The sequence below is a fragment of the Triticum urartu genome, chromosome 4A (genome assembly GCF_056163025.1).
Source record: "Triticum urartu cultivar PI428250 chromosome 4A, HENAU_Tu73, whole genome shotgun sequence".
NCBI lineage: Eukaryota > Viridiplantae > Streptophyta > Magnoliopsida > Poales > Poaceae > Triticum > Triticum urartu.
The window spans coordinates 20808038-20879171 of record NC_141876.1 but is presented as its reverse complement, the minus strand read 5'-3'; the positions used below and the strand labels follow the sequence as shown (position 1 = coordinate 20879171).

The following is a 71134-nucleotide window of genomic DNA, read 5'->3' as shown; positions in this document are numbered from 1 at the left end:
AAAGCCCTTTCAAGCTTGTTAGTGTTGTGGAGCGTGCTTGGGGGGGGGACGATGATTGATGTAATAAAATACACCACTTGGGAGGTAAGCACCGACTTGATGAGGGTCGTGCATCCAATGGTTGTGATGTTTTGGCCTTCCCAAGGGACGAGTTTCATGGCCATCTTGTCTACCAAAAAATGCAAGTCCACTGTTTTGAGTTTCCAAACTGATAGCGGGAGACCCAAGTATCGCAAAGGGAAGGACGTCTTTGCGGTCGGCAAACTTTGGAGAATGCGGTCCCAGTTAATGTGGTTGCACCGAATGGGCATGACCGAGCACTTATGGAAGTTGGTACAAAGGCCCATGACTTGTCCAAAACTTTTGAGGATGCCGGAAAGATTATCAATGTCTCTTTTGATGGGTGCCATAAATACAACCGCGTCATCTGCATATAGGGAGGTCCGTACCACTGCACCACATCCTCGAATCTTGTGAACGAGCCCCTTGCTAGTGGCCAATTGAAGGATCTTTTGGAGAGGGTCAATAGCGATGACAAAGAGCAAAGAGGAGAGCTTGCTCAAGGTCGGGTTCACTCTTTCATTGCTCCATGTGAAACGCTTGTTTTGCAAATGAAACTCCTTTAGATCACAACTTTTTAGGGCATTTCGGAAGCGAGAAATGCGACTCATATTGACATTGCGCTTGTTCTTATCTCTGGCCCGGTAGATCTGGCTTATGAGCAACAAGCTCGGCAAAAAAGGCATCCTTGCACGAGGAGGCGGTTGGTCCATACACGGTAGTGATCTTGAAGCGAATGTCGGATCCACGGATGTGGATCAAGGCAGAGAGACAATAGGCTGTGCAGTTGATATCTGAGACCTCGACACTATGATCGTCCCATAGAAGCAGTATGCCCCCTCTAGTCTAGTACTGTACGTACGAAATTACTACCAATGGCCGGCCTTTGGGCGAAATTGCGCAGTCTATTCCCACCAAGGAAAGCTGCGGTGAACTAGTCGACAATGTGGAGCTTAGTTTCCTGTAGGCAGACAACCTAACAGGAAAAGGAGGCAATCGTCTCGCAGACAGTTGCTTGTCTGTCTGGGCAGTTAAAACCTCTAACATTCCAGCTGAGCGCATTACAGTTGTGTTCTGACATTTGAAAACAAGGGACCCTTGATACATTGCAACGTGACACAATAGTTGGTTGGACCAACTAGGACAACTACCACTTAGAGCTTCAGGACGCTTGCAAGACAAGCTGGGAACGCACACACCCACTGCTTGGAGGCACCTACAACAACAACAACAACAACAGAGCACACCAGGCTACAGTAGCCAGCCCAACTCCAACCAAACAACGACGGAGCCCTCTCGACAGAGCATAAATGTGTAGCTAACATGAGAAACAACCAGCTGTAGGGCGAGACACAGCTAAGTGATCAGACTGCTTCCGTCGGCTCCGTCGCCGAGGCATCTTCATGGTCAACGGCATCGGCACCACCATGGCTGACGAGGGCGTCCTTGTCAGGAGCCTATTGTGTACATGGTCTTGCAACCTTCTGCCATTACATGGGCCGGCCCATCTGTGAACCACCCAGCGCTACAGACTACAAATGCCTGGGAGGAGGAAAGGAGCAAAGTATCCGGGCCTGGATCACGACAACGGCGGCTTCCCTGGCACCCTCTACCTTTCTTCCTCCTCCCTCCCTCTTCCTCCTTGTTCTCTGAACTCTAGCAATTCCTCTTGTATCAAGCTTGTAATTCGAATTCATGATTGAGAAAAGTGAATCGATAGCTGGTACCTAACATCGTGGCATCAGAGCCTCCTACCACCCTTCCAATTCGCCACAAATCCTCCTAAGTCCGTCCAATTTTTGCTCAATTTTTTTCTCAGTTCATCAATTCCTTCCACCACCATGCATCCGGAGCTAAAGGCCTACCTGGACGATTACCACGCGCGGACCATAGCGCGCTACAACACCGTGGACAAGCAGTACGAGCTGATGTTGAAGATCCTCACGGGCGCCTCGACCCCGCAGCTGGCGTGCCCCATGGGCAAGGCAGCCAATGGCGGCCTCACCGATGATGCCAGAGCCCCGACGGTCGTCCCCGACGTCTTCTCCACCACCACCCAGGCCCAGGAGACCCCCGCGGTCGTCCATGACGCAGCCCCGGCCTGCATCGCAATGGTGCCCATCACCTGTTCGATGGATTGCTCGACCCAGGTCGACGCCATCACTAGTGTCGATGAGGTCCAGGACATCGTCACCACCGTCTACCCCGAGCGCGCGGTCACCCTCAACCACAAGGAGGTCGTGGAGCTCATCGCAGTGCAGACACCGCCCTCCACCGCCATCAACACCTCATCCTTCACTGAGGTCATCTCCAACGCGGGAACCACCACCAACGTCGACCTCAAGACCAGCGCACGGGAGCTGGGCGACTCGCCACTTCCCTCCATCCACACGTCCACCCAAGTTGTGAGCGAGGCGGACCACATCGTCGTTCTCCTTGTTCCCAGCAACTTGGCTGCACCAACGCCATCCAAGTGCTTGGTAGAATGCCCCGCCTATGTGGGCAACTGGGTGAAGCCTCTGACCACCACCATCGACAGCACCGACAAGACACATGACACTGCCATCGCTGAGAGTCTGCGCCCGCCTTCCTTCGAACATCAACCATGGCCCCCGCCTATACAAGTACAGTTCAATCGCATGGGATCCCTCTTTAGGCCTAGCCCGTGGCCGTCGTTCCGACCTCATGTTCACCGAGAGGGCCCTGGTAATGGAACCGATGCAGACAGTAGCGGTACAGATCCTACAAAGACTGTTTTCTTGCATAAAGCCTCGCTGAACCATGATGAGAAGGAAGATGCATCATGTACACATGGAATCATGTGTGCGCCATCTCAAGTATTTCCAACAGAACTTGTCCCAGTGCGTGTTTCTCAGGAGATCAATGCACTCAGCTCCTATGTTGAAGAAAAGGAACAAATTCAAGATGCTAGCGCGATGGAGATGACTGCAGTACTTCATGCAGATTATGTTGAAGAGGATAAACTGACTGAGGATACTAGTTCAGCGGAAGTGAAAACAGTACAAAGCAAAGAAAAAATTCATGCAAAAGGTCAGCCTGAAGATGATAGTCCAATATCATGTGAAGCTGGTCGTTCCGGTTGGGATTTGGCATTCCTCAAATTAATTGCTGATCACGCTATACAAATCAAATTCAAGGAGAGCATGTACATATCATGCCCATGGTCATTGTTTGATTGCTTTCATGAAGGCTCGCAACGGAGGTACACATGGCCGAAAATTCCTTATGTGTTGCATCATTTTGCTAGTACTCCGAATTCGCTGACAAAATCCTTGAGATGTCACAAAAGTATGCACCTGAAACTACTATGTTCATCATCTTCAAGCAATTGCCAAGCAGTGCATCTATGGCCAAAGCTGCCGGAAGTGGAATTTCAGTCTGGTGCTCCTGGTTCTAGTGATCCCAGTCTCATGAGAAAATCCTGGTGGTGCTTGCAAAGTGCACGTCAGAAACCATGTTCAGGTACATATCACCAACCACATGAAGTTTCAGAGTTTAGTGTTCGGCTAGTTAGGTTGTAATTCAAAGATGTGGGTTTCCCTCTTGTTTCTTATTGTCAGTCGAATTCCATGGAAAAATCTTTCTGTTGTTTGCCGGGTGCGAAGTTGCAGTCTGAACGCCCTCCGGATCGCGTAATAGCAGATGTTAATCTGTCTAAACAAGCAAGTTTCAGTCTAGCAGTGGTACAGGAAAGATATTGCATTGGAACCCTTCTTGCACACGCAGGTTATCTTACCTATTTCAGGCCAGCAACTATTTCTAGGGAGGCAGAAAACTACAAAGGCATACAATCTTATCCAGACTATATAGTGCACTCACAGCGAGGGATTTGGTTGCTTCTGATTGATCTTGAGCAATGCATTGAGACAATTTCTTATGGAATAAAACCAGGGCTGCACCCTTTATGCGTGAGTGCTAGCAGCACATTGATGGTGTTGCGGCTTGAGTGGCCATTCATTCCATGTACATATATTCTAGTGGCAAACCTTCAAGCATATCCGAATTCTTGTGAAGTCAATACCTCTCGGGATTACAATCATCAGCATTCCTTTGTTCACTTTGGAAATTTATGGCCTACTGAAAGTGGAGAAGAGATATTGGATCACAGGTGGTCTGCACCTTTGTCCAATGTTTTTTGTCAGCACTGGGATCCAGGTGACGAGCAACAGTATTCAGAGGACACTTTTGAATATTATGGTGATATCTTGGCCCTTATGGCATGTCTGATGGTACAACATATTCACAGTCAGATTCTAATGGCGATGGTTATCAGCAATAGTGCACTAGTGAAAGCACAAGTGCTCCCTGAGTGGTTTTGATAATTGATGACAACATATCTCTTGTTGGACTAACACTTCTATCTAGCATGTTTCAGATAAGTTCAACAATGGAGTGGCTTGGATGTGAAAGTGGAACCCTCAAAATGCTAAGGACAAGGGATTGGCTCAAGCTCAAAAGCTCAAGACTCTTCATTTTATATTTTAGTGATCCAAGATCACATTGAGTCCATAGGAAAAGCCAATACTATCAAGGAGGGATGAGGTGTTGCTTAATGAGCCTCTTGCTCCATGTGCTTAATGATATGCTCCAAAACCCTCAACTACTTCCCCATATCCACATATGACCTAAACTCTAAGCCAAACTCAGTCCTACCGATTTTTCCTATCCGGCGCCACCGAGTTTCACTTGTCATTAGCCACTGCCAAACCCTAGCAATTCGGTTCTACCGATAAGGATCTCGGTCCCACCGAGATGGGGTTGCAAACTCTCTGTTACCCATTGCACTATTCTCGGTCCCACCGAGTTTGTGTAATCGGTCCCACCGAGACTGTAATGTAAACTCAGTGTTTCCCCTTTGTAACTTTTCGGTCTCACCGAGTTCCACTCGGTCCCACCGAAAGAGGAAATCGGTCCCACCGAGTTTGCCTGACCAACTCTCTGGTTAGCTAATTACCAGACTCGGTCTCACCGGGTTTGTGTAATCGGTCTCACCGAGATTACGTTATGCCCAAACCCTAACTGAATCGGTCCTATCGAGTTGCATGCCAGTCCCACCGAAATTCCTAACGGTCACTAGGTTTACTACTTCGGTCAGACCGAGTTTATTTATTCGGTCCCACCGAGATTGGAAAACTATGTAACGGTTGGATTTTGTGTGGAGGCTATATATACCCCTCCACCTCCTTCTCATTCGATGAGAGAGCCATCAGAACACACACATCATTCCCACTCATATGTTATGAGAGAAAACCACCTACTCATGTGTTGAGACCAAGACATTCCATTCTTACCATATGAGTCTTGATCTCTAGCCTTCCCAAGTTGCTTTCCACTCAAATCTTCTTTCCACCAAATCCAAATCCTGTGAGAGAGAGTTGAGTGTTGGGGAGACTATCATTTGAAGCACAAGAGCAAGGAGTTCATTACCTACACACCATTTGTTACTTCTTGGAGAGTGGTGTCTCCTAGATTGGCTAGGTGTCACTTGGGAGCCTCCGACAAGATTGTGGAGTTGAACCAAGGAGTTTGTAAGGGCAAGGAGATCGCCTACTTCGTGAAAATCTACCGCTAGTGAGGCAAGTCCTTCGTGGGCGTTGGCCATGGTGGGATAGACAAGGTTGCTTCTTCGTGGACCCTTTGTGGGTGGTTGCTTCTTCGTGGACCCTTCGTGGGTGGAGCCCTCCGTGGACTCGCGCAACCGTTGCCCTTGGGTGGAGCCCTGTGTGGACTCGCGCAACCGTTACCCTTCGTGGGTTAAAGTCTCCATCAGCGTGGATGTAGGATAGCACCACCTATCCGAACCACGGGAAAAACATCCGTGTCTCCAATTGCGTTTGAAATATCCAAACCCTTCCCTTTACTTTCTTGCAAGTTGCATGCTTTACATTCCGCTGCTCATATACTCTTTGCATGCTTGCTTGATATGTATTGTGGATGTTGAAATTGTGCCTAAACTCCACTTAAACCGAAAGAGATTAAAAATTGCAACTTTAGCACTAAGTGTCTAATCACCCCCCCCCCCCTCTAGACACATCTACTTCTAGATCCTACAACTAACCATGAGCGGCTTCATCATGAACGAGTGCCGCCTCAGCTTCGACCACAACTACGATGACAATGGCTACATCCTCGGTCGCGGCATCATCACCTTCGTCGCTGTCTTCGCGCAAGGCTTGGTCGGCCACAAGTACTACTTTGGCTTCGACTGTGACAGCTACTTCTCTGCTGCCTTCTTCACCAAGGTTTCCATCAACCGCAACACCTACTTCAACCGGGTAGCCATCGAGCAAGACTACTACTACCTCATGCCCGACTGCTTCTCTGAGCTTGTCCAAGTCCACCTCAACCATGGCTGCTACCGCAACAACTACCATGGCGACCCCAGCATGACTAAAGATCTTCAAGCACCATGGGATCCTGGCAAACTCTTTGTGATAGCGGCTTGGGGGCAAGCCGCATTTCAAGAAGGGAGGGATGTCAGGAGCCTATTTTGTACATGGGCTTGCAACCTTCGGCTATTACATCGGCCGGCCCATCTGTGAACCACCCAGCGCTACAGACTACAAATGCCTGGGAGGAGGCAACGAGCAAAGTATCCAGGCTTGGATCACGACAACGGCGGCTTCCCTAGCACCCTCTACCTTTCTTCCTCCTCCCCCACTCTTCCTCCTTGTTCTCTGAACTCTAGCAATTCCTCTTGTATCAAGCTTGTAATTCGAATTCGTGATTGAGAAAAGTGAATCGATAGCTGGTACCTAACATCATAGCATCAGAGCCTCCTACCACCCTTCCAATTCGCCACAAATCCTCCCGAGTCCGTCCAATATTTGCTCAATTTTTTTCTCAGTTCATCAATTCCTTCCACCACCATGCATCCGGAGCTAAAGGCCTACCTGGACGATTACCACGCGCGGACCATGGCGTGCTACGACGCCGTAGACAAGCAGTACGAGCTGATGTTGAAGATCCTCACGGGCGCCTCGATCCCGCAGCTGGCGTGCCCCATGGGCAAGGCAGCCAATGGCGGCCTCACCGATGACGCCAGAGCCCCGACGGTCGTCCCCGACGTCTTCTCCACCACCACCCAGGCCCAGGAGACCCCCGCGGTCGTCCATGACGCAGCCCCGGCCTGCATCACAATGGTGCCCATCACCTGTTCGATGGATTGCTCGACCCAGGTCGACGCCATCACTAGTGTCGATGAGGTCCAAGACATCGTCACCACCGTCTACCCCGAGCGCGCGGTCACCCTCAGCCACAAGGAGGTCGTGGAGCTCATCGCAGTGCAGACACCGCCCTCCACCGCCATCAACACCTCATCCTTCACTGAGGTCATCTCCTCCACGGCAACCACCACCAACGTCGACCTCAAGACCAGCACACGGGAGCTGGGCGACTCGCCACTTCCCTCCATCCACACCTCCACCCAAGTTGTGAGCGAGGCGGACCACATCGTCATTCTCCTTGTTCCCAGCAACTTGGCTGCACCAACGCCATCCAAGTGCTTGGTAGAATGCCCCGCCTATGTGGGAAACTGGGTGAAGCCTCTGACCACCACCATCGACAGTACCGACAAGACACATGACACTGCCATCGCTAAGATTCTGCGCCCGCCTTCCTTCGAACACCAACCATGGCCCCCACCTGTACAAGTGCAGTTCAATCACATGGGATCCCTCTTCAGGCCTAGCCCGTGGCCGTCGTTCCGACCTCATGTTCACCGAGAGGGCCCTGGTAATGGAACCGATGCAGACAGTAGCGGTACAGATCCTACGAAGACTGTTTTCTTGCATAATGCCTCACTGAACCATGATGAGAAGGAAGATGCATCACGTACACATGGAATCATGTGTGCGCCATCTCAAGTATTTCCAACAGAACTTGTCCCAGTGCGTGTTTCTCAGGAGATCAATGCACTCAGCTCCTATGTTGAAGAAAAGGAACAAATTCAAGATGCTAGCGCGATGGAGATGACTGCAGTACTTCATGCAGATTATGTTGAAGAGGATAAACTGACTGAGGATACTGGTTCAGCGGAAGTGAAAACAGTACAAAGCAAAGAAAAAATTCATGCAAAAGGTCAGCCTGAAGATGATAGTCCAATATCGTGTGAAGCTGGTCGTTCCGGTTGGGATTTGGCATTCCTCAAATTAATTGCTGATCACGCTATACAAATCAAATTCAAGGAGAGAATGTACAGATCATGCCCATGGTCATTGTTTGATTGCTTTCATGAAGGCTCGCAACGGAGGTACACATGGCCGAAAATTCCTTATGTGTTGCATCATTTTGCTAGTACTCCGAATTAGATGACAAAATCCTTGAGATGTCACAAAAGTGTGCACCTGAAACTACTATGTTCATCATCTTCAAGCAATTGCCAAGCAGTGCATCTATGGTCAAAGCTGCCGGAAGTGGAATTTCAGTCTCGTGCTCCTGGTTCTAGTTATCCCAGTCTCATGAGAAAATCCTGGTGGTGCTTGCAAAGTGCACGTCAGAAACCATGTTCAGGTACATATCGCCAACCACATGAAGTTTCAGAGTTTAGTGTTCGGCTAGTTTGGTTGCAATTCAAAGATGTGGGTTTCCCTCTTGTTTCTTATTGTCAGTCGAATTCCATGGAAAAAATTTTCTGTTGTTTGCCGGGTGCGAAGTTGCAGTCTGAACGCCCTCCGGATCGCGTAATAGCAGATGTTAATCTGTCTAAACAAGCAAGTTTCAGTCTAGCAGTGGTACAGGAAAGATATTGCATTGGAACCCTTCTTGCACACGCAGGTTATCTTAACTGTTTCAGGCCAGCAGCTATTTCTAGGGAGGCAGAAAACTACAAAGGCATACAATCTTATCCAGACTATATAGTGCACTCACGAGGAGGGATTTGGTTGCTTCTGATTGATCTTGAGCAGTGCATTGAGACAATTTCTTATGGAATAAAACCAGGGCTGCACCCTTTATGCGTGAGTGCTAGCAGCACATTGATGGTGTTGCGGCTTGAGTGGCCATTCATTCCATGTACAGATATTCTAGTGGCAAACCTTCAAGCATATCCGAATTCTTGTGAAGTCAATACCTCTCGGGATTACAATCATCAGCATTCCTTTGTTCACCTTGGAAATTTATGGCCTACTGAAAGTGAAGAGATATTGGATCACAGGTGGTCTGCACCTTTGTCCAGTGTTTTTAGTCAGCACTGGGATCCAGGTGACGAGCAACAGTATTCAGAGGACACTTTTGAATATTATGGTGATATCTTGGCCCTTATGGCATGTCTGATGGTACAACATATTCACAGTCAGATTCTAATGGCGATGGTTATCAGCAATAGTGCACTAGCCATGAGCGGCTTCATCATGAACGAGTGCCACCTCAGCTTCGACCACAACTACGATGACAATGGCTACATCCTCGGTCGCGGCGTCATCACCTTCGTCGCTGTCTTCGCGCAAGGCTTGGTCGGCCACAAGTACTACTTTGGCTTCGACTGTGACAGCTACTTCTCTGCTGCCTTCTTCACCAAGGTTTCCATCAACCGCAACACCTACTTCAACCGGGTAGCCATCGAGCAAGACTACTACTACCTCAGGCCCGACTGCTTCTCTGAGCTTATCCAAGTCCACCTCAACCATGGCTGCTACCGCAACAACTACCATGGCGACCCCGGCATGATTAAAGATCTTCAAGCACCATGGGATCATGGCAAACTCTTTGTGATAGCGGCTTGGGGGCAAGCCGCATTTCAAGAAGGGAGGGATGTCAGGAGCCTATTTTGTACATGGGCTTGCAACCTTCGGCTATTACATGGGCCGGCCCATCTGTGAACCACCCAGCGCTACAGACTACAAATGCGTGGGCGGAGGCAACGAGCAAAGAATCCAGGCTTGGATCACGACAACGGCGGCTTCCCTAGCACCCTCTACCTTTCTTCCTCCTCCCTCCCTCTTCCTCCTTGTTCTCTGAACTCTAGCAATTCCTCTTGTATCAAGCTTGTAATTCGAATTCATGATTGAGAAAAGTGAATCGATAGCTGGTACCTAACATCATGGCATCAGAGCCTCCTACCACCCTTCCAATTCGCCACAAATCCTCCCGAGTCCATCCAATCTTTGCTCAATTTTTTCTCAGTTCATCAATTCCTTCCACCACAATGCATCCGGAGCTAAAGGCCTACCTGGACGATTACCACGCGCGGACCATGGCGCGCTACGACGCCGTGGACAAGCAGTACGAACTGATGTTGAAGATCCTCAGGGGCGCCTCGACCCCGCAGCTGGCGTGCCCCATGGGCAAGACAGCCAATGGCGGCCTCAACGATGACGCCAGAGCCCCGACGGTCGTCCCCGACATCTTCTCCACCACCACCCAGGCCCAGGAGACCCCCGCGGTCGTCCATGACGCAACCCCGGCCTGCATCGCAATGGTGCCCATCACCTGTTCGATGGATTGCTCGACCCAGGTCGACGCCATCACTAGTGTCGATGAGGTCCAGGACATCGTCACCACCGTCTACCCCGAGCGCGCGGTCACCCTCAGCCACAAGGAGGTCGTGGAGCTCATCGCAGTGCAGGCACCGCCCTCCACCGCCATCAACACCTCGTCCTTCACTGAGGTCATCTCCTCCACGGCAACCACCACCAACGTCGACCTCAAGACCAGCACACGGGAGCTGGGCGACTCGCCATTTCCCTCCACCCACACCTCCACCCAAGTTGTGAGTGAGGCGGACCACATCGTCGTTCTCCTTGTTCCCAGCAACTTGGCTGCACCAACGCCATCCAGGTGCTTGGTAGAATGCCCCGCCTATGTGGGCAACTGGGTGAAGCCTCTGACCACCACCATCGACAGTACCGACAAGACACATGACACTGCCATCGCTGAGAGTCTGCACCCGCCTTCCTTCGAACATCAACCATGGCCCCCGCCTGTACAAGTGCAGTTCAATCACATGGGATCCCTCTTCAGGCCTAGCCCGTGGCCGTCGTTCCGACCTCATGTTCACCGAGAGGGCCCTGGTAATGGAACCGATGAAGACAGTAGCGGTACAGATCCTACGAAGACTGTTTTCTTGCATAATGCCTCACTGAACCATGATGAGAAGGAAGATGCATCACGTACACATGGAATCATGTGTGCGCCATCTCAAGTATTTCCAACAGAACTTGTCCCAGTGCGTGTTTCTCAGGAGATCAATGCACTCAGCTCCTATGTTGAAGAAAAGGAACAGATTCAAGATGCTAGCGCGATGGAGATGACTGCAGTACTTCATGCAGATTATGTTGAAGAGGATAAACTGACTGAGGATACTGGTTCAGCGGAAGTGAAAACAGTACAAAGCAAAGAAAAAATTCATGCAAAAGGTCAGCCTGAAGATGATAGTCCAATATCGTGTGAAGCTGGTCGTTCCGGTTGGGATTTGGCATTCCTCAAATTAATTGCTGATCACGCTATACAAATCAAATTCAAGGAGAGCATGTACAGATCATGCCCGTGGTCATTGTTTGATTGCTTTCATGAAGGCTCGCAACGGAGGTACACATGGCCGAAAATTCCTTATGTGTTGCATCATTTTGCTAGTACTCCGAATTCGCTGACAGAATCCTTGAGATGTCACAAAAGTGTGCGCCTGAAACTACTATGTTCATCATCTTCAAGCAATTGCCAAGCAGTGCATCTATGGTCAAAGCTGCCGGAAGTGGAATTTCAGTCTGGTGCTCCTGGTTCTAGTTATCCCAGTCTCATGAGAAAATCCTGGTGGTGCTTGCAAAGTGCACGTCAGAAACCATGTTCAGGTACATATCGCCAACCACATGAAGTTTCGGAGTTCAGTGTTCGGCTAGTTTGGTTGCAATTCAAAGATGTGGGTTTCCTTCTTGTTTCTTATTGTCGGTCGAATTCCATGGAAAAATCTTTCTGTTGTTTGCCAGGTGCGAAGTTGCAGTCTGAACGCCCTCCGGATCGCGTAATAGCAGATGTTAATCTGTCTAAACAAGCAAGTTTCAGTCTAGCAGTGGTACAGGAAAGATATTGCATTGGAACCCTTCTTGCACACGCAGGTTATCTTACCTGTTCCAGGCCAGCAGCTATTTCTAGGGAGGCAGAAAACTACAAAGGCATACAATCTTATCCAGACTATATAGTGCACTCACAGGGAGGGATTTGGTTGCTTCTGATTGATCTTGAGCAGTGCATTGAGACAATTTCTTATGGAATAAAACCAGGGCTGCACCCTTTATGCGTGAGTGCTAGCAGCACATTGATGGTGTTGCGGCTTGAGTGGCCATTCATTCCATGTACAGATATTCTAGTGGCAAACCTTCAAGCATATCCGAATTCTTGTGAAGTCAATACCTCTCGGGATTACAATCATCAGCATTCCTTTGTTCACTTTGGAAATTTATGGCCTACTGAAAGTGGAGAAGAGATATTGGATCACAGGTGGTCTGCACCTTTGTCCAGTGTTTTTCGTCAGCACTGGGATCCTGGTGACGAGCAACAGTATTCAGAGGACACTTTTGAATATTATGGTGATATCTTGGCCCTTATGGCATGTCTGATGGTACAACATATTCACAGTCAGATTCTAATGGCGATGGTTATCAGCAATAGTGCACTGGCCATGAGCGGCTTCATCATGAACGAGTGCCGCCTCAGCTTCGACCACAACTACGATGACAATGGCTACATCCTCGGTCGCGGCGTCATCACCTTCGTCGCTGTCTTCGCGCAAGGCTTGGTCGGCCACAAGTACTACTTTGGCTTCGACTGTGACAGCTACTTCTCTGCTGCCTTCTTCACCAAGGTTTCCATCAACCGCAACACCTACTTCAACCGGGTAGCCATCGAGCAAGACTACTACTACCTCAGGCCCGACTGCTTCTCTGAGCTTGTCCAAGTCCACCTCAATCATGGCTGCTACCGCAACAACTACCATGGCGGCCCCGGCATGATTAAAGATCTTCAAGCACCATGGGATCCTGGCAAACTCTTTGTGATAGCGGCTTGGAGGCAAGTCGCATTTCAAGAAGGGAGGGATGCCAGGAGCCTATTGTGTACATGGGCTTGCAACCTTCGGCCATTACATGGGCCGGCCCATCTGTGAACCACCCAGCGCTACAGACTACAAATGCCTGGGAGGAGGCAACGAGCAAAGTATCCGGGCTTGGATCACGACAACGGCGGCTTCCCTGGCACCCTCTACCTTTCTTCCTCCTCACTCCCTCTTCCTCCTTGTTCTCTGAACTCTAGCAATTCCTCTTGTATCAAGCTTGTAATTCGAATTCGTGATTGAGAAAAGTGAATCGATAGCTGGTACCTAACAGTCCTCCAGCCGAAACAGAGCACGCATAGCAGCAATGGCCTCAGGAGACAGCTGCTCCTTGAACATATATGGCGGCAAATTCATCCAGTGCCGCCGCGGTAATGTCTTCGCCGTGACGCACGATGCCAAGGTTGCGGCAGACCAGCAGCTCGGCTGAGTTTGCCGCTGGTGCTTTCTTGGCCGCAGCACCACGGGAGCGTGCACTTGTCCGTCGCAGCGACAAGCCACCGGAGTTTGAGATGACGACTCCTGGCAAGGTTTTGCGGCGAGCAGCCGGTGGCCTTGGGGGCGTGGACCCAGGCCAAGCAAGGAGGGGCTCCTGGCGCGGCAGAAAGAGTGCGTCCAAGGCAGCCGGCAGTGCATCCCGGGCAGCAGCATCTTGTCAGCAGGCGGCAGAACGGGCGTTGACGAGGATGGGGCGCGCTGCAGGGGTCCATCCTCCATCATCGGCGGTGTTGGAGAGCTCTCAAAGCCGGGCGGGCGGGAGAGTGTTGGAGATGCAACCGGCTGGAACAGCACAGGGGGTGAGCAGAGCTCAACCATCTCAGGGCGAGCACGGGCGTAGCACGCGCCTCAGCCCGCTTGGAGAACGGCTGCGCCTGCGCGGGGAGGACCGAGGTGGGCGAGAGAGGCTGTCCCTGGAGCGGCACCGCGCGACATGAACGCGGGGCAGCGGCCACGTTCCTCTTCCGCAACGGGGCTGATGAGGGTGGACTCCCCTGCGCGTGCCAAAGCACCGCTGGCAGAGAGCATGCCCGACACAGGGGCGCTGGCCTGCATAGCGCCATCCACCAGGGTGCAGGGCTGCAGGCCACCATCCGCCGGGCGACGACGGCCACCATCGCGATCTCCACGAGAGTCACGACGGACGTCTTGGCGAGGCGCCCGCGAGAGACTACGGCGGATGCGCTCGCCCAAGCCACCGGTGCTTCGGGGCCGCCCAGCGTCCTGTCCCCTACGGTCCTGGTCCACGCCACGACGGCGGTCGTCGTCGTCGTCGCGGTGGTGTCTGTCCACGGGCCGCGAGATCCTCTCCCGCAGGTCGCGCGGCTTGGACTCGCCGTCGACGCAGTTGAAACGCCACGGGTGCACTGTTCTTGGAGCGGATGGATGTCGAGGTGGACGAGGACACGGTGCTCCAACTCCAAGCCGCGGCGACCGTACGCCGGCTCGCCGCCATTGCGCGCCGGAAGTGTAATCCAGTTGATGCGCGGGACGCGGCTGGGGCACGCGGTCCAACCAGCTTGGTCTCCGTCTTCCTCTTGCACCAGTGCCATCTCGACGACATAGTCCATCGAGAAGCCGTAGCCGATGGCCTTGGCGATGGACACAGGAATCGTCCCACTCCCACACACGCAGCGGCAGGCCCTCCAGGCAGAGCCGCACGTGGTGGACCTGATCCACATTCTCGGCGTGCGCCTCGAGTCGCGCCATGCACATGCACGCACTTGGAGGCGGTTGGAGCCGAACGGCGGCGATGGCGCGGTGGTGTCGATGCATGCAGGAAGCGCAGGAGGAAGGAAGGCCTCCGGGTGGTGCAGGACGACGGAGATGTCTCCAGGCAGAGCGACGAGCGCCTCGCGGCGATCTCATCTGTTTGACGCACGCTGGTCACGTTCCAGCCATGCCACCGCAGCATTGGAGGCCAGCAGAGCGGCTTCCTGAAGCATCGCAGGGGTGGAGTGGAGGACGGTGAACACCTCGGCCGTCCTGTCGCAGGGGTCGGCAGACCAAGTCATGACGCCGGCGGCGCACAGAGCAGCGGGCGCGGGTGCTGGAGCTGGGCGCGTCGGGGCAGAAGGAGCAGCGCCTCTGAAGGACGAGGGCGGAGCGGAGGTCGACGCTGCTCGAAAGCTCGCGCCAGGGCGCGGCGCGTAGGTGCACTCTTTCGCCCAATGCCCAGAACGGACCTGTGTTGTGCTGTTGTGCTTGTGCACGTACCTTCTCGGCTGCCCAGAACGGACTCGTACCCATCGGGCGGGCCTGCTCAAAGTCACGTGCTCTGCCCTCGACGAGGCATACAACGTAGCGAGAGAGGTCCATGTATGCGTCGGGCATGGCGGCCGTGGAGAGGAGGCCAGCGGGGTGGGGACACCAATAGCAGCATTTGAGTAATGTAATGCCGCGGGAGTGATGTGTACTCCTCTTTTAGTGATGAAAATGCAAAATCTTTTGCCTGGTTTCATAAAAGAAAAAATGCTCAAGGAAGCAAGACAAGTATACTTGTACAGAAAAAGACCTTGACAAAGTAACCTTCTTTTAAGGCAAACTTAAGAGCTCATTGAATTCGAGTTCATGGACTAAAATCACCTCCCCAATGGCCTGGTAAAGCAGCCTCTTGAGCAGAGCCTCGCTTCAGCTCTGCTAAGACAGGGAGATTCTACCACATGATGGCAATTCCTTTTCTACAAGGATTTTTCTCCCGAACAAAAGGGCCGACCAAAGGAGATTCTACTCTACCACATGGCAATAGCAAGTGATGCAGGTAGAGAAATGCAAGCATAACATCAGCTGATTCAGAGCTACCAGCTAGGCTACATCGCATAGTATTAGGATGTCTTGATGTAAATTTATACTCCATTACACAGCTGATTCGAAGCTAGTGCCAGCTACACTACTTTCAGCACATGTACCACCATCAGCGCACAACATCATGTGCTCAGACCAGCTACAAAAAACGTCCTGCCTAACAACTACTCCATCCGTTCCTAAAATATATTATGACGTTCTGGTACTTCAAACTGAACTACCAAAACGCCATATATTTAGGAACGGAGGGAGTACTACTTGGCAGAACAAGCCGCCGTTTGGCTGATAAAACTGCTTCAATGCAAAATCTTCTCACCCTTCAGAGCCCCAAGCTTCCACTGTACACCAGGTATTTTCTGCACACATAATAAACTTCATTCATCAGCCCGCTGGCTGGTAGGGTAACAGCAGCAGCAAGTTAACTGACAACAAGTAGTGTGACACCAAATCCAAATGAACTGAACAACTACTCTACCAATTATTACTCCCTCCTATAACCACCATTGACAAGAACAAGCCGTGACAAGATATGAACTAAACAACTACTCCGTTTGTACACTAATTGAGACGTTTTTGCAGTTCAAACTGAAACGTCCTACACTAGTGTACAGAACTAGCACCAATTATTACTACCTCCTACAAGTTATAAACAGGACATCATCAACGAACACAGTAATGCACTCAAGTGGATTATATACGCACCTCATTGCTTTTACTTCTGCCCTTCCTGCGCGTTCACTTTCTTCACTTTGTTCAATGGGAATCTAACTGCAAACACACAAACACATCATCAGAGATAGCACCTATGGACCAAACAACACTAAGTGCATTATGATACCAACCATCATTGAAGTAAACAAAACCTAATGCAGTCAACTCTGGGATCTCCTCAGTCATACTCTCACGCTCGCTCCACGTAACAAACACCACATGAAAAGCACCACTGTCATAATAAAGATCCCTAGGAACTGAATAATCCAACACCACCATCAAATTTTTTGAGGGGGGAGACCCGTTCACAGATTTGCTGGTTGATGAAGAGTTGGACGCATCAGGCGGTGGCAATGCAGATTTGCTGGTTGATGAAGTGTTGGACGCATCAGGCGGTGGCAATGCAGATTTGCTGGTTGATGAAGTGTTGGACGCATCAGGCGGTGGCAATGCAGATTTGCTGGTTGATGAAGTGTTGGACGCATCAGGCGGTGGCAATGCGGGAAGAGATTCACTAGTGAAAGTGCTGCATGTACCAGGCATTGGCCCTGAACCAAGATTTTTGCGTGATTTCTTGAGAGTGACAGTTCCCAATTGTTCCTTGAACGAATCACACTTATCATCATAACTGTCAAGGGCCACTGTCAGTTGACTTGGCTAGAGAGTCTGTTTAAGCGCAACAAAGCATTCCAACTTACGGCCCTCTTCGACTTCAACAAGATAGACGTCAGGGCCCTTCACGCCATATGTTTCATCATCCAATATTACGTTCTCTGCAGCATAAATATGTCTTAGTTCAAGGTATCCCTACAAATTTAACTCTGAACTAACATCAAACAGAAATAGGCTACTTATAAAAAACAACTGTAGGCCTACAACTACAAGGTCCAGGCCACGAATATGTTACTTCAACGAGTACTAGACCTATCATGGGACCCTACTATGAAAGCTGTAAGTTCCCATGACAAAGCACAACTAGAGTATCTGGTTGTAAACCTATGATGCACAGCTACAGAACACTAAGTAGCATATAATAAGGTTCAAAGAACATACTAAATTTCTTGACAGCTGTTTGTGTGATACTTGTCCGTTCAACTCTGAAGACTGGTAAACCCCGGAGGTGGCTGGCCCATTTCAGAAGAGCAAGTTTAACAGCAGAAGGTAAATCATTGATAGGGAGCTTAGCAAGATTTGCAAGATCATCCGCAAAAAACATCAGCTCTCTCGGTTTCCAAGTTACCATCAACCAACTGAACCGCATTCTCATCGCCCTTAATGTTAGATAAAAGTCACAATGCTCATCGCCCCTCTTGATTGGATGCTCGCCAGTTAGGACATCCGATGTTGTTCTGGAATCAGTCCATAGAAGCAACTTACGGATCTTCAACTGTTCCGCTTTGTACAGAAGGGCATACGCGGCATACATTTCCGCTTCAACCGCTGAAGAGCACACAAGGCCCGAGAAAACCTCTGAATAAACAATTTCATCATCTTTCCAGATTATGTAAGAGAAGCTTGCTGTGTTAGTGACACTATCAAATGAAGGGTCACATTCTCCTTTGAAGAATTGTTCCCCAGTCCCATCATCCGGCTGCCTAACTCCGTAATAATACATGAAGGTCTCGATGGTGGAATATGATGAGTCCCAATCCTCGATGACATAAACTTTCTTGTCAAGTAGGTGGTTCAGAAAAAGCTCCCATTCACCATCATTGCAGCCATGCTCGTAACACATAACGTCGAAGCAACTCAGATAACAAGGATTATGCCCACAAATTTCAAACGTCTGACGTTGTAAAAAGACCATCCATCGATCATTGATAGGACAAGGGCTAATTAAACACCGCGACACCAGCTGTGGCCTAAAATAGTTCTTGTACCTGGTCTGAAAAGCACGGACCTTAGTATTTGTATGATTGGTGTCCTCTACAATCCTCTTGCGCAAAGCTTGAACATCACCGCGCTGAAATTTGCTATCGTCGTCACCTGCAACAAATTGTAAAAGGTAGCCAAATTTAGGGCTGCACTGAGAAACCATAAGCTTACTTGTTTACAATGTGTGTAACAAGTGTAGAAATGAAACAAATAAATAGATATGACAACAGAATTTCTTAGGGAGTTTTCTCAAAATAGAACTTGTACATATATGGTGATCGGTAAGTGATCATAGCTTGTTCGAAATTTACAAAACATTAGCATAAGGGCTAGAAAAACCATGTGAAAGAAGAGACTCTGAATGCGAGAAACGATGAGAACTTGCCATAATCTTAATATACAGATGATAACCAAAAAAATAAACAGAGAACACATCCATACAAAACAACAATTGTGTGTTTAAGTAACTGAAATGAGAGGGGTCACATAATACCATGCCATGGGAACTTAAAATGCATACATACAGGTTAAAAGTACCAAAATGCTCAGACATACAACAGGTTGGCATCGCTATATTCAGAGAATACAGCTGACAATTGACAATCAAAAATTATGAATCAACAGAATATCTATCAGTGTTTCTGCACGTACCAGAAAGCAGGTGTATTTAACAAAAGTGATGGCAAGTTACCTGAATTTGTGACTGACTGGTCTCCAGCCAAGGTACAAAATCGGTGGTGTTTCATCTGTGACCCCAGTGTAGCAGAGGAACCTGCAACAAGCAAAGCAATTAAAAGGGGCAGTGGATAGCCATGTCTGCATTAAGAAAAATCAATGCTATATTTAATGAGAACAATTGCAACAGATCCAAAAAAGAAGAGCATGCCAGGGTACCAAATGTATGTGGTGGCAACAGGATTGCCACCTGCAAAAAGTTGACCAACTTAAAAAGGGCACAGATAGACTAACATTCTACCATTGATGACTAACTATAACTAGTACAGCTAATGATAGAATGTATCAGTTGGGCAGACTGAGCTTTGTACTATGCAGAAAACGGGAGGGCTAACATTCTACCATTGATGATTACAAAAATGTACTCCCTCTGTCCCATAATATAAGAACGTTTTTGACACTATACTAATGTCAAAAACGTTCTTATATTATGGGACGGAGGGAGTACAAAACAGGAGCGTTTCGTTAATATACCAGCATTCTTCAGCAAAGTGAGTGAAGTGCTTTTACACCGGCTTGGTAAGCTACGGACCACAGTGGGCCAGACTGGTGCAACAAATGTAGTGCCCAAGGATGGACTTCTCAGCACGGGTAAACTGCTTGGTGATTTACCTGCATTTGTCAAGATGCATTTGTCAAGATGCCTACTAGTTGGGTAGTTGGGATCACCCAAGTATGAAAGATAAGTACTTTAGACCATAGATCATAGAAGCATATTAGTTTGTCACTTTACCTTCAGTTGACACAACCGTTGGTATACCACAACTTGTTGTAGGACTTGCCAATTCCAATGTGCCAATAGCATTTTGTGTGACTGGTGCTGAAGAGAAACCTGTAACGAGTCATGAAATTAAAAGTTGCACCAGATAGCAGCCATTTAGATGCCTTAAAAAGAAGCGACGCGGCATAATCTGATCTAATATACACATGAGACCTGTACTGATCGAACCCCATAGTTTGCTAATTTAACTTCTAAGTATTTGACACACAGCACCCACGAATTTTGCAAAGCCAGCAACCCACAAATTTTGCAAAGCCAATCTAAACCTTTTCTAGACCAGCTCTACAGAAGGTGAACTTAGGACAAGGCCTTAACATGACGTTTTCTCTGTTTTTTCAAATGAACTGAACTGTAACCAACCACAAAGTGTTGCCATTTATACAGAACGCTGGCAAATAACTGAATCAGCTATGTCAAAACCCTTCTCTTGGGATATATGGTGCCAGATACCTAATCAACCATGCCAAAAAGAAAGGATTCCTTGGAATGCATTGGTGCAAGATATTGAATCATGCAAAAAAGGCTTTCTTTGGGGAACATCTGTGCAAGATCTGGTGATTTTCACCAACAAAAAACATGGTTTTGTGTGGCTTGAGACAAATTACCTCGAAGAAGAGCCAAGTTTCGAGCTGGACCTTGGGTAAGGTTGGGCTCTGGGGGGATGGAACCACCATCAGCCTGCTCCCTGTGGAGCCTCCCCTGCTGGCTCCCTAACCAGGTGAGATGCACCCTTCTTCTCACACCACCCATCCAAGCTCTGGATGGCTTCATGGCCCCTCTCATGCGGCCTCCTCCCAATCTGGAAGGAAGCTCTCTGCTGCCGCCGCGTTCCCAACTTTGGCCAGAAACCCTCACCCCGCCGTCGCCTTAGAAAATCTGACCAGGGTTTCGGGGAGCAAGAGGCTCGATATGGTGGTGCGCTCGGCTTTACTGGACTATATCAGGCCGTTGGGTTGGAATTGGGCCGGCCCCAATCATTGTTGTTGGGTTTGGTTTTCTTGGCTACAGGTAGCCCATGGAATGTTATCGTGGGCCAAACCAGGGAGTGAGTCGTAAAAATGGCTAAGTCCGAAAATTACAACATGAACATAGTCGGCATGAAGTTAAGCTTATTATTCAAATGACTTTGTCGCACAAGAATCTAATAAGTATAAATCACATAATATCAATCACATATTATCTGAATTCATCCCCTGTTTAGTTTTGAAATCCCATTATCACTGACCAATTGACGGTGTTTATGTATCATCTTCTGAGTAGTAAGGACCGACGCATCATTCCAACTTCTTATAGACTAAAACTCCACAATCATGATGGAATAAACGACATTTCAATCATAAGCATGTACAAGTTGCATGACTCCATCGAATTCAAGCAAAGCAAAAGAGTAACTGTAAGAACACCTTTGTTCAACTTCCACGTGCACTTCCCCCTTGAAGATAGTATCAAAGATATGAAATCTGCATCATTGCTCAAGTGAAATTTGTAAATATACTTCATCACAAAGTAGCAAAGCCAAGTATGAACTAGTAACGCATAGGAGCACATGAACGGAACTAAGAAAAAAAATGGAGGACCAAATGACAAGAATTAAGTCTTAAGCAGTTGCCAAATAAAGACCCCTACTGATTTCTATTAAACAATGTGGTACTACTTAAGAGGATTTCATCAAGTGTTCTCGGCGCCCACTAGCTCCCCATTGCCTTCAGCATATCCGAGAAAAATTGGTTCAAGTTAAAAACTCTATACAAATCGTATATATAAGTGCTAGTTTTTTTTGGAAAAAATGCAAATAATGACATCAACTTGACAAAAATTCAAGATGCAAATATAGTTTTGACAAAGTTTTCATATTATATTTTAGCCGGCTGTCATTAGAGCATCTACAAATGGAGCCCCCGTACCACCCTAAACGTCCGGGCGGCCTGCCCGGTCACTGCCAGAACAGGAAAATGGCACCCAACCGGACCCGGCAAACCCAGCCCAAATGCTCGGTATGACTGGCACCCGGACACATCCGCTGACATTTGGGGGGCTCAAATTGGTGTGTGTGGTTGTAGATGCTCTTACTCACCGAATACTCATCTGGTTGGTAAGGACGTTCGTCCCAATGGAGCTTTGCAAGTGCCACATGAATGTTCACCAGATCTCACTTGTTGCACCGTGAATGTAATCTACATGCCAAATGGAGATCAGGGAGTCAAAACAAAGTTATTCACTACACTGACCTTCCTCTGGTCACAAATATAAGCAGTTTATGACATATATATACAATTACAAGTAGACAAAATACATATTATGAAACTACTTTTCATGATCGATGAATCGGGTAGAAATTAAACCTTGTACTGCAAAACTATTGACAGTCAAAGTTGAGAGATTTGACTTGGGATAAACCTTAAACTAATTTATGTTTGTGATGAGAGATGCTTTGAACATGATGAAAGTGCTAGCATCCTATGTAAGCCCGGATTATAGTCCCCGGAAAAAGAAATGTTTTCTTACAATAGGTCTATGGGTGCAAGTAACGTTACTACTACATGCCGGCCAGGAGTAGAATTGTCCTGCTACACAAGCTTATTTTATTTGGTTAAATAAAACATATTAGAATTTACTTTGGCACACATAGGGACAAGAAACAAACTGTCAAGCAATCCAGTCTATGTCCAGATATTATTCATCGGTCATCACTCAATCTGCGTTTGCAGACTTGAAAGGTACAATAGTACAATTTAGAGCCTTGCGTTGGCAAATCCCACCGTGACAAAAAAAAGTACCTAAACGCTACAATTATTATCACCCTTCAAAATCTTTTGCAAAAGGAACAAGATAGAAAAAGAATATAAATCATAAGCCGTCTCCATTGAAAATTGGTCCATTAATCAAAAAGGACTTATTCTTCCTCCTCCCTTTTCCACTGAAAAATAAATACACGTAATCCTTCTGTACAGTATCGTTTCGTTTTCTAATGAAAGGAACCATCCACCATTATCAAAATCTATACGAGAAATTTAAGAAGAAGAAAAATGGCCCCGATGTTTCCTTGGGTTAAGAAAAAAAGAAAACAGATGGGTTGCATCTCACACTTTAACAAGCATCTGACACATCCAGTAATATCCTGCCTCCGTTGGTAACAGGCTAGGGAGGGCGTAGGGCGTGCAGATCCGTGACCGCGTACGGACGCATCGCTCCTGGGGTGGGGATGGGATGGGAGGGATGCATCGCATCAACCAGCAGTCCCTGCAGGATGCAGGATGAGGGGGAAATCAAATACCCAAAGGGGGAAAAGGCAGGGCCAAGAAATCAGTAAACAAATGCATACCGGATGACGCAGGCAGGCGACGTAAGATTGGGTCTCCGTACTCTCTCTTTTCGCAGAGAGGGGGGCGCAGAGAGAGACCTCCCCTTGCGCCTCTCCGGAGCAAATCTCCCACTCCATGACCAGATTCCTTTCCTACCTGCGCACGAAACGCAGGAGAGAGATGGAGCAGCTGGCGCCGCACGAAAAGTGGAGAGATCTATTTCCAGCCGCCGCAGGAGATAGATAGAGGAGGGGATGAGGGGTGCGGCTGGGCTATTTGTGCAACCCTAGGACGTCAAATCCCGATCCTACCCCTACCCCGGATGAAATACCTCTCGTGCCCTCGCTGCGCGCGAATTTCCTTTTATACCCCAACTTCGGCTCAGTCTCTTTTCGTTTTTTATTAGGGTACCACCGTACCAGCCAGTGATTAAGTTTTTTCTCTATTTCATTTATCAGCCAGTGATTAATTCTGGGAAAAAGGAGGAGTACTGATTGTTGTTCTTGGCGATTATGGCTACTCGCGTGTTTCTTTTCTTTATTTATAGCTGGAAACCTCCCAAAGTTACCACCAAACCGATACAACCCGGTGGCACTTGGATTCAAGTTTTACAACTTACTATGTTACTTCAACGAGTAGCTGTAAGTTCAGGCCACGAATATGTTACTTCAACGAGTACTAGACCTATCATGGGACCCTACTATGAAAGCTGTAAGTTCCCATGACAAAGCACAACTAGAGTATCAGGTTGTAAACCTATGATGCACAGCTACAGAACACTAAGTAGCATATAATAAGGTTCAAAGAACATACTAAATTTCTTGACAGCTGTTTGTGTGATACTTGTCCGTTCAACTCTGAAGACTGGTAAACCCCGGAGGTGGCTGGCCCATTTTAGAAGAGCAAGTTTAACAGCAGAAGGTAAATCATTGATAGGGAGCTTAGCAAGATTTGCAAGATCATCCGCAAAAAACATCAGCTCTCTCGGTTTCCAAGTTACCATCAACCAACTGAACCGCATTCTCATCGCCCTTAATGTTAGATAAAAGTCACAATGCTCATCGCCCCTCTTGATTGGATGCTCGCCAGTTAGGACATCCGCTGTTGTTCTGGAATCAGTCCATAGAAGCAACTTACGGATCTTCAACTGTTCCGCTTTGTACAAAAGGGCATACGCGGCATACATTTCCGCTTCAACCGCTGAAGAGCACACAAGGCCCGAGAAAACCTCTGAATAAACAATTTCATCATCTTTCCAGATTATGTAAGAGAAGCTTGCTGTGTTAGTGACACTATCAAATGAAGGGTCACATTCTCCTTTGAAGAATTGTTCCCCAGTCCCATCATCCGCCTGCCTAACTCCGTAATAATACATGAAGGTCTCGATGGTGGAATATGATGAGTCCCAATACTCGATGACATAAACTTTCTTGTCAAGTAGGTGGTTCAGAAAAAGCTCCCATTCACCATCATTGCAGCCATGCTCGTAACACATAACGTCGAAGCAACTCAGATAACAAGGATTATGCCCAAAAATTTCAAACGTCTGACGTTGTAAAAAGACCATCCATCGATCATTGATAGGACAAGGGCTAATTAAACACCGCGACACCAGCTGTGGCCTAAAATAGTTCTTGTACCTGGTCTGAAAAGCACGGACCTTAGTAGTTGTATGATTGGTGTCCTCTACAATCCTCTTGCGCAAAGCTTGAACATCACCGCGCTGAAATTTGCTATCGTCGTCACCTGCAACAAATTGTAAAAGGTAGCCAAATTTAGGGCTGCACTGAGAAACCATAAGCTTACTTGTTTACAATGTGTGTAACAAGTGTAGAAATGAAACAAATAAATAGATATGACAACAGAATTTCTTAGGGAGTTTTCTCAAAATAGAACTTGTACATATATGGTGATCGGTAAGTGATCATAGCTTGTTCGAAATTTACAAAACATTAGCATAAGGGCTAGAAAAACCATGTGAAAGAAGAGACTCTGAATGCGAGAAACGATGAGAAACTTCTTGCCATAATCTTAATATACAGATGATAACCAAAAAAATAAACAGAGAACACATCCATACAAAACAACAATTGTGTGTTTAAGTAACTGAAATGAGAGGGGTCACATAATACCATGCCATGGGAACTTAAAATGCATACATACAGGTTAAAAGTACCAAAATGCTCAGACATACAACAGGTTGGCATCGCTATATGCAGAGAATACAGCTGACAATTGACAATCAAAAATTATGAATCAACAGAATATCTATCAGTGTTTCTGCACGTACCAGAAAGCAGGTGTATTTAACAAAAGTGATGGAAAGTTACCTGAATTTGTGACTGACTGGTCTCCAGCCAAGGTACAAAATCGGTGGTGTTTCATCTGTGACCCTAGTGTAGCAGAGGAACCTGCAACAAGCAAAGCAATTAAAAGGGGCAGTGGATAGCCATGTCTGCATTAAGAAAAATCAATGTTATATTTAATGAGAACAATTGCAACAGATCCAAAAAAGAAGAGCCTGCCAGGGTACCAAATGTATGTGGTGGCAACAGGATTGCCACCTGCAAAAAGTTGACCAACTTAAAAAGGGCACAGATAGACTAACATTCTACCATTGATGACTAACTATAACTAGTACAGCTAATGATAGAATGTATCAGTTGGGCAGACTGAGCTTTGTACTATGCAGAAAACGGGAGGGCTAACATTCTACCATTGATGATTACAAAAATGTACTCCCTCTGTCCCATAATATAAGAACGTTTTTGACACTATACTAATGTCAAAAACGTTCTTATATTATGGGACGGAGGGAGTACAAAACAGGAGCGTTTCGTTAATATACCAGCATTCTTCAGCAAAGTGAGTGAAGTGCTTTTACACCGGCTTGGTAAGCTACGGACCACAGTGGGCCAGACTGGTGCAACAAATGTAGTGCCCAAGGATGGACTTCTCAGCACGGGTAAACTGCTTGGTGATTTACCTGCATTTGTCAAGATGCATTTGTCAAGATGCCTACTAGTTGGGTAGTTGGGATCACCCAAGTATGAAAGATAAGTACTTTAGACCATAGATCATAGAAGCATATTAGTTTGTCACTTTACCTTCAGTTGACACAACCGTTGGTATACCACAACTTGTTGCAGGACTTGCCAATTCCAATGTGCCAATAGCATTTTGTGTGACTGGTGCTGAAGAGAAACCTATAACGAGTCATGAAATTAAAAGTTGCACCAGATAGCAGCCATTTAGATGCCTTAAAAAGAAGCGACGCGGCATAATCTGATCTAATATACACATGAGACCTGTACTGATCGAACCCCATAGTTTGCTAATTTAACTTCTAAGTATTTGACACACAGCACCCACGAATTTTGCAAAGCCAGCAACCCACGAATTTTGCAAAGCCAATCTAAACCTTTTCTAGACCAGCTCTACAGAAGGTGAACTTAGGACAAGGCCTTAACATGACATTTTCTCTGTTTTTTCAAATGAACCGAACTGTAACCAACCACAAAGTGTTGCCATTTATACAGAACGCTGGCAAATAACTGAATCAGCTATGTCAAAACCCTTCTCTTGGGATATATGGTGCCAGATACCTAATCAACCATGCCAAAAAGAAAGGATTCCTTGGAATGCATTGGTGCAAGATACTGAATCATGCAAAAAAGGCTTTCTTTGGGGAACATCTGTGCAAGATCTGGTGATTTTCACCAACAAAAAACATGGTTTCGTGTGGCTTGAGACAAATTACCTCGAAGAATAGCCAAGTTTCGAGCTGGACCTTGGGTAAGGTTGGGCTCTGGGGGGATGGAACCACCATCAGCCTGCTCCCTGTGGAGCCTCCCCTGCTGGCTCCCTAACCAGGCGAGATGCGCCCTTCTTCTCACACCACCCATCCAAGGTCTGGATGGCTTCATGGCCCCTCTCATGCGGCCTCCTCCCAATCTGGAAGGAAGCTCTCTGCTGCCGCCGCGTTCCCAACTTTGGCCAGAAACCCTCACCCCGCCATCGCCTTAGAAAATCTGACCAGGGTTTCGGGGAGCAAGAGGCTCGATATGGTGGTGCGCTCGGCTTTACTAGACTAAATCAGGCCGTTGGGTTGGAATTGGGCCGGCCCCAATCGTTGTTGTTGGGTTTGGTTTTCTTGGCTACAGGTAGCCCATGGAATGTTATCGTGGGCCAAACCAGGGAGTGAGTCGTAAAAATGGCTAAGTCCGAAAATTACAACATGAACATAGTCGGCATGAAGTTAAGCTTATTATTCAAATGACTTTGTCGCACAAGAATCTAATAAGTATAAATCACATAATATCAATCACATATTATCTGAATTCATCCCCTGTTTAGTTTTGAAATCCCATTATCACTGACCAATTGACGGTGTTTACGTATCATCTTCTGAGTAGTAAGGACCGACGCATCATTGCAACTTCTTATAGACTAAAATTCCACAATCATGATGGAATAAACGACATTTCAATCATAAGCATGTACAAGTTGCATGACTCCATCGAATTCAAGCAAAGCAAAAGAGTAACTGTAAGAACACCTTTGTTCAACTTCCACGTGCACTTCCCCCTTGAAGATAGTATCAAAGATATGAAATCTGCATCATTGCTCAAGTGAAATTTGTAAATATACTTCATCACAAAGTAGCAAAGCCAAGTATGAACTAGTAACGCATAGGAGCACATGAACGGAACTAAGAAAAAAAATGGAGGACCAAATGACAAGAATTAAGTCTTAAGCAGTTGCCAAATAAAGACCCCTACTAATTTCTATTAAACAATGTGGTACTACTTAAGAGGATTTCATCAAGTGTTCTCGGCGCCCACTAGCTCCCCATTGCCTTCAGCATATCCGAGAAAAATTGGTTCAAGTTAAAAACTCTAAACAAATCGTATATATAAGTGCTAGTTTTTTTGGAAAAAATGCAAATAATGACATCAACTTGACAAAAATTCAAGAGTCGTGCAAATATAGTTTTGACAAAGTTTTCATATTATATTTTAGCCGGCTGTCATTAGAGCATCTACAAATGGAGCCCCCGTACCACCCTAAACGTCCGGGCGGCCTGCCCGGTCACTGCCAGAACAGGAAAATGGCACCCAACCGGACCCGGCAAACCCAGCCCAAATGCTCGGTATGACTGGCACCCGGACACATCCGCCGACATTTGGGGGGCTCAAATTGGTGTGTGTGGTTGTAGATGCTCTTACTCACCGAATACTCATCTGGTTGGTAAGGACGTTCGTCCCAATGGAGCTTTGCAAGTGCCACATGAATGTTCACCAGATCTCACTTGTTGCACCGTGAATGTAATCTACATGCCAAATGGAGATCAGGGAGTCAAAACAAAGTTATTCACTACACTGACCTTCCTCTGGTCACAAATATAAGCAGTTTATGACATATATATACAATTACAAGTAGACAAAATACATATTATGAAACTACTTTTCATGATCGATGAATCGGGTAGAAATTAAACCTTGTACTGCAAAACTATTGACAGTCAAAGTTGAGAGATTTGACTTGGGATAAACCTTAAACTAATTTATGTTTGTGATGAGAGATGCTTTGAACATGATGAAAGTGCTAGCATCCTATGTAAGCCCGGATTATAGTCCCCGGAAAAAGAAATGTTTTCTTACAATAGGTCTATGGGTGCAAGTAACGTTACTACTACATGCCGGCCAGGAGTAGAATTGTCCTGCTACACAAGCTTATTTTATTTGGTTAAATAAAACATATTAGAATTTACTTTGGCACACATAGGGACAAGAAACAAACTGTCAAGCAATCCAGTCTATGTCCAGATATTATTCATCGGTCATCACTCAATCTGCGTTTGCAGACTTGAAAGGTACAATAGTACAATTTAGAGCCTTGCGTTGGCAAATCCCACCGTGACAAAAAAAAGTACCTAAACGCTACAATTATTATCACCCTTCAAAATCGTTTGCAAAAGGAACAAGATAGAAAAAGAATATAAAGCATAAGCCGTCTCCATTGAAAATTGGTCCATTAATCAAAAAGGACTTATTCTTCCTCCTCCCTTTTCCACTGAAAAATAAATACACGTAATCCTTCTGTACAGTATCGTTTCGTTTTCTAATGAAAGGAACCATCCACCATTATCAAAATCTATACGAGAAATTTAAGAAGAAGAAAAATGGCCCCGATGTTTCCTTGGGTTAAGAAAAAAAGAAAACAGATGGGTTGCATCTCACACTTTAACAAGCATCTGACACATCCAGTAATATCCTGCCTCCGTTGGTAACAGGCTAGGGAGGGCGTAGGGCATGCAGATCCGTGACCGCGTACGGACGCATCGCTCCTGGGGTGGGGATGGGATGGGAGGGATGCATCGCATCAACCAGCAGTCCCTGCAGGATGCAGGATGAGGGGGAAATCAAATACCCAAAGGGGGAAAAGGCAGGGCCAAGAAATCAGTAAACAAATGCATACCGGATGACGCAGGCAGGCGACGTAAGATTGGGTCTCCGTACTCTCTCTTTTCGCAGAGAGGGGGGCGCAGAGAGAGACCTCCCCTTGCGCCTCTCCGGAGCAAATCTCCCACTCCATGACCAGATTCCTTTCCTACCTTCGCACACAACGCAGGAGAGAGATGGAGCAGCTGGCGCCGCACGAAAAGTGGAGAGATCTATTTCCAGCCGCCGCAAGAGATAGATAGAGGAGGGGATGAGGGGTGCGGCTGGGCTATTTGTGCAACCCTAGGACGTCAAATCCTGATCCTACCCCTACCCCAGATGAAATACCTCTCGTGCCCTCGCTGCGCGCGAATTTCCTTTTATACCCCAACTTCGGCTCAGTCTCTTTTCGTTTTTTATTAGGGTACCACCGTACCAGCCAGTGATTAAGTTTTTTTTCTCTATTTCATTTATCAGCCAGTGATTAATTCTGGGAAAAAGGAGGAGTACTGATTGTTGTTCTTGGCGATGATGGCTACTCGCGTGTTTCTTTTCTTTATTTATAGCTGTAAACCTCCCAAAGTTACCACCAAACCGATACAACCCGGTGGCACTTGGATTCAAGTTTTACAACTTACTATGTTACTTCAACGAGTAGCTGTAAGTTCAGGCCACGAATATGTTACTTCAACGAGTACTAGACCTATCATGGGACCCTACTATGAAAGCTGTAAGTTCCCATGACAAAGCACAACTAGAGTATCAGGTTGTAAACCTATGATGCACAGCTACAGAACACTAAGTAGCATATAATAAGGTTCAAAGAACATACTAAATTTCTTGACAGCTGTTTGTGTGATACTTGTCCGTTCAACTCTGAAGACTGGTAAACCCCGGAGGTGGCTGGCCCATTTCAGAAGAGCAAGTTTAACAGCAGAAGCTAAATCATTGATAGGGAGCTTAGCAAGATTTGCAAGACCATCCGCAAAAAACATCAGCTCTCTCGGTTTCCAAGTTACCATCAACCAACTGAACCGCATTCTCATCGCCCTTAATGTTAGATAAAAGTCACAATGCTCATCGCCCCTCTTGATTGGATGCTCGCCAGTTAGGACATCCACTGTTGTTCTGGAATCAGTCCATAGAAGCAACTTACGGATCTTCAATTGTTCTGCTTTGTACAGAAGGGCATACGCGGCATACATTTCCACTTCAACCGCTGAAGAGCACACAAGGCCCGAGAAAACCTCTGAATAAACAATTTCATCATCTTTCCAGATTATGTAAGAGAAGCTTGCTGTGTTAGTGACACTATCAAATGAAGCGTCACATTCTCCTTTGAAGAATTGTTCCCCAGTCCCATCATCCGGCTGCCTAACTCCGTAATAATACATGAAGGTCTCGATGGTGGAATATGATGAGTCCCAATCCTCGATGACATAAACTTTCTTGTCAAGTAGGTGGTTCAGAAAAAGCTCCCATTCACCATCATTGCAGCCATGCTCGTAACACATAACGTCGAAGCAACTCAGATAACAAGGATTATGCCCACAAATTTCAAACGTCTGACGTTGTAGAAAGACCATCCATCGATCATTGATAGGACAAGGGCTAATTAAACACCGCGACACCAGCTGTGGCCTAAAATAGTTCTTGTACCTGGTCTGAAAAACACGGACCTTAGTAGTTGTATGATTGGTGTCCTCTACAATCCTCTTGCGCAAAGCTTGAACATCACCGTGCTGAAATTTGCTATCGTCGTCACCTGCAACAAATTGTAAAAGGTAGCCAAATTTAGGGCTGCACTGAGAAACCATAAGCTTACTTGTTTACAATGTGTGTAACAAGTGTAGAAATGAAACAAATAAATAGATATGACAACAGAATTTCTTAGGGAGTTTTCTCAAAATAGAACTTGTACATATATGGTGATCGGTAAGTGATCATAGCTTGTTCGAAATTTACAAAACATTAGCATAAGGGCTAGAAAAACCATGTGAAAGAAGAGACTCTGAATGCGAGAAACGATGAGAAACTTCTTGCCATAATCTTAATATACAGATGATAACCAAAAAAATAAACAGAGAACACATCCATACAAAACAACAATTGTGTGTTTAAGTAACTGAAATGAGAGGGGTCACATAATACCATGCCATGGGAACTTAAAATGCATACATACAGGTTAAAAGTACCAAAATGCTCAGACATACAACAGGTTGGCGTCGCTATATGCAGAGAATACAGCTGACAATTGACAATCAAAAATTATGAATCAACAGAATATCTATCAGTGTTTCTGCACGTACCAGAAAGCAGGTGTATTTAACAAAAGTGATGGCAAGTTACCTGAATTTGTGACTGACTGGTCTCCGGCCAAGGTACAAAATCGGTGGTGTTTCATCTGTGACCCCAGTGTAGCAGAGGAACCTGCAACAAGCAAAGCAATTAAAAGGGGCAGTGGATAGCCATGTCTGCATTAAGAAAAATCAATGTTATATTTAATGAGAACAATTGCAACAGATCCAAAAAAGAAGAGCCTGCCAGGGTACCAAATGTATGTGGTGGCAACAGGATTGCCACCTGCAAAAAGTTGACCAACTTAAAAAGGGCACAGATAGACTAACATTCTACCATTGATGACTAACTATAACTAGTACAGCTAATGATAGAATGTATCAGTTGGGTAGACTGAGCTTTGTACTATGCAGAAAACGGGAGGGCTAACATTCTACCATTGATGATTACAAAAATGTACTCCCTCTGTCCCATAATATAAGAACGTTTTTGACACTATACTAATGTCAAAAACGTTCTTATATTATGGGACGGAGGGAGTACAAAACAGGAGCGTTTCGTTAATATACCAGCATTCTTCAGCAAAGTGAGTGAAGTGCTTTTACACCGGCTTGGTAAGCTACGGACCACAGTGGGCCAGACTGGTGCAACAAATGTAGTGCCCAAGGATGGACTTCTCAGCACGGGTAAACTGCTTGGTGATTTACCTGCATTTGTCAAGATGCCTACTAGTTGGGTAGTTGGGATCACCCAAGTATGAAAGATAAGTACTTCAGACCATAGATCATAGAAGCATATTAGTTTGTCACTTTACCTTCAGTTGACACAACCGTTGGTATACCACAACTTGTTGCAGGACTTGCCAATTCCAATGTGCCAATAGCATTTTGTGTGACTGGTGCTGAAGAGAAACCTATAACGAGTCATGAAATTAAAAGTTGCACCAGATAGCAGCCATTTAGATGCCTTAAAAAGAAGCGACGCGGCATAATCTGATCTAATATACACATGAGACCTGTACTGATCGAACCCCATAGTTTGCTAATTTAACTTCTAAGTATTTGACACACAGCACCCACGAATTTTGCAAAGCCAGCAACCCACGAATTTTGCAAAGCCAATCTAAACCTTTTCTAGACCAGCTCTACAGAAGGTGAACTTAGGACAAGGCCTTAACATGACATTTTCTCTGTTTTTTCAAATGAACCGAACTGTAACCAACCACAAAGTGTTGCCATTTATACAGAACGCTGGCAAATAACTGAATCAGCTATGTCAAAACCCTTCTCTTGGGATATATGGTGCCAGATACCTAATCAACCATGCCAAAAAGAAAGGATTCCTTGGAATGCATTGGTGCAAGATACTGAATCATGCAAAAAAGGCTTTCTTTGGGGAACATCTGTGCAAGATCTGGTGATTTTCACCAATAAAAAACATGGTTTCGTGTGGCTTGAGACAAATTACCTCGAAGAATAGCCAAGTTTCGAGCTGGACCTTGGGTAAGGTTGGGCTCTGGGGGGATGGAACCACCATCAGCCTGCTCCCTGTGGAGCCTCCCCTGCTGGCTCCCTAACCAGGCGAGATGCGCCCTTCTTCTCACACCACCCATCCAAGGTCTGGATGGCTTCATGGCCCCTCTCATGCGGCCTCCTCCCAATCTGGAAGGAAGCTCTCTGCTGCCGCCGCGTTCCCAACTTTGGCCAGAAACCCTCACCCCGCCATCGCCTTAGAAAATCTGACCAGGGTTTCGGGGAGCAAGAGGCTCGATATGGTGGTGCGCTCGGCTTTACTAGACTAAATCAGGCCGTTGGGTTGGAATTGGGCCGGCCCCAATCATTGTTGTTGGGTTTGGTTTTCTTGGCTACAGGTAGCCCATGGAATGTTATCGTGGGCCAAACCAGGGAGTGAGTCGTAAAAATGGCTAAGTCCGAAAATTACAACATGAACATAGTCGGCATGAAGTTAAGCTTATTATTCAAATGACTTTGTCGCACAAGAATCTAATAAGTATAAATCACATAATATCAATCACATATTATCTGAATTCATCCCCTGTTTAGTTTTGAAATCCCATTATCACTGACCAATTGACGGTGTTTACGTATCATCTTCTGAGTAGTAAGGACCGACGCATCATTGCAACTTCTTATAGACTAAAATTCCACAATCATGATGGAATAAACGACATTTCAATCATAAGCATGTACAAGTTGCATGACTCCATCGAATTCAAGCAAAGCAAAAGAGTAACTGTAAGAACACCTTTGTTCAACTTCCACGTGCACTTCCCCCTTGAAGATAGTATCAAAGATATGAAATCTGCATCATTGCTCAAGTGAAATTTGTAAATATACTTCATCACAAAGTAGCAAAGCCAAGTATGAACTAGTAACGCATAGGAGCACATGAACGGAACTAAGAAAAAAAATGGAGGACCAAATGACAAGAATTAAGTCTTAAGCAGTTGCCAAATAAAGACCCCTACTAATTTCTATTAAACAATGTGGTACTACTTAAGAGGATTTCATCAAGTGTTCTCGGCGCCCACTAGCTCCCCACTGCCTTCAGCATATCCGAGAAAAATTGGTTCAAGTTAAAAACTCTAAACAAATCGTATATATAAGTGCTAGTTTTTTTGGAAAAAATGCAAATAATGACATCAACTTGACAAAAATTCAAGAGTCGTGCAAATATAGTTTTGACAAAGTTTTCATATTATATTTTAGCCGGCTGTCATTAGAGCATCTACAAATGGAGCCCCCGTACCACCCTAAACGTCCGGGCGGCCTGCCCGGTCACTGCCAGAACAGGAAAATGGCACCCAACCGGACCCGGCAAACCCAGCCCAAATGCTCGGTATGACTGGCACCCGGACACATCCGCCGACATTTGGGGGGCTCAAATTGGTGTGTGTGGTTGTAGATGCTCTTACTCACCGAATACTCATCTGGTTAGTAAGGACGTTCGTCCCAATGGAGCTTTGCAAGTGCCACATGAATGTTCACCAGATCTCACTTGTTGCACCGTGAATGTAATCTACATGCCAAATGGAGATCAAGTAGTCAAAACAAAGTTATTCACTACACTGACCTTCCTCTGGTCACAAATATAAGCAGTTTATGACATATATATACAATTACAAGTAGACAAAATACATATTATGAAACTACTTTTCATGATCGATGAATCGGGTAGAAATTAAACCTTGTACTGCAAAACTATTGACAGTCAAAGTTGAGAGATTTGACTTGGGATAAACCTTAAACTAATTTATGTTTGTGATGAGAGATGCTTTGAACATGATGAAAGTGCTAGCATCCTATGTAAGCCCGGATTATAGTCCCCGGAAAAAGAAATGTTTTCTTACAATAGGTCTATGGGTGCAAGTAACGTTACTACTACATGCCGGCTAGGAGTAGAATTGTCCTGGTACACAAGCTTATTTTATTTGGTTAAATAAAACATATTAGAATTTACTTTGGCACACATAGGGACAAGAAACAAACTGTCAAGCAATCCAGTCTATGTCCAGATATTATTCATCGATCATCACTCAATCTGCGTTTGCAGACTTGAAAGGTACAATAGTACAATTTAGAGCCTTGCGTTGGCAAATCCCACCGTGACAAAAAAAGTACCTAAACGCTACAATTATTATCACCCTTCAAAATCGTTTGCAAAAGGAACAAGATAGAAAAAGAATATAAAGCATAAGCCGTCTCCATTGAAAATTGGTCCATTAATCAAAAAGGACTTATTCTTCCTCCTCCCTTTTCCACTGAAAAATAAATACACGTAATCCTTCTGTACAGTATCGTTTCGTTTTCTAATGAAAGGAACCATCCACCATTATCAAAATCTATACGAGAAATTTAAGAAGAAGAAAAATGGCCCCGATGTTTCCTTGGGTTAAGAAAAAAAGAAAATAGATGGGTTGCATCTCACACTTTAACAAGCATCTGACACATCCAGTAATATCCTGCCTCCGTTGGTAACAGGCTAGGGAGGTCGTAGGGCGTGCAGATCTGTGACCGCGTACGGACGCATCGCTCCTGGGGTGGGGATGGGATGGGAGGGATGCATCGCATCAACCAGCAGTCCCTGCAGGATGCAGGATGAGGGGGAAATCAAATACCCAAAGGGGGAAAAGGCAGGGCCAAGAAATCAGTAAACAAATGCATACCGGATGACGCAGGCAGGCGACGTAAGATTGGGTCTCCATACTCTCTCTTTTCGCAGAGAGGGGGGCGCAGAGAGAGACCTCCCCTTGCGCCTCTCCGGAGAAAATCCCCCACTCCATGACCAGATTCCTTTCCTACCTGCGCACGCAACGCAGGAGAGAGAAGGAGCAGCTGGCGCCGCACGAAAAGTGGAGAGATCTATTTCCAGCCACCGCAGGAGATAGATAGAGGAGGGGATGAGGGGTGCGGCTGGGCTATTTGTGCAACCCTAGGACGTCAAATCCCGATCCTACCCCTACCCCAGATGAAATACCTCTCGTGCCCTCGCTGCGCGCGAATTTCCTTTTATACCCCAACTTTGGCTCAGTCTCTTTTCGTTTTTTATTAGGGTACCACCGTACCAGCCAGTGATTAAGTTTTTTTTCTCTATTTCATTTATCAGCCAGTGATTAATTCTGGGAAAAAGGAGGAGTACTGATTGTTGTTCTTGGCGATGATGGCTACTCGCGTGTTTCTTTTCTTTATTTATAGCTGTAAACCTCCCAAAGTTACCACCAAACCGATACAACCCGGTGGCACTTGGATTCAAGTTTTACAACTTACTATGTTACTTCAACGAGTAGCTGTAAGTTCAGGCCACGAATATGTTACTTCAACGAGTACTAGACCTATCATGGGACCCTACTATGAAAGCTGTAAGTTCCCATGACAAAGCACAACTAGAGTATCAGGTTGTAAACCTATGATGCACAGCTACAGAACACTAAGTAGCATATAATAAGGTTCAAAGAACATACTAAATTTCTTGACAGCTGTTTGTGTGATACTTGTCCGTTCAACTCTGAAGACTGGTAAACCCCGGAGGTGGCTGGCCCATTTCAGAAGAGCAAGTTTAACAGCAGAAGGTAAATCATTGATAGGGAGCTTAGCAAGATTTGCAAGATCATCCGCAAAAAACATCAGCTCTCTCGGTTTCCAAGTTACCATCAACCAACTGAACCGCATTCTCATCGCCCTTAATGTTAGATAAAAGTCACAATGCTCATCGCCCCTCTTGATTGGATGCTCGCCAGTTAGGACATCCGCTGTTGTTCTGGAATCAGTCCATAGAAGCAACTTACGGATCTTCAACTGTTCTGCTTTGTACAGAAGGGCATACGCGGCATACATTTCCGCTTCAACCGCTGAAGAGCACACAAGGCCCGAGAAAACCTTTGAATAAACAATATCATCATCTTTCCAGATTATGTAAGAGAAGCTTGCTGTGTTAGTGACACTATCAAATGAAGCGTCACATTCTCCTTTGAAGAATTGTTCCCCAGTCCCATCATCCGGCTGCCTAACTCCGTAATAATACATGAAGGTCTCGATGGTGGAATATGATGAGTCCCAATCCTCGATGACATAAACTTTCTTGTCAAGTAGGTTGTTCAGAAAAAGCTCCCATTCACCATCATTGTAGCCATGCTCGTAACACATAACGTCGAAGCAACTCATATAACAAGGATTATGCCCACAAATTTCAAACGTCTGACGTTGTAAAAAGACCATCCATCGATCATTGATAGGACAAGGGCTAATTAAACACCGCGACACCAGCTGTGGCCTAAAATAGTTCTTGTACCTGGTCTGAAAAACACGGACCTTAGTAGTTGTATGATTGGTGTCCTCTACAATCCTCTTGCGCAAAGCTTGAACATCACCGCGCTGAAATTTGCTATCGTCGTCACCTGCAACAAATTGTAAAAGGTAGCCAAATTTAGGGCTGCACTGAGAAACCATAAGCTTACTTGTTTACAATGTGTGTAACAAGTGTAGAAATGAAACAAATAAATAGATATGACAACAGAATTTCTTAGGGAGTTTTCTCAAAATAGAACTTGTACATATATGGTGATCGGTAAGTGATCATAGCTTGTTCGAAATTTACAAAACATTAGCATAAGGGCTAGAAAAACCATGTGAAAGAAGAGACTCTGAATGCGAGAAACGATGAGAAACTTCTTGCCATAATCTTAATATACAGATGATAACCAAAAAAATAAACAGAGAACACATCCATACAAAACAACAATTGTGTGTTTAAGTAACTGAAATGAGAGGGGTCACATAATACCATGCCATGGGAACTTAAAATGCATACATACAGGTTAAAAGTACCAAAATGCTCAGACATACAACAGGTTGGCGTCGCTATATGCAGAGAATACAGCTGACAATTGACAATCAAAAATTATGAATCAACAGAATATCTATCAGTGTTTCTGCACGTACCAGAAAGCAGGTGTATTTAACAAAAGTGATGGCAAGTTACCTGAATTTGTGACTGACTGGTCTCCGGCCAAGGTACAAAATCGGTGGTGTTTCATCTGTGACCCCAGTGTAGCAGAGGAACCTGCAACAAGCAAAGCAATTAAAAGGGGCAGTGGATAGCCATGTCTGCATTAAGAAAAATCAATGTTATATTTAATGAGAACAATTGCAACAGATCCAAAAAAGAAGAGCCTGCCAGGGTACCAAATGTATGTGGTGGCAACAGGATTGCCACCTGCAAAAAGTTGACCAACTTAAAAAGGGCACAGATAGACTAACATTCTACCATTGATGACTAACTATAACTAGTACAGCTAATGATAGAATGTATCAGTTGGGTAGACTGAGCTTTGTACTATGCAGAAAACGGGAGGGCTAACATTCTACCATTGATGATTACAAAAATGTACTCCCTCTGTCCCATAATATAAGAACGTTTTTGACACTATACTAATGTCAAAAACGTTCTTATATTATGGGACGGAGGGAGTACAAAACAGGAGCGTTTCGTTAATATACCAGCATTCTTCAGCAAAGTGAGTGAAGTGCTTTTACACCGGCTTGGTAAGCTACGGACCACAGTGGGCCAGACTGGTGCAACAAATGTAGTGCCCAAGGATGGACTTCTCAGCACGGGTAAACTGCTTGGTGATTTACCTGCATTTGTCAAGATGCCTACTAGTTGGGTAGTTGGGATCACCCAAGTATGAAAGATAAGTACTTCAGACCATAGATCATAGAAGCATATTAGTTTGTCACTTTACCTTCAGTTGACACAACCGTTGGTATACCACAACTTGTTGCAGGACTTGCCAATTCCAATGTGCCAATAGCATTTTGTGTGACTGGTGCTGAAGAGAAACCTATAACGAGTCATGAAATTAAAAGTTGCACCAGATAGCAGCCATTTAGATGCCTTAAAAAGAAGCGACGCGGCATAATCTGATCTAATATACACATGAGACCTGTACTGATCGAACCCCATAGTTTGCTAATTTAACTTCTAAGTATTTGACACACAGCACCCACGAATTTTGCAAAGCCAGCAACCCACGAATTTTGCAAAGCCAATCTAAACCTTTTCTAGACCAGCTCTACAGAAGGTGAACTTAGGACAAGGCCTTAACATGACATTTTCTCTGTTTTTTCAAATGAACCGAACTGTAACCAACCACAAAGTGTTGCCATTTATACAGAACGCTGGCAAATAACTGAATCAGCTATGTCAAAACCCTTCTCTTGGGATATATGGTGCCAGATACCTAATCAACCATGCCAAAAAGAAAGGATTCCTTGGAATGCATTGGTGCAAGATACTGAATCATGCAAAAAAGGCTTTCTTTGGGGAACATCTGTGCAAGATCTGGTGATTTTCACCAACAAAAAACATGGTTTCGTGTGGCTTGAGACAAATTACCTCGAAGAATAGCCAAGTTTCGAGCTGGACCTTGGGTAAGGTTGGGCTCTGGGGGGATGGAACCACCATCAGCCTGCTCCCTGTGGAGCCTCCCCTGCTGGCTCCCTAACCAGGCGAGATGCGCCCTTCTTCTCACACCACCCATCCAAGGTCTGGATGGCTTCATGGCCCCTCTCATGCGGCCTCCTCCCAATCTGGAAGGAAGCTCTCTGCTGCCGCCGCGTTCCCAACTTTGGCCAGAAACCCTCACCCCGCCATCGCCTTAGAAAATCTGACCAGGGTTTCGGGGAGCAAGAGGCTCGATATGGTGGTGCGCTCGGCTTTACTAGACTAAATCAGGCCGTTGGGTTGGAATTGGGCCGGCCCCAATCGTTGTTGTTGGGTTTGGTTTTCTTGGCTACAGGTAGCCCATGGAATGTTATCGTGGGCCAAACCAGGGAGTGAGTCGTAAAAATGGCTAAGTCCGAAAATTACAACATGAACATAGTCGGCATGAAGTTAAGCTTATTATTCAAATGACTTTGTCGCACAAGAATCTAATAAGTATAAATCACATAATATCAATCACATATTATCTGAATTCATCCCCTGTTTAGTTTTGAAATCCCATTATCACTGACCAATTGACGGTGTTTACGTATCATCTTCTGAGTAGTAAGGACCGACGCATCATTGCAACTTCTTATAGACTAAAATTCCACAATCATGATGGAATAAACGACATTTCAATCATAAGCATGTACAAGTTGCATGACTCCATCGAATTCAAGCAAAGCAAAAGAGTAACTGTAAGAACACCTTTGTTCAACTTCCACGTGCACTTCCCCCTTGAAGATAGTATCAAAGATATGAAATCTGCATCATTGCTCAAGTGAAATTTGTAAATATACTTCATCACAAAGTAGCAAAGCCAAGTATGAACTAGTAACGCATAGGAGCACATGAACGGAACTAAGAAAAAAAATGGAGGACCAAATGACAAGAATTAAGTCTTAAGCAGTTGCCAAATAAAGACCCCTACTAATTTCTATTAAACAATGTGGTACTACTTAAGAGGATTTCATCAAGTGTTCTCGGCGCCCACTAGCTCCCCATTGCCTTCAGCATATCCGAGAAAAATTGGTTCAAGTTAAAAACTCTAAACAAATCGTATATATAAGTGCTAGTTTTTTTGGAAAAAATGCAAATAATGACATCAACTTGACAAAAATTCAAGAGTCGTGCAAATATAGTTTTGACAAAGTTTTCATATTATATTTTAGCCGGCTGTCATTAGAGCATCTACAAATGGAGCCCCCGTACCACCCTAAACGTCCGGGCGGCCTGCCCGGTCACTGCCAGAACAGGAAAATGGCACCCAACCGGACCCGGCAAACCCAGCCCAAATGCTCGGTATGACTGGCACCCGGACACATCCGCCGACATTTGGGGGGCCCAAATTGGTGTGTGTGGTTGTAGATGCTCTTACTCACCGAATACTCATCTGGTTGGTAAGGAAGTTCGTCCCAATGGAGCTTTGCAAGTGCCACATGAATGTTCACCAGATCTCACTTGTTGCACCGTGAATGTAATCTACATGCCAAATGGAGATCAAGTAGTCAAAACAAAGTTATTCACTACACTGACCTTCCTCTGGTCACAAATATAAGCAGTTTATGACATATATATACAATTACAAGTAGACAAAATACATATTATGAAACTACTTTTCATGATCGATGAATCGGGTAGAAATTAAACCTTGTACTGCAAAACTATTGACAGTCAAAGTTGAGAGATTTGACTTGGGATAAACCTTAAACTAATTTATGTTTGTGATGAGAGATGCTTTGAACATGATGAAAGTGCTAGCATCCTATGTAAGCCCGGATTATAGTCCCCGGAAAAAGAAATGTTTTCTTACAATAGGTCTATGGGTGCAAGTAACGTTACTACTACATGCCGGCCAGGAGTAGAATTGTCCTGGTACACAAGCTTATTTTATTTGGTTAAATAAAACATATTAGAATTTACTTTGGCACACATAGGGACAAGAAACAAACTGTCAAGCAATCCAGTCTATGTCCAGATATTATTCATCGATCATCACTCAATCTGCGTTTGCAGACTTGAAAGGTACAATAGTACAATTTAGAGCCTTGCGTTGGCAAATCCCACCGTGACAAAAAAGTACCTAAACGCTACAATTATTATCACCCTTCAAAATCGTTTGCAAAAGGAACAAGATAGAAAAAGAATATAAAGCATAAGCCGTCTCCATTGAAAATTGGTCCATTAATCAAAAAGGACTTATTCTTCCTCCTCCCTTTTCCACTGAAAAATAAATACACGTAATCCTTCTGTACAGTATCGTTTCGTTTTCTAATGAAAGGAACCATCCACCATTATCAAAATCTATACGAGAAATTTAAGAAGAAGAAAAATGGCCCCGATGTTTCCTTGGGTTAAGAAAAAAAGAAAATAGATGGGTTGCATCTCACACTTTAACAAGCATCTGACACATCCAGTAATATCCTGCCTCCGTTGGTAACAGGCTAGGGAGGTCGTAGGGCGTGCAGATCCGTGACCGCGTACGGACGCATCGCTCCTGGGGTGGGGATGGGATGGGAGGGATGCATCGCATCAACCAGCAGTCCCTGCAGGATGCAGGATGAGGGGGAAATCAAATACCCAAAGGGGGAAAAGGCAGGGCCAAGAAATCAGTAAACAAATGCATACCGGATGACGCAGGCAGGCGACGTAAGATTGGGTCTCCATACTCTCTCTTTTCGCAGAGAGGGGGGCGCAGAGAGAGACCTCCCCTTGCGCCTCTCCGGAGAAAATCCCCCACTCCATGACCAGATTCCTTTCCTACCTGCGCACGCAATGCAGGAGAGAGAAGGAGCAGCTGGCGCCGCACGAAAAGTGGAGAGATCTATTTCCAGCCACCGCAGGAGATAGATAGAGGAGGGGATGAGGGGTGCGGCTGGGCTATTTGTGCAACCCTAGGACGTCAAATCCCGATCCTACCCCTACCCCAGATGAAATACCTCTCGTGCCCTCGCTGCGCGCGAATTTCCTTTTATACCCCAACTTTGGCTCAGTCTCTTTTCGTTTTTTATTAGGGTACCACCGTACCAGCCAGTGATTAAGTTTTTTTTCTCTATTTCATTTATCAGCCAGTGATTAATTCTGGGAAAAAGGAGGAGTACTGATTGTTGTTCTTGGCGATGATGGCTACTCGCGTGTTTCTTTTCTTTATTTATAGCTGTAAACCTCCCAAAGTTACCACCAAACCGATACAACCCGGTGGCACTTGGATTCAAGTTTTACAACTTACTATGTTACTTCAACGAGTAGCTGTAAGTTCAGGCCACGAATATGTTACTTCAACGAGTACTAGACCTATCATGGGACCCTACTATGAAAGCTGTAAGTTCCCATGACAAAGCACAACTAGAGTATCAGGTTGTAAACCTATGATGCACAGCTACAGAACACTAAGTAGCATATAATAAGGTTCAAAGAACATACTAAATTTCTTGACAGCTGTTTGTGTGATACTTGTCCGTTCAACTCTGAAGACTGGTAAACCCCGGAGGTGGCTGGCCCATTTCAGAAGAGCAAGTTTAACAGCAGAAGGTAAATCATTGATAGGGAGCTTAGCAAGATTTGCAAGATCATCCGCAAAAAACATCAGCTCTCTCGGTTTCCAAGTTACCATCAACCAACTGAACCGCATTCTCATCGCCCTTAATGTTAGATAAAAGTCACAATGCTCATCGCCCCTCTTGATTGGATGCTCGCCAGTTAGGACATCCGCTGTTGTTCTGGAATCAGTCCATAGAAGCAACTTACGGATCTTCAACTGTTCTGCTTTGTACAGAAGGGCATACGCGGCATACATTTTCGCTTCAACCGCTGAAGAGCACACAAGGCCCGAGAAAACCTCTGAATAAACAATATCATCATCTTTCCAGATTATGTAAGAGAAGCTTGCTGTGTTAGTGACACTATCAAATGAAGCGTCACATTCTCCTTTGAAGAATTGTTCCCCAGTCCCATCATCCGGCTGCCTAACTCCGTAATAATACATGAAGGTCTCGATGGTGGAATATGATGAGTCCCAATCCTCGATGACATAAACTTTCTTGTCAAGTAGGTTGTTCAGAAAAAGCTCCCATTCACCATCATTGTAGCCATGCTCGTAACACATAACGTCGAAGCAACTCATATAACAAGGATTATGCCCACAAATTTCAAACGTCTGACGTTGTAAAAAGACCATCCATCGATCATTGATAGGACAAGGGCTAATTAAACACCGCGACACCAGCTGTGGCCTAAAATAGTTCTTGTACCTGGTCTGAAAAACACGGACCTTAGTAGTTGTATGATTGGTGTCCTCTACAATCCTCTTGCGCAAAGCTTGAACATCACCGTGCTGAAATTTGCTATCGTCGTCACCTGCAACAAATTGTAAAAGGTAGCCAAATTTAGGGCTGCACTGAGAAACCATAAGCTTACTTGTTTACAATGTGTGTAACAAGTGTAGAAATGAAACAAATAAATAGATATGACAACAGAATTTCTTAGGGAGTTTTCTCAAAATAGAACTTGTACATATATGGTGATCGGTAAGTGATCATAGCTTGTTCGAAATTTACAAAACATTAGCATAAGGGCTAGAAAAACCATGTGAAAGAAGAGACTCTGAATGCGAGAAACGATGAGAAACTTCTTGCCATAATCTTAATATATAGATGATAACCAAAAAAATAAACAGAGAACACATCCATACAAAACAACAATTGTGTGTTTAAGTAACTGAAATGAGAGGGGTCACATAATACCGTGCCATGGGAACTTAAAATGCATACATACAGGTTAAAAGTACCAAAATGCTCAGACATACAACAGGTTGGCATCGCTATATGCAGAGAATACAGCTGACAATTGACAATCAAAAATTATGAATCAACAGAATATCTATCAGTGTTTCTGCACGTACCAGAAAGCAGGTGTATTTAACAAAAGTGATGGCAAGTTACCTGAATTTGTGACTGACTGGTCTCCAGCCAAGGTACAAAATCGGTGGTGTTTCATCTGTGACCCCAGTGTAGCAGAGGAACCTGCAACAAGCAAAGCAATTAAAAGGGGCAGTGGATAGCCATGTCTGCATTAAGAAAAATCAATGTTATATTTAATGAGAACAATTGCAACAGATCCAAAAAAGAAGAGCCTGCCAGGGTACCAAATGTATGTGGTGGCAACAGGATTGCCACCTGCAAAAAGTTGACCAACTTAAAAAGGGCACAGATAGACTAACATTCTACCATTGATGACTAACTATAACTAGTACAGCTAATGATAGAATGTATCAGTTGGGCAGACTGAGCTTTGTACTATGCAGAAAACGGGAGGGCTAACATTCTACCATTGATGATTACAAAAATGTACTCCCTCTGTCCCATAATATAAGAACGTTTTTGACACTATACTAATGTCAAAAACGTTCTTGTATTATGGGACGGAGGGAGTACAAAACAGGAGAGTTTCGTTAATATACCAGCATTCTTCAGCAAAGTGAGTGAAGTGCTTTTACACCGGCTTGGTAAGCTACGGACCACAGTGGGCCAGACTGGTGCAACAAATGTAGTGCCCAAGGATGGACTTCTCAGCACGGGTAAACTGCTTGGTGATTTACCTGCATTTGTCAAGATGCCTACTAGTTGGGTAGTTGGGATCACCCAAGTATGAAAGATAAGTACTTCAGACCATAGATCATAGAAGCATATTAGTTTGTCACTTTACCTTCAATTGACACAACCGTTGGTATACCACAACTTGTTGCAGGACTTGCCAATTCCAATGTGCCAATAGCATTTTGTGTGACTGGTGCTGAAGAGAAACCTGTAACGAGTCATGAAATTAAAAGTTGCACCAGATAGCAGCCATTTAGATGCCTTAAAAAGAAGCGACGCGACATAATCTGATCTAATATACACATGAGACCTGTACTGATCGAACCCCATAGTTTGCTAATTTAACTTCTAAGTATTTGACACACAGCACCCACGAATTTTGCAAAGCCAGCAACCCACGAATTTTGCAAAGCCAATCTAAACCTTTTCTAGACCAGCTCTACAGAAGGTGAACTTAGGACAAGGCCTTAACATGACGTTTTCTCTGTTTTTTCAAATGAACTGAACTGTAACCAACCACAAAGTGTTGCCATTTATACAGAACGCTGGCAAATAACTGAATCAGCTATGTCAAAACCCTTCTCTTGGGATATATGGTGCCAGATACCTAATCAACCATGCCAAAAAGAAAGGATTCCTTGGAATGCATTGGTGCAAGGTACTGAATCATGCAAAAAAGGCTTTCTTTGGGGAACATCTGTGCAAGATCTGGTGATTTTCACCAACAAAAAACATGGTTTTGTGTGGCTTGAGACAAATTACCTCGAAGAATAGCCAAGTTTCGAGCTGGACCTTGGGTAAGGTTGGGCTCTGGGGGGGTGGAACCACCATCAGCCTGCTCCCTGTGGAGCCTCCCCTGCTGGCTCCCTAACCAGGCAAGATGCGCCCTTCTTCTCACACCACCCATCCAAGGTCTGGATGGCTTCATGGCCCCTCTCATGCGGCCTCCTCCCAATCTGGAAGGAAGCTCTCTGCTGCCGCCGCGTTCCCAACTTTGGCCAGAAACCCTCACCCCGCCGTCGCCTTAGAAAATCTGACCAGGGTTTCGGGGAGCAAGAGGCTCGATATGGTGGTGCGCTCAGCTTTACTGGACTAAATCAGGCCGTTGGGTTGGAATTGGGCCGGCCCCAATCGTTGTTGTTGGGTTTGGTTTTCTTGGCTACAGGTAGCCCATGGAATGTTATCGTTGGCCAAACCAGGGAGTGAGTCGTAAAAATGGCTAAGTCCGAAAATTACAACATGAACATAGTCGGCATGAAGTTAAGCTTATTATTCAAATGACTTTGTCGCACAAGAATCTAATAAGTATAAATCACATAATATCAATCACATATTATCTGAATTCATCCCCTGTTTAGTTTTGAAATCCCATTATCACTGACCAATTGATGGTGTTTACGTATCATCTTCTGAGTAGTAAGGACCGACGCATCATTGCAACTTCTTATAGACTAAAATTCCACAATCATGATGGAATAAACGACATTTCAATCATAAGCATGTAAAAGTTGCATGACTCCATCGAATTCAAGCAAAGCAAAAGAGTAACTGTAAGAACACCTTTGTTCAACTTCCACGTGCACTTCCCCCTTGAAGATAGTATCAAAGATATGAAATCTGCATCATTGCTCAAGTGAAATTTGTAAATATACTTCATCAAAAAGTAGCAAAGCCAAGTATGAACTAGTAACGCACAGGAGCACATGAACAGAACTAAGAAAAAAATGGAGGACCAAATGACAAGAATTAAGTCTTAAGCAGTTGCCAAATAAAGACCCCTACTAATTTCTATTAAACAATGTGGTACTACTTAAGAGGATTTCATCAAGTGTTCTCGGCGCCCACTAGCTCCCCATTGCCTTCAGCATATCCGAGAAAAATTGGTTCAAGTTAAAAACTCTAAACAAACCGTATATATAAGTGCTAGTATTTTTTGGAAAAAATGCAAATAATGACATCAACTTGACAAAAATTCAAGAGCCGTGCAAATATAGTTTTGACAAAGTTTTCATATTATATTTTAACCAGCTGTCATTAGAGCATCTACAAATGGAGCCCCCGTAACACCCTAAACGTCCGGGCGGCCTGCCCGGTCACTGCCAGAACAGGAAAATGGCACCCAACCGGACCCGGCAAACCCAGCCCAAATGCTCGGTATGACTGGCACCCGGACACATCCGCCGACATTTGGGGGGCTCAAATTGGTGTGTGTGGTTGTAGATGCTCTTGCTCACCGAATACTCATCTGGTTGGTAAGGAAGTTCGTCCCAATGGAGCTTTGCAAGTGCCACATGAATGTTCACCAGATCTCACTTGTTGCACCGTGAATGTAATCTACATGCCAAATGGAGATCAAGTAGTCAAAACAAAGTTATTCACTACACTGACCTTCCTCTGGTCACAAATATAAGCAGTTTATGACATATATATACAATTACAAGTAGACAAAATACATATTATGAAACTACTTTTCATGATCGATGAATCGGGTAGAAATTAAACCTTGTACTGCAAAACTATTGACAGTCAAAGTTGAGAGATTTAACTTGGGATAAACCTTAAACTAATTTATGTTTGTGATGAGAGATGCTTTGAACATGATGAAAGTGCTAGCATCCTATGTAAGCCCGGATTATAGTCCCCAAAAAAGAAATGTTTTCTTACCCTGGGTCTATGGGTGCAAGTAACGTTACTACTACATGCCGGCCAGGAGTAGAATTGTCCTGCTACACAAGCTTATTTTATTTGGTTAAATAAAACATATTAGAATTTACTTTGGCACACATAGGGACAAGAAACAAACGGTTAAGCAATCCAGTCTATGTCCAGATATTATTCATCGGTCATCACTCAAGTCTGCATTTGCAGACTTGAAAGGTACAATAGTACAATTTAGAGCCTTGCGTTGGCATATCCCACCGTGACAACAAAAAAAGTACTTAAACGCTACAATTATTATCACCCTTCAAAATCGTTTGCAAAAGGAACAAGATAGAAAAAGAATATAAAGCATAAGCCGTCTCCATTGAAAATTGGTCCATTAATCAAAAAGGACTTATTCTTCCTCCTCCCTTTTCCACTGAAAAATAAATACACATAATCCTTCTGTACAGTATCGTTTCGTTTTGTAATGAAAGGAACCGTCCACCATTATCAAAATCTATACGAGAATTTTAAGAAGAAGAAAAATGGCCCCGATGTTTCCTTGCGTTAAGAAAAAAAGAAAACAGATGGGTTGCATCTCACACTTTAACAAGCATCTGACACATCCAGTAATATCCTGCCTCCGTTGGTAACAGGCTAGGGAGGGCGTAGGGCGTGCAGATCCGTGACCGCGTACGGACGCATCGCTCCTGGGGTGGGGATGGGATGGGAGGGATGCATCGCGTCAACCAGCAGTCCCTGCAGGATGCAGGATGAGGGGGAAAAGGCAGGGCCAAGAAATCAGTAAACAAATGCATACCGGATGACGCAGGCAGGCGACGTAAGATTGGGTCTCCGTACTCTCTCTTTTCGCAGAGAGGGGGGCGCAAAGAGAGACCTCCCCTTGCGCCTCTCCGGAGCAAATCTCCCACTCCATGACCAGATTCCTTTCCTACCTGCGCACGCAACGCAGGAGAGAGACGGAGCAGCTGGCGTCGCACGAAAAGTGGAGAGATCTATTTCCAGCCGACGCAGGAGATAGATAGAGGAGGGGATGGGGGGTGCGGCTGGGCTATTTGTGCAACCCTAGGACGTCAAATCCCGATCCTACCCCTACCCCGGATGAAATACCTCTCATGCCCTCGCTGCGCGCGAATTTCCTTTTATACCCCAATTCGGCTCAGTCTCTTTTCGTTTTTTATTAGGGTACCACCGTACCAGCCAATGATTAAGTTTTTTTTCTCTATTTCATTTATCAGCCAATGATTAATTCTGGGAAAAAGGAGGAGTGCTGATTGTTGTTCTTGGGGATGATGGCTACTCGCGTGTTTCTTTTCTTTATTTATAGCTGGAAACCTCCCAAAGTTACCACCAAACCGACACAACCCGGTGGCACTTGGATTCAAGTTTTACAACTTACTAATGCAAACCTTTCCTAGCTAAATGTGCTACGCCCATTAGCAAAACGTTGCACCCATTCTACACAAATATTATCCCGAGTTTCAGCACGGTCTTGGTTTCATGCACAAGATGCTCATATGCTCTCCCACGCGATGCGATCGAGGAGAGCGGTTCCTGTACCTAAACCGCTGGCTCCCCTCCTTCCGTCCGTCGCTCTGGCGGCGACGGCGGCGGCTGGGCGTGGGAGCCCCGGGTTCTTGTCTCAAGTGTCCAGGTATAGGACTAGTTTGTGTGGTGACGCTTGGTCCGTCCCAAGGTCGTCATCGCGAATAAAAGTTTTCGGGCCATCGCCTCGACGGCGTTTGACGACAGTGTCGAGGAGCCACTGATTTGTGTCCAGACGAGACATTCAAGACGGCAGTAAAGGTCTTGCTAGGGGTCTTGTTTCTTCGGCTCTCTCCACGTCGCGTCGGCGGTTCCTTCATCGTTATCGCAGAGCCGAAAGTGTTTGTGTTGGAGGTGGCTGGCGTTGCGGTGTCGGTCTCATCCGAGCGATGGTGCACCAAGAGTTTCTTCGGCGGCAGAAGATGGTTGACGATTCTGGAGTCTCTCGACCGCAACATCGTTCGAGACCTTCAGGGTCGCGATCCAAGAGGCGTGGAGATTTGTTCCGGCCAGCAATCCACAGTGACAAGTGCGGCGCCGTTCGCGGTGGAGCCTGATCAGAGGCTCATAACGCAACTTTGCTGCTATGGCTTTCTCATGGATCTTGCCTTAGTGGACTGGAGACCGTTTCTGAAGGAAATATGCCCTAGAGGCAATAATAAAGTTATTATTTATTTCCTTGTATCATGATAAATGTTTATTATTCATGCTAGAATTGTATTATCCGGAAACATAATACATGTGTGAATACATAGACAAAATAAACGTCACTAGTATGCCTTTATTTGACTAACTCGTTAATCGAAGATGGTTATGTTTCCTAACCATAGACATGTGTTGTCATTTGATTAACGGGATCACATCATTAGGAGGATGATGTGATTGACATGACCCATTTCATTAGCTTAGCACCCGATCGTTTAGTATGTTGCTATTGCTTTCTTCATGACTTATACATGTTCCTATGACTATGAGATTATGCAACTCCCGTTTGCCGGAGGAACACTTTGTGTGCTACCAAACGTCACGACGTAACTGGGTGATTATAAAGGAGCTCTACAGGTGTCTCCAAAGGTACATGTTGGGTTGGCGTATTTCGAGATTTGGATTTGTCACTCCGATTGTCGGAGAGGTATCTCTGGGCCCTCTCGGTTATGCACATCACTTAAGCCTTGCAAGCAATGCAACTAACGAGTTAGTTGCGAGATGATGTATTACAGAACAAGTAAAGAGACTTGCCGGTAACGAGATTGAACTGGGTATTGAGATACCGACGATCGAATGTCGGGCAAGTAACATACCAATGACAAAGGGAACAACGTATGTTGTTATGCGGTCTGACCGATAAAGATCTTCGTAGAATATGTGGGAGCCAATATGAGCATCCAGGTTCCGCTATTGGTTATTGACCGGAGACGTGTCTCGGTCATGTCTACATTGTTCTCGAACCCGTAGGGTCCGCACGCTTAAAATTACGATGACAGTTTCATTATGAGTTTATATATTTTGATGTACCGAATGTTGTTCGGAGTCCCGGATTTGATCACGGACAGGACGAGGAGTCTCGAAATGGTCGAGACATAAAGATAGATATATTGGACGGATATATTCGGACACCGGAAGTGTTCCGGAGAAGTTTCGGATAAAACCGGAGTACCGGGGGGTTACCGGACCCCCCCCCGGGGGGGGTTAATGGGCCTCATGGGCCCAAAGTGGAGAAGAGGAGGGGCGGCCAGGGCAGGCCGCGCGCCCCCTCCCCCTCTAGTCCGAATTGGACAAGGAGGGGGGGCGGCGCCCCCCCTTTCCTTCCCCTCCTCTCTCCCTTCCTTCCCCTCTCCTACTTGGACAAGGAAAAGGAGGGAGTCCTACTCCCGGTAGGAGTAGGACTCCTCCCTGGCGCGCCTCCTCCTGGCCGGCCGCCCCTCCCCCTTGCTCCTTTATATACGGGGGCAGGGGGCACCTCTAGACACACAAGTTGATCTTCGTGATCGTTCTCTTAGCCGTGTGCGGTGCCCCCCTCCACCATAATCCTCGATAATATTGTAGCAGTGCTTAGGCGAAGCCCTGCGATGGTAGAACATCAAGATCGTCACCACGCCGTCATGCTGACGGAACTCTTCCCCGAAACTTTGCTGGATCGGAGTCCGGGGCCATCATCGAGCTGAACGTGTGCTAGAACTCGGAGGTGCCGTGGTTTCGGTGCTTGGATCGGTCGGATCGTGAAGACGTATGACTACATCAACCGCGTTGATATAACGCTTCCGCTTTCGGTCTTCGAGGGTACGTGGACAACACTCTCCCCTCTCGTTGCTATGCATCACCATGATCTTGCGTGTGCGTAGGAAATTTTTTGAAATTACTACGTTCCCCAACAGTGGCATCCGAGCCCAGGTTTTATGTGTTGATGTTATATGCACGAGTAGAACACAAGTGAGTTGTGGGCGATATAAGTCATACTGCTTACCAGCATGTCATACTTTGGTTCGGCGGTATTGTTGGATGAAGTGGCCCGGACCGACATTACGCGTACGCTTACGCGAGACTGGTTCTACCATCGTGCTTTGCACACAGGTGGCTGGCGGGTGTCGGTTTCTCCAACTTTAGTTGAATCGAGTGTGGCTACGCCCGGTCCTTGCGAAGGTTAAAACAGCACCAACTTGACAAACTATCGTTGTGGTTTTGATGCGTAGGTAAGATTGGTTCTTGCTTAAGCCCGTAGCAGCCACGTAAAACTTGCAACAAACAAAGTAGCGGACATCTAACTTGTTTTTGCAGGGCATGTTGTGATGTGATATGGTCAAGACATGATGCTTAAATTTTATTGTATGAGATGATCATGTTTTGTAACCGAGTTATCGGCAACTGGCAGGAGCCATATGGTTGTCGCTTTAATGTATGCAATGCAATCGCCCTGTAATGCTTTACTTTATCACTAAGCGGTAGCGATAGTCATAGAAGCATAAGATTGGCGAGACGACAATGATGCTACGATGGAGATCAAGGTGTCGCGTCTATGACGATGGTGATCATGACGGTGCTTCGAAGATGGAGATCACAAGCACAAGATGATGATGGCCATATCATATCACTTATATTGATTGCATATTATGTTTATCTTTTATGCATCTTATCTTGCTTTGATTGACGGTAGCATTTTAAGATGATCTCTCACTAATTATCAAGAAGTGTTCTCCCTGAGTATGCACCGTTGCGAAAGTTCTTCGTGCTGAGACACCACGTGATGATCGGGTGTGATAGGCTCTACGTTCAAATACAACGGGTGCAAAACAGTTGCACACGCGGAATACTCAGGTTATACTTGACGAGCCAAGCATATACAGATATGGCCTCGGAACACGGAGACCGAAAGGTCGAGCGTGAATCATATAGTAGATATGATCAACATGGTGATGTTCACCATTGAAACTACTCCATCTCACGTGATGATCGGACATGGTTTAGTTGATTTGGATCACGTGATCACTTAGAGGATTAGAGGGATGTCTATCTAAGTGGGAGTTCTTTAGTAATATGATTAATTGAACTTAAATTTATCATGAACTTAGTACCTGATAGTATCTTGCTTGTTTATGTTTGATTGTAGATAGATGGCCCGTGCTGTTGTTTCGTTGAATTTTAATGCGTTCCCTGAGAAAGCAAAGTTGAAAGATGATGGTAGCAATTACACGGACTGGGTCCGTAACTTGAGGATTATTCTCATTGCTGCATAGAAAAGTTACGTCCTGGAAGCACCGCTGGGTGCCAGGCCTGCTGCTGATGCAACTGACGACATTAAGAACGTCTGGCAGAGCAAAGCTGATGACTACTTGATAGTTCAATGTGCCATGCTTTACGGCTTATAATCGGGTCTTCAACGACGTTTTGAACGTCATGGAGCATATGAGATGTTCCAAGAGTTGAAGTTAATATTTCAAGCAAATGCCCGGATTGAGAGATTTGAAGTCTCCAATAAGTTCTATAGCTGCAAGATGGAGGAGAACAGTTCTGTCAGTGAGCATATACTCAAAATGTCTGGGTATAATAATCACTTGATTCAATTGGGAGTTAATCTTCCAGATGATTGCGTCATTGACAGAATTCTCCAATCACTTCCACCTAGCTACAAGAGCTTCGTGATGAACTATAATATGCAAGGGATGGATAAGATAATTCCCGAGCTCTTCGCAATGCTGAAAGCTGCGGAGAGGTAGAAATCAAGAAGGAGCATCAAGTGTTGATGGTCAACAAGACCACTAGTTTCAAGAAAAAGGGCAAAGGGAAGAAGAAGGGGAACTTCAAAAAGAACAGCAAGCAAGTTGCTTCTCAGGAGAAGAAACCCAAATCTGGACCTAAGCCTGAAACTGAGTGCTTCTACTGCAAGTAGACTCGTCACTGGAAGCAGAACTGCCCCAAGTATTTGGCGGATAAGAAGGATGGCAAGGTGAACAAAGGTATATGTGATATACATGTTATTAATGTGTACCTTACTAATGCTCGCAGTAGCACCTGGGTATTTGATACTGGTTCTGTTGCTAATATTTGCAACTCGAAACAGGGACTACGGATTAAGCGAAGATTGGCTAAGGACGAGGTGACGATGCGCGTGGGAAATGGTTCCAAAGTCGATGTGATTGCGGTCAGCACGCTACCTCTACATCTACCTTCAGGATTAGTATTAGACCTAAATAATTGTTATTTGGTGCTAGCGTTGAGCATGAACATTATATCTGGATCTTGTTTGATGCGAGACGGTTATTCATTTAAATCAGAGAATAATGGTTGTTCTATTTATATGAGTAATATCTTTTATGGTCATGCACCCATGAAGATTGGTCTATTCTTATTAAATCTCGATAGTAGTGATACACATATTCATAATGTTGAAACCAAAAGATGCAGAGTTGATAATGATAGTGCAACTTATTTGTGGCACTGCCGTTTAGGTCATATCGGTGTAAAGCGCATGAAGAAACTCCATACTGATGGACTTTTGGAACCACTTGATTATGAATCACTTGGTACTTGCGAACCGTGCCTTATGGGCAAGATGACCAAAACACCGTTCTCCGGTACTATGGAGAGAGCAACGATTTGTTGGAAATCATACATACAGATGTATGTGGTCCGATGAATGTTGAGGCTCATGGCGGATATCGTTATTTTCTCACCTTCACAGATGACTTAAGCAGATATGGGTATATCTACTTAATGAAACATAAGTCTGAAACATTTGAAAAGTTCAAAGAATTTCAGAGTGAAGTTGAAAATCATCGTAACAAGAAAATAAAGTTTCTACGATCCGATCGTGGAGGAGAATATTTGAGTTACGAGTTTGGTGTACATTTGAAACAATGCGGAATAGTTTCGCAACTCACGCCACCCGGAACACCACAGCGTAATGGTGTGTCCAAACGTCGTAATCGTACTTTACTAGATATGGTACGATCTATGATGTCTCTTACTGATTTACCGCTATCATTTTGGGGTTATACTTTAGAGACGGCCGCATTCACGTTAAATAGGGCACCATCGAAATCCGTTGAGACGACGCCTTATGAACTATGGTTTGGCAAGAAACCAAAGTTGTCGTTTCTTAAAGTTTGGGGCTGCGATGCTTATGTGAAAAAGCTTCAACCTGATAAGCTCGAACCCAAATCGGAGAAATGTGTCTTCATAGGATATCCAAAGGAAACTATTGGATACACCTTCTATCACAGATCCGAAGGCAAGACTTTTGTTGCCAAATTCGGAAAATTTCTAGAGAAGGAGTTTCTCTCGAAAGAAGTGAGTGGGAGGAAAGTAGAACTTGATGAGGTAACAGTACCTGCTCCCTTATTGGAAAGTAGTACATCACAGAAACCGGTTTCTGTGACACCTACACCAATTAGTGAGGAAGCTAATGATGATGATCATGAAACTTCAGAACAAGTTACTGCTGAACCTCGTAGATCAACCAGAGTAAGATCCGCACCAGAGTGGTACGGTAATCCTGTTCTGGAAGTCATGCTACTAGATCATGATGAACCTACGAACTATGAAGAAGCGATGGTGAGCCAAGATTCCGCAAAATGGCTTGAAGCCATGAAATCTGAGATGGGATCCATGTATGAGAACAAAGTATGGAATTTGGTTGACTTGCCCAATGATCGGCAAGCAATTGAGAATAAATGGATCTTCAAGAAGAAGATGCTGACGGTAATGTTACTGTCTACAAAGCTCGACTTGTCGCAAAAGGTTTTCGACAAGTTCAAGGGATTGACTATGATGAGACCTCACATGTGGCGATGCTTAAGTCTGTCCGAATCATGTTAGCAATTGCCGCATTTTATGATTATGAAATTTGGCAGATGGATGTCAAAACTGCATTCCTGAATGGATTTCTGGAAGAAGAGTTGTATATGATGTAGCCGAAAGGTTTTGTCGATCCAAAGGGAGCTAACAAAGTGTGCAAGATCCAGCGATCCATTTATGGACTGGTGCAAGCCTCTCGGAGTTGGAATAAACGCTTTGATAGTGTGATCAAAGCATTTGGGTTTGTACAGACTTTTGGAGAAGCCTGTATTTACAAGAAAGTGAGTGGGAGCTCTGTAGCATTTCTGATATTATATGTGGATGACATATTACTAATCGGAAATGATATAGAATTTCTGGATAGCATAAAAGGATACTTGAATAAAAGTTTTTCAATGAAAGACCTCGGTGAAGCTGCTTACATATTGGGCATTAAGATCTATAGAGATAGATCAAAACGCTTAATTGGAATTTCACAAAGCACATACCTTGACAAAGTTTTGAAGAAGTTCAAAATGGATCAAGCAAAGAAAGGATTCTTGCCTGTGTTACAAGGTGTGAAGTTGAGTAAGACTCAATGCCCGACCACTGCAGAAGATAGAGAGAAAATGAAAGATGTTCCCTATGCTTCAGCCATAGGCTCTATCATGTATGCAATGCTGTGTACCAGACCTGATGTGTGTCTTGCTATAAGTCTAGCAGGGAGGTACCAAAGTAATCCAGGAATGGATCACTGGACAGCGGTCAAGAACATCCTGAAATACCTGAAAAGGACTAAGGATATGTTTCTCACATATGGAGGTGACAAAGAGCTCATCGTAAATGGTTACGTTGATGCAAGCTTTGACACTAATCCGGACGATTCTAAATCGCAAACCGGATACGCGTTTACATTAAACGGTGGAGCTGTCAGTTGGTGCAGTTCTAAACAAAGCGTTGTGGCGGGATCTACATGTGAAGCGGAATACATAGCTGCTTCAGAAGCAGCAAATGAAGGAGTCTGGATGAAGGAGTTCATATCCGATCTAGGTGTCATACCTAGTGCATCGGGTCCAATGAAAATCTTTTGTGACAATACTGGTGCAATTGCCTTAGCAAAGGAATCCAGATTTCACAAGCGAACCAAGCACATCAAGAGACGCTTCAATTCCATCCGGGATCCAGTCCAGGTGGGAGACATAGAGATTTGCAAGATACATACGGATCTGAATGTAGCAGACCCGTTGACTAAGCCTCTTCCACAAGCAAAACATGATCAGCACCAAAGCTCCATGGGTGTTAGAATCATTACTGTGTAATCTAGATTATTGACTCTAGTGCAAGTGGGAGACTGAAGGAAATATGCCCTAGAGGCAATAATAAAGTTATTATTTATTTCCTTGTATCATGATAAATGTTTATTATTCATGCTAGAATTGTATTATCCGGAAACATAATACATGTGTGAATACATAGACAAAATAAACGTCACTAGTATGCCTCTATTTGACTAGCTCGTTAATCGAAGATGGTTATGTTTCCTAACCATAGACATGTGTTGTCATTTGATTAACGGGCTCACATCATTAGGAGAATGATGTGATTGACATGACCCATTCCATTAGCTTAGCACCCGATCGTTTAGTATGTTGCTATTGCTTTCTTCATGAATTATACATGTTCCTATGACTATGAGATTATGCAACTCCCGTTTGCCGGAGGAACACTTTGTGTGCTATCAAACGTCACAACGTAACTGGGTGATTATAAAGGAGCTCTACAGGTGTCTCCAAAGGTACATGTTGGGTTTGAAGGAAATATGCCCTAGAGGCAATAATAAAGTTATTATTTATTTCCTTATATCATGATAAATGTTTATTATTCATGCTAGAATTGTATTAACCGGAAACATAATACATGTGTGAATACATAGACAAACTTAGTGTCACTAGTATGCCTCTACTTGACTAGCTCGTTAATCAAAGATGGTTATGTTTCCTAACCATGAACAAAGTGTTGTTATTTGATTAACGAGGTCACATCATTAGTTGAATGATCTGATTGACATGACCCATTCCATTGGCTTAGCACCTGATCGTTTAGTATGTTGGTATTGCTTTCTTCATGACTTATACATGTTCCTATGACTATGAGATTAAGCAACTCCCGCTTGCCGGAGGAACACTTTGTGTGCTACCAAATGTCACAACGTAACTGGGTGATTATAAAGGAGCTCTACAGGTGTCTCCAAGGGTAGATGTTGGGTTGGCGTATTTCGAGATTAGGATTTGTCACTCCGATTGTCGGAGAGGTATCTCTGGGCCCTCTCGGTAATGCACATCACATAAGCCTTGCAAGCATTGCAACTAATGAGTTAGTTGCGAGATGATGTATTACGGAACGAGTAAAGAGACTTGCCGGTAACGAGATTGAACTAGGTATTGGATACCGACGATCGAATCTCGAGCAAGCAACATACCGATGACAAAGGGAACAACGTATGTTGTTATGCGGTCTGACCGATAAAGATCTTCGTTGAATATGTAGGAGCCAATATGGGCATCCAGGTCCCGCTATTGGTTATTGACCGGAGACGTGTCTCGGTCATGTCTACATTGTTCTCGAACCGTAGGGTCCGCTCGCATAACGTTACGATGACAGTTATTATGAGTTTATGCATTTTTTATGTACCGAAGTTAGTTCGGAGTCCCGGATGTGATCACGGACATGACAAGGAGTCTCGAAATGGTCGAGACATAAAGATTGATATATTGGAAGCCTATATTTGGACATCGGAAGTGTTCCGGGTGAAATCGGGATTTTACCGGAGTACCGGGAGGTTACCGGAACCCCCCGGGAGCCATATGGGCCTTAATGGGCTTTAGTGGAAAGGAGAAAGGGGCATCCCAAGGTGGCCACGCGCCTCCCCCTCCCCTAGTCCTATTAGGACTAGGAGAGGTGGCCGGCCCCCCTCTCTCTCTTTCCCCCTCGGGGAATCCTAGTCCAACTAGGATTGGGGGGGAGTCCTACTCCCGGTAGGAGTAGGACTCCTCCTGCGCCCTCCTCCTGGCCGGCGGCCCCCTCCCGCTTGGCTCCTTTACATACGGAGGCAGGGGCACCTCTAGACACACAAGTTGATCCTTGAGATCGTTCCTTAGCCGTGTGCGGTGCCCCCTGCCACCATATTCCACCTCGATCATATTGTAGCGGTGCTTAGGCAAAGCCCTGCGACAGTAGAACATCAAGATCATCACCACGCCGTCGTGCTGACGGAACTCCTCCCCGACGCTTTGCTGGATCGAAGCCCGGGGATCGTCATCGAACTGTACGTGTGCTAAGAACTCAGAGGTGCCGGAGTAACGGTGCTGGGACCGGTCGGATCGGGAAGACGTACGACTACTTCCTCTACGTTGCGTCAACGCTTCCGCAGTCGGTCTGCGTGGGTACGTAGACAACACTCTCCCCTCTCGTTGCTATGCATCACCATGATCTTGCGTGTGCATAGGAAAATTTTTGAAATTACTACGTTCCCCAACAGGGTTGGCGTATTTCGAGATTAGGATTTGTCACTCCGATTGTCGGAGAGGTATCTCTGGGCCCTCTCGGTAATGCACATCACTTAAGCCTTGCAAGCAATGCAACTAATGAGTTAGTTGCGAGATGATGTATTACGGAACGAGTAAAGAGACTTGCCGGTAACTAGATTGAACTAGGTATTGAGATACCGACGATCGAATCTCGGGCAAGTAACATACCGATGACAAAGGGAACAACATATGTTGTTATGCGGTCTGACCGATAAAGATCTTCGTAGAATATGTGGGAGCCGAGCATCTAGGTTCTGCTATTGGTTATTGACTGGAGACGTGTCTCGGTCATGTCTACGTTGTTCTCGAACCCGTAGGGTCCGCACGCTTAAAGTTACGATGACAGTTTCATTATGAGTTTATATATTTTGATGTACCGAATGTTGTTCGGAGTCCCGGATTTGATCACGGACATGACGAGGAGTCTCAAAATGGTTGAGACATAAAGATCGATATATTGGACGGATATATTCGGACACCGGAAGTGTTCCAGAGAAGTTTTGGGTAAAACCGGAGTACCGGGGGGTTACCGGAACCCCCCCCCCCCCGGGGGTTAATGGGCCTCATGGGCCCAAAGTGGAGAAGAGGAGGGGCGGCCAGGGCAGGCCGCGCGCCCCCTCCCCCTCTAGTCCGAATTGGACAAGGAGGGGGGTGGCGCCCCCCCTTTCCTTCCTCTCCTCTCTCCCTTCCTTCCCCCTCTCCTACTTGGACAAGGAAAAGGAGGGAGTCCTACTCCGGGTAGGAGTAGGACTCCTCCCTGGCGCGCCTCCTCCTGGCCGGCCACCCCTCCCCCTTGCTCCTTTATATACGGGGGCAGGGGGGCACCTCTAGACACACAAGTTTATCTTCGTGGTCGTTCTCTTAGCCGTGTGCGGTGCCCCCCTCCACCATAATCCTCGATAATATTGTAGCGGTGCTTAGGCGAAGCCCTGCGACTGTAGAACATCAAGACCGTCACCACGCCGTCGTGCTGACGGAACTCTTCCCCGACACTTTGCTGGATCAGAGTCCGGGGATCGTCATCGAGCTGAACGTGTGCTAGAACTCGGAGGTGCCGTAGTTTCAGTGCTTGGATCAGTCGAATCGTGAAGACGTACGACTACATCAACCGCGTTGATATAACGCTTCCGCTTTTGGTCTACGAGGGTACGTGGACAACACTCTACCCTCTCGTTGCTATGCATCACCATGATCTTGCGTGTGCGTAGGAAATTTTTTGAAATTACTATGTCCCAACAGTTTCTTCTCCTCTCCGATGACGGCGGTGGTTGAAGTTTTTGGTCAATGTGTTGGTGGTTGCAGGAATGAAGAAGAATCTTTCTGCAAATTTCTTTCGTTTAGAGTATTTCCTGTACTTTCTCTTGGTGTGCTATCCCTTTGGATTTCTCCCAAGAGATGCTACATTTACTGTAATTTACTGATATAATTAATACTCCCTCCGTTCCAAAATAGATGACTCAATTTTGTACTAACTTTAGTACAAAGTTTGGTCATCTATTTTAGAACGGAGGGAGTATCAGTGTGGCACTTCTCCTAAAAAAGATGCTCATATGCCGAAAGATCCCTCGCCTAATCGTTCGTTTTTTTGTTTACAGTTCATGCGCTCGTATGGACTGCCAACGGCGTCCCCTGATCGAATCGAACAGACTTTATAAAGGGTCCCATGCAAGGAGCTATAGAACATCGCCGAGACCTCCATCTTTGTCATCCACAGCAACACGCCACCGCCATTTTCCATCTCCATCTCCATAGCCAACACCATCCCCATCACGGTAGCACTCATCCAATTAGACATACTTTTTAACCGTGTATCACATCTGCCATCTATTTTAAGACATATTATTAATCAATCAATCTTCTAATGTGTTCTTCAATGGTTTCTCCTTGTGATCTGATCATCATGTGTGAGTAGTTCGGTAAGGTCATGGGTTGAGGCATAGCCATACAACCCTATGTATTTGTTGGAGAGATTGATGGAAGTACTTTGAGTTATCGTCCTGTATGTTTAACATAAAATTACTTCGTAGTTGTTTTTTGTCTCATATGCGTTCTTCGTCTCGCAGGTATGCAGGATCATGGAGAGCGAGCCACGGTGAGGCTAAGGGCAAGGAGACTGTGAAGTGTTACCTGAACACCAGTGACATAAGGTTTAGTACGGTGACATGATCCTATCCTTCGAATGCAAGAGGTGTAGTGATTAAACGCCCAATGCTCTTGTCTGATTTTATCTTAATTACCGAGGAAACCCTGCGCGACAGATAGGGCCTTTCGGTTGGACAACTAACTATTGATGCGGGACCTGCTCTAGTTAAGATGTAATTTGGACACCCCCTCCACACACAAACACACACGCACACACACACACACACACACTTCGATACGTTGCAAGCACATCTCAATGGATGACTTCGAGGGCACAAATTAATATCATAATGACCCCGTTCGTAGATATATTGTTGTAAGTCCTCATACTCATGCCTATTTTTATTATAAGTGTTTTTAGTTTCAACTTGATTCCGCTCCAGTCAAAAGCTGGAATTAATACTCTTGCAAAAGCTTTGTAGAAACCCTTGCCTTTAAAGCTTCCTTCCTCTCGTTGGTTCCATAATTCGGGGTCACCTCTCGAGAAAAAGGCAAGAATCATTTCTGCTCCTTTACTGGATCAGTGAAAGGACTTATCAAGAAGGCACACGTTACGAACAAGCCCGATCGTATCATAGTTCGTACCACACACCATCAACTCCAGAAGGTCCACCTGATCAACCTTTATAAAGGGGTCGATGCCAGAATCTCAACAGGGAGAGCACAATTGGGGAAACGATGGACCAAACCCAATCTTCCAACCCTAGCTACCGCCATTTACCATCTCATCCCCATAACCATCACCACCATCATCACCTCAACCATCCTCTCCAAGTTAGTCATATTTGTAACCATTGTATTGCATCTAGCAACTATTGTAAGAAATATTATCAATCAATCATTAATCATTATTTGTCTTCAATGAGTCCATCTTTCAATCCGATTATCATGTGTGAGTAATTCGGTAAGGTGATGCGGCTTGAACTACGTCGGTATTTCCCCAAAGAGGAAGGGATGATGCAGCACAGTTACGGTAGGTATTTCCCTCAGTGATGAGACCAAGGTTATCGAACCAGTAGGAGAACCACACAACACTACATGAACGGCACCTGCACACAAAGAACAAATACTTGCAACCTGACGTAAACGAGGGGTTGTTAATCCCTCCCGGGTAAAAGGTAGGTAAAAATTGTAGTAGATTGGATAAAATAGATCTCGCGGGAACGCGAGATAAAATAAATAAATATTGGAGCAAGGTATTTTTGGGTTTTTGGATTAATAGACCTGAAAATAAAAGTAAATAAAAATAGATCTCAAAGGCAAATATGATAAAGAAGAGACCTGGGGGTCGTAGATTTCACTAGTGGCTTCTCTCGAGAAAAATAGCATACGGTGGGTAACAAATTACTGTTGGATAATTGATAGAATTTTAAATAATCATGACGATATCCAGGCAATGATCATTATATAGGCATTACGTCCAAGATTAGTAGACCAACTCCCCACATCGACCGCTATCCAGCATGCATCTAGTGTAATAAGTTAATGGAGAAACGGAGTAATGCAATAAGAACGATGACACTGTAGACAAGATCTACTCATCTAGGAATAGACCCCATCTTGTTATCTTTAATAGCAACGATACATACGTATCGTTTCCCCTTCTGTCACTGGGATCAAGCATCGTAAGATCGAACCCATCACAATGCACTGATACGTCTCCAACGTATCTATAATTTTTTATTGTTCCATGCTATTATATTATGTGTTTTGGATGTTTATGGTCTTTATTATCCAATTTTATATTACTTTTGGGACTAACCTATTGACCCAGAGCCTAGTGCCAGTTCCTGCTTTTCCCTTGTTTCAGTGTTTCGAAGAAAAGGAATATCAAACGGAGTCGAAACGGAATGAAACCAACTGGAGAAGTTATTTTTGGAAGGAAAGCTACCGAATAAACTTGGAGTGCACATCAGGAAAGAAACGAGGGAGCCATGAGGTAGGGGGGCGCGCCCACCCCCTAGGGCGCGCCCTCCACCCTCGTGGCTCCCCTGACGTACTTCTTCCTCCTATATATACCCATATACCCTAAAACGATCGGGGAACAGAATAGATCGGGAGTTTTGCTGCCGCAAGCCTCTGTAGCCACCAAAAACCAATCGGGACCCTGTTCCGGCACCCTGCCGGAGGGGGGAACCATCACCGAGGGCCATCTTCATCATCCCGGCGATCTCCATGACGAGGAGGGAGTAGTTCACCCTCAGGGCTGAGGGTATGTACCAGTAGCTATGTGTTTGATCTCTCTCTCTCGTGTTCTTGATTTGGCACGATCTTGATGTGTCGCGAGCTTTGCTATTGTAGTTGGATCTTATGTTTCTTCTCCCCCTCTACTCTCTTGTAATGGATTGAGTTTTCCCTTTGAAGTAATCTTATCGGATTGAGTCTTTAATGACTTGAGAACACTTGATGTATGTCTTGCCGTGCGTATCTGTGGTGACAATGGCATATCACGTGATTCACTTGATGTATGTTTTGGTGATCAACTTGAGGGTTCCGCCCATGAACCTATGCATAGGGGTTGGCACACATTTTCGTCTTGATTCTCTGGTAGAAACTTTGGGGCACTCTTTGAGGTTCTATGTGTTGGTTGAATAGATGAATCTGAGATTGTGTGATGCATATCGTATAATCATACCCACGGATACTTGAGGTGACATTGGAGTATCTAGGTGACATTAGGGTTTTGGTTTATTTGTGTCTTAAGGTGTTATTCTAGTACGAACACTAGGGCTGTTTGTGGCACTTATAGGAATAGCCCAATGGATTGATTGGAAAGAATAACTCTGAGGTGGTTTCGTACCCTACCATAATCTCTTCATTTGTTCTCCACTATTAGTGACTTTGGAGTGACTCTTTGTTGCATGTTGAGGGATAGTTATATGATCCAATTATGTTATTAATGTTGAGAGAACTTGCACTAGTGAAAGTATGAACCCTAGGCCTTGTTTCAACGCATTGCAATACCATTTACGCTCACTTTTATCGCTTGTTTCCTTGCTGTTTTTATATTTTCAGATTACAAAAACCTATATCTACCATCCATATTGCACTTGTATCACCATCTCTTCGCCGAACTAGTGCACCTATACAATTTACCATTGTATTGGGTGTGTTGGGGACACAAGAGACTCTTTGTTATTTGGTTGCAGGGTTGCTTGAGAGAGACCATCTTCATCCTACGCCTCCCACGGATTGATAAACCTTAGGTCATCCACTTGATGGAAATTTGCTACTGTCCTACAAACCTCTGCACTTGGAGGCCCAACAACGTCTACAAGAAGAAGGTTGTGTAGTAGACATCATTACAGTACCATGAACTGGTGTTTTGTTTTCTTTCGCTAACGGAGCTCACGAGATTTTCTGTTAAGTTTTGTGTTGTGAAGTTTTCAAGTTTTGGGTAAAGATTCGATGGACTATGGAATAAGGAGTGGCAAGAGCTTAAGCTTGTTGATGCCCAAGGCACCCCAAGGTAATATTAAAGGATAACCAAGCGTCTAATCTTGGGAATGCCCCGGAAGGCATCCCCTCTTTCGTCTTCATTCATCAGTAACTTTACTTGGAGCTATATTTTTATTCACCACATGATATGTGTTTTTCTTGGAGCGTCATTTTATTTTCTTTAGCTTTGCTTGATGTTTGAATAAAATATCAAGATCTGAAATTCTTAAAATGGGAGAGTCTCCACATAGTTTCATAATTATCTGACTACTCATTGATCTTCACTTATATGTTTCGGAGTAGTTTGTCATTTGCTCTAGTGATTCACTTATATCTTTTAGAGCACGGTGGTGGATTTATTTTGAAGAAATAAATGAACTCTCATGCTTCACTTAGATTATTTTGAGAGTCTTAAATAGCATGGTAATTTTCTTAAATAATCCTAATATGCTTGGTATTCAAGAATAGTAAAACTTTCTTATGAGTGTGTTGAATACTATGAGAAGTTTGATGCTTGATAATTGTTTTGAGATATAAAGATGGTGATATTAGTCATGCTAGTTGAGTAGTTGTGAATTTGAGAGATACTTGTGTTAAAGTTTGTGATTCCCGTAGCATGCACGTATGGTGAACCGTTATGTGATGAAGTCGGAGCATGATTTATTTATTGATTGTCTTCCTTATGAGTGGCAGTCGGGGACGAGCGATGGTCTTTTCCTAACAATCTATCCCCCTAGGAGCATGCGCGTAATACTTTGCTTTGATAACTTGTAGATTTTTGCAATAAGTATATGAGTTCTTTATTGACTAATGTTGAGTCCATGGATTTTATGCACCCTTCTTCCTTCCACCATTGCTAGCCTCTCTAATGCCGCACACCTTTCGCCGGTATCATACAACCACCATATACCTTCCTCAAAACAACCACCATACCTATCTATCATGGCATTTCCATAACCATTCCGAGATATATTGCCATGCAACTTACCACCATTCCGTTTATTATGACACGCTTCATCATTGTCATATTGCTTAGCATGATCATGTAGTTGACATCGTATTTGTGGCAAAGCCACCGTTCATAATCCTTTCATACATGTCACACATGAGTCATTGCACATCCCGGTACACCGCCGGAGGCATTCATATAGAGTCATATTTTGTTCTAAGTATCGAGTTGTAATTGTTGAGCTGTAAGAAAATAAAAGTGTGATGATCATCATTTTTAGAGCATTGTCCCAAGTGAGGAAAAGGATGATGGAGACTATGATTCCCCCACAAGTCGGGATGAGACTTTGGACAAAAAAAAGAGAAAAAGAGGCCATAAAAAAAGAGAAAAGACCCAAATAAAAAAAGAGAGAAAAGAGAGAAGGGACAATGTTACTATCCTTTTACCACACTTGTGCTTGAAAGTAGCACCATGATCTTCATGATAGAGAGTCTCTCATTTTGTCACTTTCTAGTGGGAATTTTTCATTATAGAACTTGGCTTGTATATTCCAATGATGGGCTTCCTCAAAATGCCCTAGGTCTTCGTGAGCAAGCGAGTTGGATGCACACCCACTTAGTTTCTTTTGTTGAGCTTTCATATGCTTATAGCTCTAGTGCATCCGTTGCATGGCAATCCCTACTCACTCACATTGATATCTATTGATGGGCATCTCCATAGCCCGTTGATACGCCTAGTGAAGGAAATATGCCCTAGAGGCAATAATAAAGTTATTATTTATTTCCTTATTTCATGATAAATGTTTATTATTCATGCTAGAATTGTATTAACCGGAAACATAATACATGTGTGAATACATAGACAAACAGAGTGTCACTAGTATGCCTCTACTTGACTAGCTCGTTAATCAAAGATGGTTATGTTTCCTAACCATGGACAAAGAGTTGTTATTTGATTAACGGGATCACATCATTAGGTGAATGATCTGATTGACATGACCCATTCCATTAGCTTAGCACCCGATCGTTTAGTATGTTGCTATTGCTTTCTTCATGACTTATACATGTTCCTATGACTATGAGATTATGCAACTCCCGTTTGCTGGAGGAACACTTTGTGTGCTACCAAACGTCACAACGTAACTGGGTGAATATAAAGGTGCTCTACATGTGTCTCCAAAGGTACATGTTGGGTTGGCGTATTTCGAGATTAGGATTTGTCACTCCGATTGTCGGAGAGGTATCTCTGGGCCCTCTCGGTAATGCACATCACATAAGCCTTGCAAGCATTGCAACTAATGAGTTAGTTGTGAGATGATGTATTACGGAACGAGTAAAGAGACTTGCCGGTAACGAGATTGAACTAGGTATTGAGATACCGACGATTGAATCTCGGGCAAGTAACATACCGATGACAAAGGGAACAACGTATGTTGTTATGCGGTCTGACCGATAAAGATCTTCGTAGAATATGTAGGAGCCAATATGGGCATCCAGGTCCCGCTATTGGTTATTGACCGGAGACGTGTCTCGGTCATGTCTACATTGTTCTCAAACCGTAGGGTCCGCACGCTTAACGTTACGATGACAGTTATTATGAGTTTATGCATTTTGATGTACCGAAGTTAGTTCGGAGTCCCGAATATGATCACGGACATGACGAGGAGTCTCGAAATGGTCGAGACATAAAGATTGATATATTGGACGACTATATTCGGACACCGGAAGGGTTCCGGGGAAGTTTCGGATAAAACCGGAGCACCGGGGGGTTACCGGAACCCCCCGGGGGGTTAATGGGCCTTATGGGCCTAATGTGGAGAAGAGGAAGGGGCTGCCAGGGCAGGCCGCGCGCCCCCTCTCCCCCTAGTCCGAATTGGACAAGGAGGGAGGGGCGGCGCCCCCCCTTTCCTTCTCTCCCTCCACCTCTCCTAGTTGGACAAGGAACGGGAGGGGAGTCCTACTCCCGGTAGGAGTAGGACTCCTCCTGCGCGCCTCCTCTAGGCCGGCCGCACCCCCCCCCCTTGGATCCTTTATATACGGAGGCAGGGGGCACCCTAGAAGATACAAGTTGATCTCCGTGATCGTTCCTTAGCCGTGTGCGGTGCCCCCCTCCACCATATTCCACCTCGGTCATATTGTAGCGGTGCTTAGGCGAATCCCTGCGACGGTTGAACATCAAGATCGTCACCACGCCGTCGTGCTGACGGAACTCCTCCCCGAAGCTTTGCTGGATCGGAGCCCGGGGAGCGTCATCGAGCTGAACGTGTGCCAAGAACTCGGAGGTGCCGGAGTAACGGTGCTTGGATCGGTTGGACCGGGAAGACGTACGACTACTTCCTCTACGTTGCGTCAACGCTTCCGCTTCGGTCTACAAGGGTACGTAGACAACACTCTCCCCTCTTGTTGCTATGCATCACCATGATCTTGCGTGTGCGTAGGAAATTTTTTGAAATTACTACGAAACCCAACACCTAGTTGATGTGACACTATCTTCTCCCTTTTTGTCTTCTCCACAACCACCATTCTATTCCACATATAGTGTTATATCCATGGCTCACGCTCATGTATTGCGTGAAGATTGAAAAAGTTTGAGAATGTCAAAAGTATGAAACAATTGCTTGGCTTGTCATCGGGGTTGTGCATGATTTAAATACTTTGTGTGGTGAAGATAGAGCATAGCCAAACAATATGATTTTGTAGGGATAACTTTCTTTGGCCATGCTATTTTGAGAAGACATAATTGCTTTGTTAGTATGCTTGAAGTATTATTATTTTTATGTCAATATTAAAATTTTGTCTTGAATCTTTCGGATCTGAATATTCATACCACAAGAAGAATTACATTGAAATTATGCCAAGTAGCATTCCACATCAAAAAATTTGTTTTTATCATTTACCTACTCGAGGACGAGCAAGAATTAAGCTTGGGGATGCTGATACATCTCTAACGTATCTATAATTTTTGATTGTTCCATGCTATTATATTATGTGTGTTTGGATGTTTATGGGCTTTATTATCCACTTTTATATTACTTTTGGGACTAACCTATTGACCCAGAGCCCAGTGCCAGTTCCTGTTTTCCCCTTGTTTCAGTGTTTCGAAGAAAAGGAATATCAAACGGAGTCGAAACGGAATGAAACCAACTGGAGAAGTTATTTTTCGAAGGAAAGCTACCGGATAAACTTGGAGTGCACGTCAGGAAAGAAACGAGGGAGCCACGAGGTAGGGGGCGCGCCCACCCCCCTAGGGCACGCCCTCCGCCCTCGTGGGCCCCTTGTGGCTCCCCTGACGTACTTCTTCCTCCTATATATACCCATATACCCTAAAACGATCGGGGAACAGAATAGATCGGGAGTTCCGCTGCCGCAAGCCTCTGTAGCCACCAAAAACCAATCGGGACCCTGTTCCGGCACCCTGCCGGAGGGGGGAACCCTCACCAGGGGCCATCTTCATCATCCCGGCGATCTCCATGACGAGGAGGGAGTAGTTCACTCTCGGGGCTGAGGGTATGTACCAGTAGCTATGTGTTTGATCTCTCTCTCTCTCGTGTTCTTGATTTGGCACGATCTTGATGTATCGCGAGCTTTGCTATTATAGTTGGATCTTATGTTTCTTCTCCCCCTCTACTCTCTTGTAATGGATTGAGTTTTCCCTTTGAAGTAATCTTATCGGATTGAGTCTTTAATGACTTGAGAACACTTGATGTATGTCTTGCCGTGCGTATCTGTGGTGACAATGGGATATCACGTGATTCACTTGATGTATGTTTTGGTGATCAACTTGAGGGTTCCACCCATGAACCTATGCATAGGGGTTGGCACACATTTTTGTCTTGATTCTCCGGTAGAAACTTTGGGGAACTCTTTGAGGTTCTATGTGTTGGTTGAATAGATGAATCTGAGATTGTGTGATGCATATCGTATAATCATACCCACGGATACTTGAGGTGACATTGGAGTATCTAGGTGACATTAGGGTTTTGGTTTATTTGTGTCTTAAGGTGTTATTCTAGTACGAACTCTAGGGCTGTTTGTGGCACTTATAGGAATAGCCCAACGGATTGATTGGAAAGAATAACTTTGAGGTGGTTTCGTACCCTACCATAATCTCTTCGTTTGTTCTCCACTATTAGTGACTTTGGAGTGACTCCTTGTTGCATGTTGAGGGATAGTTATATGATCCAATTATGTTATTATTGTTGAGAGAACTTGCACTAGTGAAAGTATGAACCCTAGGCCTTGTTTCAACGCATTGCAATACCGTTTACGCTCACTTTTATCACTTGTTACCTTGCTGTTTTTATATTTTCAGATTACAAAAACCTATATCTACCATCCATATTGCACTTGTATCACCATCTCTTCGCCGAACTAGTGCACCTATACAATTTACCATTGTATTGGGTGTGTTAGGGACACAAGAGACTCTTTGTTATTTGGTTGTAGGGTTGCTTGAGAGAGACCATCTTCATCCTACGCCTCCCACGGATTGATAAACCTTAGGTCATCCACTTGAGGGAAATTTGCTACTGTCCTACAAACCTCTGCACTTGGAGGCCCAACAACATCTACAAGAAGAAGGTTGTGTAGTAGACATCATGCACCTCTTCCCATGGCAAGAAAAATCGATCTAGTCGGCCTAACTAAACCAAAGATTCGAAGAAGAAATACGAGGCTATAAGTAATCATGCGTATAAGATATCAAAAGACTCAAATAACTTTCATGGATAAAAACATAGATCCGATCATAAACTCAAAGTTCATCGGATCCCAACAAACACACCGCAAAAAGAGTTACATCAAATAGATCTCCAAGAGACCATTGTATTGAGAATCAAAAGAGAGAGAGGAAGCCATCTAGCTACTAACTAC

The 71134-nt window shown here is 44.9% G+C and overlaps 6 protein-coding genes across 6 annotated transcripts; 1 reads left to right on the top strand and 5 right to left on the bottom strand.

Annotated features, from left to right (window-relative positions):
* Positions 1–1901: 1901 nt before the first annotated feature.
* Positions 1902–3717, top strand: LOC147974531 (uncharacterized). Its single transcript, XM_087520073.1, has 3 exons — positions 1902–3080; positions 3488–3543; positions 3642–3717. Exons 1-3 carry the CDS (start codon positions 1902–1904, stop codon positions 3715–3717), a joined length of 1311 nt encoding a protein of 436 aa, XP_087376199.1.
* A 13576-nt stretch (positions 3718–17293) lies between these two features.
* Positions 17294–20810, bottom strand: LOC147974530 (uncharacterized). Its single transcript, XM_087520072.1, has 6 exons — positions 20633–20810; positions 19980–20078; positions 19721–19858; positions 19203–19283; positions 17690–18622; positions 17294–17409 (listed from the first exon to the last, which is right to left on the bottom strand). The coding sequence occupies exons 1-6, from the start codon at positions 20808–20810 to the stop codon at positions 17294–17296; spliced, it is 1545 nt and encodes a 514-aa protein (XP_087376198.1).
* A 3288-nt stretch (positions 20811–24098) lies between these two features.
* LOC147974529 (uncharacterized) lies at positions 24099–27267 on the bottom strand. The gene is made up of 5 exons (XM_087520071.1): positions 27090–27267; positions 26437–26535; positions 26178–26315; positions 25660–25740; positions 24099–25075 (listed from the first exon to the last, which is right to left on the bottom strand). The coding sequence occupies exons 1-5, from the start codon at positions 27265–27267 to the stop codon at positions 24099–24101; spliced, it is 1473 nt and encodes a 490-aa protein (XP_087376197.1).
* A 3293-nt stretch (positions 27268–30560) lies between these two features.
* Positions 30561–33715, bottom strand: LOC147974528 (uncharacterized). Its single transcript, XM_087520070.1, has 5 exons — positions 33538–33715; positions 32885–32983; positions 32640–32777; positions 32122–32202; positions 30561–31537 (listed from the first exon to the last, which is right to left on the bottom strand). Exons 1-5 carry the CDS (start codon positions 33713–33715, stop codon positions 30561–30563), a joined length of 1473 nt encoding a protein of 490 aa, XP_087376196.1.
* A 3292-nt stretch (positions 33716–37007) lies between these two features.
* LOC147974527 (uncharacterized) lies at positions 37008–40162 on the bottom strand. The gene is made up of 5 exons (XM_087520069.1): positions 39985–40162; positions 39332–39430; positions 39087–39224; positions 38569–38649; positions 37008–37984 (listed from the first exon to the last, which is right to left on the bottom strand). Exons 1-5 carry the CDS (start codon positions 40160–40162, stop codon positions 37008–37010), a joined length of 1473 nt encoding a protein of 490 aa, XP_087376195.1.
* Positions 40163–43453: 3291 nt separating this feature from the next.
* On the bottom strand, positions 43454–46608 carry LOC147974526 (uncharacterized). Its single transcript, XM_087520068.1, has 5 exons — positions 46431–46608; positions 45778–45876; positions 45533–45670; positions 45015–45095; positions 43454–44430 (listed from the first exon to the last, which is right to left on the bottom strand). The coding sequence occupies exons 1-5, from the start codon at positions 46606–46608 to the stop codon at positions 43454–43456; spliced, it is 1473 nt and encodes a 490-aa protein (XP_087376194.1).
* Positions 46609–71134: the final 24526 nt, after the last annotated feature.

Coding starts and splice junctions, on each gene's coding strand:
- LOC147974527 (XM_087520069.1), bottom strand. CDS start 40,162: ATGAGAGGGGCCATGAAGCCATCCAGACCTTGGATGGGTGGTGTGAGA. Junction 39,225..39,331: donor AACGGTTGTGTCAACTGAAG/GTAAAGTGACAA, acceptor TGACAAATGCAG/GTAAATCACCAAGCAGTTTA. Junction 38,650..39,086: donor CACTTTGCTGAAGAATGCTG/GTATATTAACGA, acceptor TGCTTGTTGCAG/GTTCCTCTGCTACACTGGGG.
- LOC147974529 (XM_087520071.1), bottom strand. CDS start 27,267: ATGAGAGGGGCCATGAAGCCATCCAGACCTTGGATGGGTGGTGTGAGA. Junction 25,741..26,177: donor CACTTTGCTGAAGAATGCTG/GTATATTAACGA, acceptor TGCTTGTTGCAG/GTTCCTCTGCTACACTAGGG. Junction 25,076..25,659: donor CCAGTCAGTCACAAATTCAG/GTAACTTTCCAT, acceptor AATTTGTTGCAG/GTGACGACGATAGCAAATTT.
- LOC147974528 (XM_087520070.1), bottom strand. CDS start 33,715: ATGAGAGGGGCCATGAAGCCATCCAGACCTTGGATGGGTGGTGTGAGA. Junction 32,203..32,639: donor CACTTTGCTGAAGAATGCTG/GTATATTAACGA, acceptor TGCTTGTTGCAG/GTTCCTCTGCTACACTGGGG. Junction 31,538..32,121: donor CCAGTCAGTCACAAATTCAG/GTAACTTGCCAT, acceptor AATTTGTTGCAG/GTGACGACGATAGCAAATTT.
- LOC147974530 (XM_087520072.1), bottom strand. CDS start 20,810: ATGAGAGGGGCCATGAAGCCATCCAGAGCTTGGATGGGTGGTGTGAGA. Junction 20,079..20,632: donor AAACTTGGCTCTTCTTCGAG/GTAATTTGTCTC, acceptor GACTCGTTACAG/GTTTCTCTTCAGCACCAGTC. Junction 19,284..19,720: donor CACTTTGCTGAAGAATGCTG/GTATATTAACGA, acceptor TGCTTGTTGCAG/GTTCCTCTGCTACACTGGGG.
- LOC147974526 (XM_087520068.1), bottom strand. CDS start 46,608: ATGAGAGGGGCCATGAAGCCATCCAGACCTTGGATGGGTGGTGTGAGA. Junction 45,671..45,777: donor AACGGTTGTGTCAATTGAAG/GTAAAGTGACAA, acceptor TGACAAATGCAG/GTAAATCACCAAGCAGTTTA. Junction 44,431..45,014: donor CCAGTCAGTCACAAATTCAG/GTAACTTGCCAT, acceptor AATTTGTTGCAG/GTGACGACGATAGCAAATTT.
- LOC147974531 (XM_087520073.1), top strand. CDS start 1,902: ATGCATCCGGAGCTAAAGGCCTACCTGGACGATTACCACGCGCGGACC. Junction 3,081..3,487: donor GTTCAGCGGAAGTGAAAACA/GTACAAAGCAAA, acceptor TAGTGATCCCAG/TCTCATGAGAAAATCCTGGT. Junction 3,544..3,641: donor ACGTCAGAAACCATGTTCAG/GTACATATCACC, acceptor TCTTATTGTCAG/TCGAATTCCATGGAAAAATC.